The sequence below is a fragment of the Oreochromis niloticus genome, linkage group LG22 (genome assembly GCF_001858045.2).
Source record: "Oreochromis niloticus isolate F11D_XX linkage group LG22, O_niloticus_UMD_NMBU, whole genome shotgun sequence".
Classification (NCBI taxonomy): domain Eukaryota; kingdom Metazoa; phylum Chordata; class Actinopteri; order Cichliformes; family Cichlidae; genus Oreochromis; species Oreochromis niloticus.
Window position 1 is genome coordinate 6,808,057 of NC_031985.2, and position 69,037 is coordinate 6,877,093.

General features: G+C 38.3%; 7 protein-coding genes across 11 annotated transcripts; 2 read left to right on the forward strand and 5 right to left on the reverse strand.

Annotated features, from left to right (window-relative positions):
* Positions 1 to 269: 269 nt before the first annotated feature.
* slc39a7 (solute carrier family 39 member 7) lies at positions 270 to 8,830 on the reverse strand. Of its 2 annotated transcripts, XM_025902343.1 has the most exons (9): positions 8,676 to 8,830; positions 6,483 to 6,805; positions 6,239 to 6,446; positions 5,193 to 5,361; positions 4,494 to 4,574; positions 4,224 to 4,358; positions 3,896 to 4,009; positions 2,941 to 3,137; positions 270 to 1,439 (listed from the first exon to the last, which is right to left on the reverse strand). In XM_025902343.1, exons 2-9 carry the CDS (start codon positions 6,794 to 6,796, stop codon positions 1,185 to 1,187), a joined length of 1,473 nt encoding a protein of 490 aa, XP_025758128.1. In that variant the 5' UTR covers positions 6,797 to 6,805; positions 8,676 to 8,830; the 3' UTR covers positions 270 to 1,184. The 2 variants fall into 2 exon arrangements, with proteins under 2 accessions (XP_025758128.1, XP_013131542.2); XM_013276088.3 differs by having other exon boundaries at positions 6,239 to 6,805.
* Positions 8,831 to 9,670: 840 nt separating this feature from the next.
* Positions 9,671 to 14,020, forward strand: LOC102076776 (major histocompatibility complex class I-related gene protein). Of its 2 annotated transcripts, none has more exons than XM_005457584.4 (7): positions 9,671 to 9,850; positions 10,554 to 10,820; positions 11,268 to 11,546; positions 11,717 to 12,019; positions 12,650 to 12,754; positions 12,930 to 12,947; positions 13,056 to 14,020. In XM_005457584.4, exons 1-7 carry the CDS (start codon positions 9,802 to 9,804, stop codon positions 13,067 to 13,069), a joined length of 1,035 nt encoding a protein of 344 aa, XP_005457641.1. In that variant the 5' UTR covers positions 9,671 to 9,801; the 3' UTR covers positions 13,070 to 14,020. The 2 variants fall into 2 exon arrangements, with proteins under 2 accessions (XP_005457641.1, XP_005457642.1); XM_005457585.4 differs by having other exon boundaries at positions 13,059 to 14,020.
* Positions 14,021 to 14,183: 163 nt separating this feature from the next.
* Positions 14,184 to 21,726, forward strand: LOC100690589 (major histocompatibility complex class I-related gene protein). Of its 2 annotated transcripts, XR_003216091.1 has the most exons (7): positions 14,184 to 14,351; positions 17,520 to 17,786; positions 18,312 to 18,590; positions 18,739 to 19,041; positions 19,563 to 19,667; positions 19,783 to 19,872; positions 21,278 to 21,726. XR_003216091.1 is itself a non-coding variant. In XM_013276070.3 (6 exons), exons 1-6 carry the CDS (start codon positions 14,306 to 14,308, stop codon positions 19,818 to 19,820), a joined length of 1,038 nt encoding a protein of 345 aa, XP_013131524.3. In that variant the 5' UTR covers positions 14,184 to 14,305; the 3' UTR covers positions 19,821 to 19,947. The 2 variants fall into 2 exon arrangements, 1 of the variants encoding a protein (XP_013131524.3); XM_013276070.3 differs by lacking the exon at positions 21,278 to 21,726 and having other exon boundaries at positions 19,783 to 19,947.
* A 1,995-nt stretch (positions 21,727 to 23,721) lies between these two features.
* Positions 23,722 to 32,279, reverse strand: LOC100690863 (major histocompatibility complex class I-related gene protein). 2 transcript variants are annotated; one of them, XM_025902416.1, is made up of 7 exons: positions 32,076 to 32,279; positions 30,681 to 30,950; positions 30,046 to 30,324; positions 27,078 to 27,407; positions 24,602 to 24,706; positions 24,441 to 24,464; positions 23,722 to 24,332 (listed from the first exon to the last, which is right to left on the reverse strand). In XM_025902416.1, the coding sequence occupies exons 1-7, from the start codon at positions 32,131 to 32,133 to the stop codon at positions 24,286 to 24,288; spliced, it is 1,113 nt and encodes a 370-aa protein (XP_025758201.1). In that variant the 5' UTR covers positions 32,134 to 32,279; the 3' UTR covers positions 23,722 to 24,285. The 2 variants fall into 2 exon arrangements, with proteins under 2 accessions (XP_025758201.1, XP_019206285.1); XM_019350740.2 differs by having other exon boundaries at positions 24,441 to 24,507.
* Positions 32,280 to 36,502: 4,223 nt separating this feature from the next.
* On the reverse strand, positions 36,503 to 40,714 carry LOC102080144 (fMet-Leu-Phe receptor-like). Its single transcript, XM_005457605.3, has 3 exons — positions 40,628 to 40,714; positions 38,538 to 38,724; positions 36,503 to 37,782 (listed from the first exon to the last, which is right to left on the reverse strand). The coding sequence occupies exons 2-3, from the start codon at positions 38,715 to 38,717 to the stop codon at positions 36,970 to 36,972; spliced, it is 993 nt and encodes a 330-aa protein (XP_005457662.1). The 5' UTR covers positions 38,718 to 38,724; positions 40,628 to 40,714; the 3' UTR covers positions 36,503 to 36,969.
* A 2,517-nt stretch (positions 40,715 to 43,231) lies between these two features.
* LOC102080229 (major histocompatibility complex class I-related gene protein) lies at positions 43,232 to 54,111 on the reverse strand. The gene is made up of 6 exons (XM_019350737.2): positions 53,694 to 54,111; positions 51,482 to 51,751; positions 50,262 to 50,540; positions 45,053 to 45,382; positions 44,322 to 44,429; positions 43,232 to 44,166 (listed from the first exon to the last, which is right to left on the reverse strand). The coding sequence occupies exons 1-6, from the start codon at positions 53,737 to 53,739 to the stop codon at positions 44,084 to 44,086; spliced, it is 1,116 nt and encodes a 371-aa protein (XP_019206282.1). The 5' UTR covers positions 53,740 to 54,111; the 3' UTR covers positions 43,232 to 44,083.
* Positions 54,112 to 54,770: 659 nt separating this feature from the next.
* LOC100691127 (major histocompatibility complex class I-related gene protein) lies at positions 54,771 to 60,259 on the reverse strand. Its single transcript, XM_003452737.5, has 7 exons — positions 60,106 to 60,259; positions 59,521 to 59,790; positions 58,771 to 59,049; positions 57,569 to 57,889; positions 57,091 to 57,186; positions 56,538 to 56,555; positions 54,771 to 56,432 (listed from the first exon to the last, which is right to left on the reverse strand). Exons 1-7 carry the CDS (start codon positions 60,149 to 60,151, stop codon positions 56,380 to 56,382), a joined length of 1,083 nt encoding a protein of 360 aa, XP_003452785.2. The 5' UTR covers positions 60,152 to 60,259; the 3' UTR covers positions 54,771 to 56,379.
* Between the last annotated feature and the right edge of the window lie 8,778 nt (positions 60,260 to 69,037).

Genomic DNA, 69,037 nt, shown 5'->3' on the forward strand with positions numbered 1-69,037 from the left:
CGAGTCTAGCAAATGTCCTTTAAGGTGCTTTTAACATGATTTGAGGACGTCAGATCTCTCAAACACAACAAATGCAAAAAAAAAAAAAAAAGAGATGCAAAGATGCAAACACAACAAAAGAGATACATCTCTTACTCCCTCTAGTGGTCTTTTCTGAAAATAGTCACAAAAACATTTCTGTGCTCGGCATCACTTCTAACAACTTAAAAACCATTTCATTATAATCTTGTTATGGTCAATTATAGAATATACAGAAAAATCATCAACACTTTGAAAATAATTACCCTTTATTGAGGATTTCAGAACAGCTCAAAGTGTTTTATTCATTCTTTGTCATCAGCTGGAAAAAAATAGTTTGGTTAGGAATGTTAAAACTGCTTCTACTTTAATAAACAACCAGGTGAGAGTTTAATCATTTCAGAGTAATTATGTTGCCATTTGTAGCACATGCGTAAAAGCCACATTTACTTTTATTGTGTGGAATGTAAAAATATTGAGATTTGGTACATTCAAACTAAACACACATTAATCAAGTAGAACAGAGCACTGAGTCACTTCAGTGAGAGCAACACCAGCACTTTCTCCACTCATTCACTCACCAAACCCTAAAATGAACAGAAGATCTGTTACATCTTAAACTGATATGGATTCAGATGGAAAATGTTTCTGACTTAGAGGGAAGTTACTTGTCAGCTCAGCATGTAGTTAGATGGCGGCCGGATGGTCGATGTAGTGAAGATGGTAAGTTGATACTGAGCCAGTGTACAAACAGAGTCCACATCCACATCCTTCCCTTTCTCAAAAATCTTTCCACTCATGTTATTTCTTCCAGCTGTCAGTTTCTTTAGTGGAGCAGTGTTAACACTCCAGAAGTTAGCACTACTCCTCTCAAAAATCACAAAGTATTAACAGAAATCAGGGATGTGCGCATGAACTGTTAAGAAAAACAGACACTAGACAACAAAAACATCATCCGTTTTTCCACTTTCCATCAAGTTTGTGCCAAAATACAACTCGATTTAAAAAACAAAAAACAACAACAAAGAAACAAACAAGGAAACACACCTTTGACAAAAATAATCCACGATCTCTACGTGAAAAGGCTTTTTAAACCGTTTGACCTCTTCTCTCTCTCTGTCTCTCCATCCCCTGCGCTGTAAGAAGTCTGTGTGCTCTGCAGCGCCTCACTCGTACTCCGCGATCAGCACCATCATGCCGACTCCGAACAGCAGGGCCAGAATTTCCAGTAGAGACTGGCCGAAACTGGAGCGGCCCGCCAGCAGCTCTGGGAGCACCGTCACTGTGGCGATGTAAACGAATCCGCCAGCCGTGAAGGGCAGGATCCAGGCGGTGGCAGCGGCACCCACGCCTTCAGCCAACAGTGAGCAAGCCGTCCCAGCCAGAGCTCCCAGAGCGGTCAGCAGCTGTAGACACATGGCCTGCAGGCAAAGAGGGAGAAGATAACGTTTCATGAATTTTCTACAGTTCATATATATATATATATATATATATATATATATATAGATATATATATGTATATTTTAAAATCTTTTAAAGAGAACCAGAATAGAGAACCAAAGCAGCTTCCCTGTACAGATCAGCAAAGAACAGTGAACCTCAGCCCCAAAGCAGCATCACACAGTCAGGGTGAAAACCCCCCCAAAACAATACACTGTCAATTAATTCTACTGTTTTATATTTTCAGGCATACCATGTCATTATCTAAACTAAGTACTTCATTTAATCAAGTGCACTTGACTGGCTGCTCCTGGTTGCTGCTTACTGTCTTAATTGAGAGGAAGCAGTAAGGTTGTACTTACACACTGCTTCTGCAGTTTGGCCTTTTTTTTTTCCCCATTCGACACGGTGTAATGTGTCCTGTGTGTGTGTACTTCATCTAAGGTTTATATTGCTCATTTTAAGACCTGATGAGGACCAATTATTTTTATTATGCCCTCATATGTGAAACCTACAATTTAAAGAAGGTGTACTTTGTTGTTACCAGGACTGTAGATCAGCTGATTACACAGTTACATAGTCTGCTCACTAAACTTTATTATCTTGAGGTAGGTTATTTTTCTCAGTTGCACCCACACAACATTTTAGGATTCCCCACCTGTAAAATCACCACCTAATCCTGTATTTATCATAAATAATGTGTATTCTATAGTTCAGGAACCTTTTGTAGTCTTTTAGACTTTGTGTGAAATAAAAATTTCACACAAAAATATTTGTTTGACTTGTTTACTACTTTTTGTCCTTGTCTGTACTCTAATTTTAGTAACTGTACAGTACTCTGCTTTGGTAACTATAGTCCATGATGTAAAAATTGTGTGTGTTTCTGTTCCGTGTCTTGTTCTGTTTGTGTATGTGGTTTTTTTTGCTGCTGATACAACCAAATTGACCCTTGTGTGACAATGAAAGGATTATTCTATTCTCTCCATTTGCAGCACCACTATGCAGTTTTACAGTTTCACTCAATTAAAAGCACGCTGAGAACTGTACACAGAAATCCAAGGACTTTTGAGCCTCTATGACAAAATTCAAGAGTTTCATGGTTCAAAAGCAGTTGCCAGCCAGACCACAGCAGGTTTTCCACTGTGTTTTATGGGGAAGGAGGAGCAGTGGCTTTACATATTTTAATGACTGTGGATGCTGTTTGGGTCGTCATTTAGAGACTAAACTGACCACGAGACAAGATGTGTCAGTATGTGGGTGGATAACCATTTCCTGATGGACATGCTTTACAGTGTTGATTAGAAAACTCCGCCTGCATGTAGCCAGGCTGTCTTTGTTTGAATAGTTCTTATTAATTCCTCCTTGTATGTAGTTGTTGTTTTCTGCTTGTTTATACTTTGTTAAGTATACTGACGAGTGTGTGTACACTGTGTCAACAACTTTGGGACTCCTTTTTGCAGCTTTTTCATATTTGGTGTTTACCTTCCTCTTGGTGCAGCCAGACTGGACGAGGATGGCAAAGTCTCCGATCTCATGCGGGACCTCATGAAGCAGGATGGTGATGGTGGTGACGGTGCCCACAGCTGGACCAACCAAGAATGAAGCTCCAATTGCCAAACCATCAGTGAAATTATGTGTGAAGTCAGCTGCCAGGTTTAGGTAACCAGACACCTTGATATCTGCATTATTGGAAGGAACAGTAAAGACCCGAAGAATATGTAAAGTGTTTAGTGGCTCATGAAGTGAGGCAAACAATGAGTTTTTTATGTTTCAAGATTCCCACAAAAAAACAAAAATAAGAACAACCCAAGAAAAATGTGAACATTCTTTCCTCTGACACGCACATTAAAAACTTGATTCCAAACAGATTTTGAAAGACCAAGAAAACATGTTTGCAGCTTGGTGCTGTTTTCTGTTACACAAAGCTGATCTCTGAAGCTAAGCAGGGTCAGGCCTGGTTAGTACTTGAATGGGAGACTGCCTGATACCAGTCTGTTCACCATCTCACATGTGAACATGTTCTGTTTTATCCTCAACTGTGCATGTTTGCAGATTCCAGACAATTAAGAATCCAACCTCCGTGCCACGTTAATTCTATCCCAGTTCCATCTAAAGTGGGAATTTGGAAAGTCAGAGTTCGCCAAAGGTGATTTTCCCCCTTAAAAAGTCCGCGCAGCCATACCACAAACCAACTTTACAATCCAAGATGGCAGCAATGTGAATAAACAGTAGAAAATGTCATTTTTACTACCACTATTGTGTAGTTATGACTCATAAAAATAAGCCACACACAGGCTGACACACACAGTGACCAGGCTCTATCAGTGAATGTCCTGCACTGGCATTTTTAAGAAGCTCAAAGAAGTGTTTGTGTGCAGGTTCAAATTCTGTTTGAAATCAGTTGCTTCAGCACAGTAACTACACTTCAGTGCTTCACCTGTACTCTTTTTCTCCTCTTTCTTTGATGGTTTCTGATCTTTGCCTTCTTTCTTCTCCTTCTTCTTCTTTTCTTTTTCCTCCTCTCCATCACTGTCCTTCTCTTTGGCAGCAACTGAAAAAGCCACACAGAACAAAGTTCAAAACGCTTACAGAGAATAAAGCTGGAAAATCTAGTGAACATGCAGTTTTACAAAAAACTTCTGAACTGAAAACAGCAACAAAATAACATTTACTTTATGCACAAATCTGGTTTTGTACACGACTGATCTTCTTTCAGGGCAATTTAAAAGAATTTGAGATCAAAAGAAGAGTTTCCTCCAGCGTACCGTGAGAGTGTCCATGGGAGTGTCCGTGGCCATGTCCTCCCTTCAGCAGACGCACAAATTTTTCCACCACTAGGAAAGCAATGATCCCACCGAGAACCCAAAGACCCACAGACATCATATGACCGTGGGCGGCTCCTATACAGGTAGGGAATAGGGAGCAGTGCTTCATGAGCTCTGCTTGGCTTTAGAAACTCTGTTGTTTTTTTTTTAAATCACCCGCAAATAACCACACAACCAACATTAAAAAAAGGAAATCCCATTAATGCATACCGTGAGAGTGGCCATGGTCATGTGACTCTTCAGTTGCATGTGAGTGTCCATGATCCCCATCTCCGTGATGTGAGTGGGGCTCTGTGCAAAACAAAAATGACATGAGGAGACGTCAGAAACACAAGCTGAGGATCGTGCTACTCTGTTTTTCTCTCTCAGCTGTTTAACAAATCTAAAAGTTAAAACCAACAGAGACACCGAGCTGCTTATTTTACCATCACAGGCAATTTTGGGTTTGACAAGAGTGCCAAAGCTGTAAAGGCACCAGTATACCCTCCGCATGGGTCGTGTTGTGCGCCGCCGCAACATCATCACGCAGTCACTTCTATTCTCCTGAACGACAGGTGTCGCCACTTGGACAATACCACCACATAAGTGCTGATATAGGAAGAGAAGAAGTCAAAACCAGACGCAAAGACTTTGCCCAACTACAACCTTACTTTTTTCCACAAAGTCTCATATTTTTAAACTGTTGCAACATCTCTCATTGTATATATGTGTTTACTTCTTCAGTGCCCAATGTGCAAAATTACTGGACTAAATATCACTGGAATCAATTAAAAACTATTTTCTCTGTCATGAGGTATTTGTGAATAATGTGAGCATATCTGAAACACTTTATAAATACTTGGAACCTTCACTTTCATCAACTTACTGTAAAAAACAGAAAAAGGAAATGAGAATGGAACTCGTACTCACCCAGAGCATGTGGTATGAGGTGGAGGAAGGCGTCACCCAGCAATCCACCAGACGCGAAGCTCAGCAGCACTTTGAGCAGATTCTGGTGCTGGTCGCTGTTGGACTGAACTGGGATCAGAAACAGGATGAGGAAGGGAGCTGCACTGATCAGCAGGGTGGCTCCGACAGCCTGCAGACAAAGACGGAGGAGGGAGTTTAAATTTCATATGTTTTGTATTCATGTGAAAAAAAACTTAAACTGCTTGAGCCTCATACTGCGTATCTACGTACTAGCTTTGTGATAGTAGCATAAAAATGTATAACAAAGGTTAGCATGTTGTTTTGAAGAGCTTTGATGTCGTGCTGGGAGCGGTTTGATTTTTATTATCACATTCTTGTCTGTTCATGCAACACATCTGAAGTAATGCCAATAAAGTGTAGAGCGCTCTGACAGACCTGCCTGCAGTCTAGCAACAGCTGCAAAATTGTGTATAAAATGGCAAACGTTTTTCTTTACAAGCATCAAGTAGATAATTAGAGAAAATAATTAATGACATATTTTGTTTGATTTGTAAACATATTGTGATGACTGAATTTGAAGTGCAGTAAAAAGAGATATTTCTCCTTTACAGACAAAATGTAATCTGATTAAGTACATGTGATTACTGGCGATGATAAATGGTCAAATGAACATTTGTTAATTTATTTAAATAATCTGTGTATTTTCATATTGTTTTTGACCAGTTTTCCAGGCTGTTTTTTTTTTTTTACTGAAAAACTGCACTTAACAAAAGTACTTATAAGAGTATAATAATATAATTTTTCTTAGGCTGTGGCTATGACCCATTTATTGTTATTATTCACAAAAATTTTAAATCTGACAATTGAAAGAAGTGGTTTACTGGAGGCTTATGAGACAGACGTTTTTTGTCTTGATGCTTTATAGTTTTTCTGAGACATGAACATTGCATCAATGTCTCTAACAATCAGCAAGAAAAAAAAGTTTATGCACAATGATTAATTTGTCTTCAAACCCAATTTCTGAACCTAAACAAGCAGTCACTCACCTGTGTCCACAGCTCCACCGTGTTCCTCTTCTCGCGCCCCGCCTCCCTCTTCGTCCTCTCCCCTCCGTGTGAGTGCCCGTGTCCACCTCCCTCCTTATGTACTCGAACAACATTCTCACGATGAGCATCCTCATGTCCGTGATCGTGAGAGTGGCCGTGTCCGTGATCGTGTCCGTGATCATGAGAGTGGCCGTGTCCGTGATCGTGTACGTGATCATGAGAGTGGCCGTGGCCGTGATCGTGTCCGTGATCATGAGAGTGGCCGTGGCCGTGATCGTGTCCGTGATCGTGTCCGTGATCGTGACCGTGATCGTGATGCTCCTCTTCCTGCAGGTTGGCTTCAGCGCTCCACTTGCTTGCTCCGTGGAACATCTTCACCTGAGAGCCATGGGAGTGCCCGTGATGATCATCCTCTCCGTGGGAGTGGCCGTGGTGGCCGTGGGAGTGGGTGTGTCCATGGTCACCATGGGAATGGCTGTGAGCAGTGGCTAAATGAGATGCTAACAATAGTACTGCAGATGCTGCCAATGTCAGTGCCAGCAGACGTACACAGCCCATATTAAAACCCTGGGATGTAGAGAAAAGAGAAGAAGACATCTAATAAATAAAAACCCAGCAGCATGAAAACTGAAGCCAAAGTGAGAGTGAAGAAACAGACTCTCAGTTTAAACTGTCCAACCAAATGATATTAAGAACATTTTTAAAGGTTTGATGCAAAATTAACTATAAAATTCCCCTCTGTGGATAGTTTCCACATCATTAATAATCTGTTTGTAACACTGCAGTTTTATTTTCTTCAGGCTTAAGATTAAGGCTGCTGATAGACAGGGAAATGCAGCTGATCAGTGTCGGGTGGACCACACTTTGAGTCACTGAACTGCACCTCATGACTCTGTTTGTGTTGTTAGTGCCTTATTGAACATTTGTCAATGACATTGTAATACTTTACTTGTCTCATCTATATTAAGCAGTTTAAAAATGCAGCTTGGTAACCAAGCTAGTATCAAATGATAACTACCACTCTCTGGTCCAAATATGGTAACTTCCAGCTCCAAAGCACTAACATGGCAGAAGTCAAATACAGAACACTGAAACGTTAACAAGAAGAATCCAAGACCAATGGGTGATGCAATAATGGCTATGTTCATCATTTATATACAGTTTATGGCTCTAACTCAGAGGGCATGTTTACACGAAGGAATCTTTGGTACTCAACAGGACAGTTATAATAGTTGTGGGCTGCATAGAGCCGATGTTTGCATGTTTGGTTATGTTGTAGGTTATAGCATAGGGTTCAGAAGGGTTTGTGGTTATGACGTAGATTTCCTGTTGAAGTACAAATCCCCAGTCACGCATGTATACGACATTAGATTCTGTCTTAGTTATCCTCTTTGTTCTGTGCTGGACATAATGCTGCAACTCATGACCTTCATCTATCTCTGTCTGCACTTGCAGCTCAGCCAGCACAGTCCTCCACGTTGTCTTTATTTAACCAGTAAACATCTGGCCACATTTTACGATCCCTTTCTGCTCATGGTGGGTTTAAAAATCACAAGTAGAACAGAAAGAGTCAGAATCAATCTTTGGCCCTAACAGGTTGTGTGATATCCATCTGTATTTATGAGCTATTTCAAGAGGAAATTAGACACTACATATGTACAGAAGGTGCAACAAGTTACTGCAGAAACCAGCACTTTCATTAAATGCAGGATCAGAGCTATTCTCCAAGATCTGAGACGTCAACAAATAAACCTCAATAAGCTTAAACTTCTATTAAAATATGACTACGTATGTCATCCGGTGCGCTTCCGGACGCATTTCCAGTCACATGTGTTTCAGATCCGGACCAAATGAGGCGATTGACCTGTTAACTGACCAAGATAACAGCGAGTTATCCTAATTCATCAGGAGTTTGCATGAAGCTATTATAACTGTCCACTGCTGTGACTGCAGACCTAAGCCCTTCAAATCGAAAAAAAAAAAAAAAAAAAAAACCCACGTTGTAACTTCTGTTTTTTGTGCTTTTAGCTGGTTTGCTTTGATATAATACTGTAATAGATCGCTGCATGTGTATGTATGGGCAGCAGCATCTGCTGATGTGTGCCTGCAGCCGTATCACTTTAGCTGTGACGATACAATGAAGTGAAGGTAACCTGACTTTGATTGAGCTAGCTTTGTCTTCTCTTGTGATTGTTTATTTGCTCACTGTTTGGTGGGTGAAAGTGGATAATCCCTGTGGAGAGCATCAACTTTAATCTCAAAGTAAACAGCAAAAGCCGCTCAAAGAGGACCACTGACCGCAGGTTTCAATTAGCTGTTAGGAAAGTCTGCTAGCTAGCTAGCTAGCTAGTAACTAACTTGCTAGCATGTTGCTGCAGCAGAAGCAACATGTCTGAATGCAACTTGATAACAGAAAAAATAAAGATTAAAATCTTACCAGATAGTGTCAGATATCAGTGAGTGTCTGCCACTTGATAACCGTCTATCCTGCGCTCAGAACTACCAATCTTTCTGCCTACGTTGATGCTGCTGATGGCTGAGAATAAGACGTGGCGTTTACTCAACTAAACTAACCGAAATCTCGCGGGATCACGTTCCATTCAAAGTCTACCTCCTCCTGTTGTGGTGCTCTTGAGACAATTTTTTACTCACTACTTAGATTAAATTACATGTTTATTTATTATAAAGCATTATAGTCACATGTTAAAACTTTTAACTGAAAATAAAAAAAGAATATCATTTCTTCTGATTTAAAGGAGATAACCAAATTATCGCGAGATATGTGATACCGACAGCCAGATCCCGGAGCTAGGGAGGATATAAACATCCTGCCTCGAATAACTGACGGTTTTGTTTATTTATGTAAAGGAAGGAATCACACTTTTTCATGATAGAGAGAGAGTCTATCATGACATAACAAAACAGCAACAATAACAACAACAACAACAACAACAATAATAATATAATAATAATAATAATAATACAGATTCTACACATTTATGTTTTATGAATTTTCAGATAACTTTTATTTAAAAGAGGAACAATATCACAAAAATAACGTTAATATTTATGAAAAAAGCACATATTGTTGAAGTAGACGTTGCTTTGAATCCAGTGATAATAATCGTTCGATGAAGCAGTCATTACTGCAATATACATCACAATATGTTTTTTTTTTTAAATAATTGATACATTAAAAATACATTTTTTAAAAATCCAGATTTTTAACTATGAGGACAATGGTTTTGTCTTCTAGGTCCTAAAAGTTACTTACACTAAGACACATTTCTGACATATGACCTTTTAACATGTTTTTGAAACAAAAGGCAAATGTGGTTTGCTCAGTCCTTAACAAAAAAAAAGTAGCTTATTTTGCAGTGCTTCACTTTCGCACTCAGCACTATAGGTTATGACAGGTCATATAGCCGGCCGGTCTGTTGTGCCAGCACCTAAATGTGACGTTATTGGTCAGAGACGCTTTCACACCCCCAGCTTCTCTGTTCACATTTCTTATCAGCTGTCTATTTTAGCTATATAGGACCCATCTTATTCATACAAACAGGATGAATAGCCTGTGTCTTTTTCTCCTCTCCTGTCACGTTTCATCTGCAGGTAAAATGATTCCTTCTTATTCCTGTAAAGCACGTCTGTAGCAGCCGTTACTGTCCTTTCTTCCTGTATAACGGAACTCTGATGCTGCGCTTTTAGTTTTACTTTCGTCTTTAATTTTATGATCCCCTAAATTACCATTTTTTTACATGTAGGAGGAAGTTAAGAATAGCTCATAAATGCATTCCTGAAACATCTCCTCCTAATTCAGTTCATTTTATTGATGTTTAATCCGCAGTTTTATATCACGAGGAAGAACTGCTGACATTGGCAACCCGTTGAGATAGTCACACGCAGTTCCCATTAACGTAACTAAATTAGTTTTATATCAGCAACAAATAGTACCACTACTCCTTCTGCTGCATCGGCTGCTGCTAATACTGCTATTGAGTTTAAATGAGACTATTAACAAGCACAACATCATTTATTTGTTATTATATCATATTTAAACACTGGGGGGCAGTGTAGCCTACAAAGCGACAAACTGCTATTTTAACCTGAATCAGCCAGTCCTATAAAAACAGTCCTCATTTGAACTGTTGCTTTCTGTGACAGATTTGACTTTGGTTTGATTAAATTAGCTTAAAATTTATGAGAATGACACTTTTTCAAAGAACAATAACTACTGAATTATTAGTAAAATGTCATTATAAATAAAACCACTGTTCTATTGGTGCTCTAATCGCTGACATGTTTTCCTCAACAGTGAAACACTCCCTGAAATATTTCATCACTGCTTCCTCTGGGATCTCAGACTTCCCAGAATTTGTTGGTGCGGCTGTAGTTGATGGGGTTTTAGTGGGCTACTGTGACAGCAGCATCAGGAGAGCTGAACCCAAACTGGAATGGATGAAGGAGTTAATAAAAAAAGATCCTCAGCATTTGGAGTGGTACACGCAGAAGTGCTCTGGGAATCAGCAGGTCTTCAGAGCCAATATTAATAGTCTGAAGAAGCGCTTAAACCAAACTGGAGGTACAGTAATATCACCCTTTACCTTAAATGTTGCTCTTTTCATTCACACACACAGTGAGAGTTACATCCTTCCATCATACTTTATTTCATTTTATTTGGGGGTTTTCATTTACACACCTAAAATAATCAGTCTACCACATAAGTAAAATTACAAGTAAGATATTGACTCTGTTCTAGTGACCATAATAAATTATTGGCCTAGTTTAACTTGTTGTGTTAGAGGGATAGCAAGAAAAATCCCTGCCATATACAAGGTCACTGTCACTATGTACATCAACAGTAGCTGAAGTAAATGGTTACTTCCAAGGACAAGAATAATAAAGAGGAGGATTTCTTTGTGTTGTTTTTATGGTAAATATTGAAAACTTGCAGCAGGATTTACCTTTCTGATCATCTTTAACCATCCACAACTTTACTGGCTCTGCATTCTCTCTCTCTCTCTGTCAGGTGTTCACATTTTTCAGAGGATGAATGGCTGTGAATGGGACGATGAGACTGATACAATCACAGGTTTTAATCAGTATGGTTATGATGGGGAAGACTTCATAGCATTGGACCTGCAGACACTAACATGGATTGCTCCTAAACCACAGGCTGTCGTCACAAAACTGCAGTGGGATACTGAAAAACCCCGATTAGAACACAACAAGAACTACTACATCAACAGGTGCCCCGACTGGCTGAAGAAGTATGTGAAATATGGGAGGAGCTTTCTGCAGAGAACAGGTAGAATTACATATGCTATTATATATGGTTGCAAAAGCTTCCCTTTCTCTTTCTATTCCAGATTATCATTTCAAGGAAAATGAACCAGTGCATAGACAAACATTTCATCCATGATTATCAGCTGTCCCAGATAAAGCCTCTCTCCCTATTTTGTTTTTATCTTTTCCCAGTTCTTCCCTCAGTTTCTCTCCTGCAGAGGACTCCCTCCTCTCTAGTCAGCTGCCATGCTACAGGTTTCTACCCAGAGAGAGCCATGATGTTCTGGAGGAGAGACGAAGAGGAAATTCATGAGGGTGTGGAGCATGGAGAGATCCTCCCCAACCATGACGGGAGCTTCCAGATGAGTGTTGAGTTGAATGTTTCATCAATCAAGCCAGACGACTGGAGGAGGTACGACTGTGTGTTTCAGCTCTCTGACGTTAAGGAAGACATCATCACCAAACTGGACAAAACAGCGATCCGGACAAACTGGGGTGAGACAGGCTCAGGAATGAAGTTCTGTATCTCAAAGTTTACAACACCATCATATTTAAAAAAACTTTGAAACAAATAAATGTCTGCATGAAATTCTTGAGTCAACAGAAATTCATTTGTGATGTCATTTTAACTATATGTAATTAAAAAATATTTTGCACAGTGTCAGAGGAAACAATGGAGACATTAATTAAGAGTAAAGGACCTCTGATCTGCTAAAGTTTCTCAAATGTGCCAAATCCGATCATAGAACCGATATAAAAAACACCAAATATTGTACAACCTCATCCTATAACCATGTATAGAATAATGGTGCTAACATTTACACTAAGGAGAAGTTTGATAACAAAAAAGCCAAAAATGCATAATTAAATTAGGCTGAAGCAGTATTTACAGTTTTTGCTTTTACATTGCAAACCATCCTAAACACAAACACTATTTTTCTTCTTTATGATCCAAACAAACTGAGATCTGGCTACTACAGATTTCATGAACCACACCGTTGAAGAAGAAAATGAGAAAATGTTTCTCTTAACCACATACAATGTTCAGAAGTGATGCATTAACACTGGAAACAGCAGCTTGGTTTGGCAGCAGAGTGAATGATCCAACATTTTGGACCTTTTCAGTTTCTCCCTCAGTGTTTCCTGTTGGTCCTGTTGTTGGAGGTGTTGGAGGAGTTTTACTCCTCCTGGCAGTCTTTGGTTTCTTCATCTGGAGAAGAAACAGTAATGGTGAGATTACAGCAGATTTTACTCCAATAATGAATTTCGAATTTATGCACGTTGTAGTTATATGTACTTACATGATAGTTTTGGTGATATTTTTAGTGAGTTATTTGATAATTTGGCTTTGCTAAACTCTGTCATGTTAATCATTTTGTTTTTCATTATTCTGCCTGTATTTCAGAGTTCCAGCTGGCAAACAGTGAGTAATATTAATAAAATGCAGCAACTTGTTTTTACTTTGTTAGTAACTGATACTCTGTTTACTGTAACAGGAGACATTTCATTTTCTGTTTTCTGTTTGTCTTAGCAGGGGAGCAGTGACGGTGAGAAGAAGCTAAGCGATCACTGAGTTTCATCACGTTTTCCCAGAAAGAGAAATATTTTCATTTGGAGAGTGCTGATGACCCACCAGCATGCTGATGATATTTAATTCTAACAGCTCCAGCATCAGCAGATTGGACAGCTTTCATTAGCTGAACATACATAGAAAGATGCAGCTTTCAGGTTTGAAGAACAGTGCAAAGTGGGAGACTTATCTGACTGTATGGAGGACAGCCAAACAGCTGCTTTACATTTTGATCTTAGTAAACAGTTTCCTGATGAGTTTATAATCTCAGTCACTACTTTCAAGTCTTACAACATGATGCTTGTTCAGAAACTAGGGTATGCTTTAGGACTAAATTGTGTAGTTGGCATGAAGTCCCTCATTTCTCTGTCCATTCCTCAATCAGCAATGGCCAAAATGCTCCGTTTGAGGCTGCAAGGATGTGACTTCACTAACATCTGGGTGATGATATTGATAATGATATTTTTAAAAAAAAATTATTTAATAAGCGTATTAAGTGTGTGAGAAGAGTTAAAATCCATTTTTGTTTTCTGTGTTTTTTGGTACATGTTCAGATTTTTTACTAGGTCTGTTTCCTTCTAACCAGCTATTTATTCAATATGATGTAAACATATACGGTACTGTGCCCTGCACAGAGAGTTGCACATGATTGTTTAAATATTTCTGAACCTTTAGATAAGAGCGTAATTATTATACACAGAGATAACATGAACAACAAAATAAAAGAAGCAGACTTTTATCCTTTGCTCTGTTGCTGACTGTGTTTGTCTCTGTTCTAAACCTCTGTTGTGTGAGTTTAGACTCATTTGAAAACAAGAAACATCAATTCTGAAAATAAGTTCTGTCTAAATTGCGAGTAATGAAAGACATTAAATACAAAAATCGAGTAATAAAAAAAAATTAAATTATCTGGATGCATAAACATCTGATTAAACCTTCATAATTGCCATACACCGTGTATCAGAAAGTATATATGCTCTACAATGCTGATAGCTGACACTGTTTTGACTGAATAGTCTTTTGTTTCACTAGTTTGTGATTAGATGCTTCTATTTGGATGCGTGGGAACTTTGGTTGTGATAGTTGATTTAGTTGCTTCCTCATGAGGACAGTGAGACTTCAGTCTGACACGCCCACACTCCACAGGTTGAGGACGAAGCTTGTTTCAAATCTGCTGACAAAGGTTTGAGCTCCAGGATTTCCAGAACAAAATGAAGTTGCTTGCACTGCTCCTCTTCTGTAACACTGCGTCTTCAGGCAAGATCACATCCTAACTCTTACTGTTACTTTCTGCAGTAATTGTTGGAAGGGTTGTTTGATTTGATTACATTGTCTGTTTTTGGTTACTATCCTGTGTAGTAACAGGTGACAGTTTTACTTTCACTTTTAAAGCGAGCATTTAAAACTTACTTTGCTTTAAAAATGTTGTGTTTGTCTTAGAGGTAAATCAAAGCAGGAAAGTCAGTGCACTATGATATACTTGTTTCAGCTGAAAAGCCTAAAGAAGGCTAAGGAAAGGGTAAGACCGTTAATAAGCCTTTGAATTTAACAGTAGAGGTATTTTAAGACTTTTTCAGAATTGTTTTCTTTCTCTTAAGAGGAGACAGCATGCTGTCAGGAAATTTCACATTTTACATGAAATCCTTTTTAAATTAAATAAAAAAAATCTTTCTCCCCCTTTTTTTAGCCTGTCTTGTGTGCTGCTTTTGCAGAATTATGATCTGAATGCACTGTTGTGCCAAATATAGCTCTATAGACTTCTCTTGTTTGTGTGTGTTTATTTGTTTATTTATTTCTATTATTATTTATTTATTTGTTATTATTTTTTATTTATATCTAATATCTATTATTTTCAATGTCTGTGAAGGTTCTCAGTCATCCAGGTCATCGTAGTCAAAGGAGTTTGCAAAGAAAAGCGTCTGGACTTCTTTAAGTTGCTTGAAGACGTTTCACCTCTCATCCGAGAAGCTTCTTCAGTTCTAAGGTCAAATGGCCGAGAGTCCCAGATTTAAACCCAGTGGGAGTATCCCCCCAAAGAGGGACAAAGGACCCCCTGGTGATCATTTAATCACATGAGCCAAGGTGTGAAAGCGGGTGTGGGACCTAATCAGCCAGGGTTTCGGGTGAGCTCATTGTGAAACCTGGCCCCACCTTGTCATGTGAATTCCTGAGGTCAGATGGCCCAGGATGTGAGTGGGCTTTAAGGCATCTGGGGAGGGAACTCAAAACTGGATTACAGATGGCAGACAGTTGGTGTCGTAAACCACCGCCTCTGTTCAAAGATGGTCGCTCACAGTGGACATAGATGGCTTCTTTCACTCCTCTTTCAAACCATCTGTCCTCTCTGTCCAATATGTGAACATTGGCATCCTCGAAAGAGTGACCTTTATCCTTAAGATGCAGATGGACTGCTGAGTCTTGTCCTGTGGAGGTGGCTCTTCTATGTTGTGCCATGCGCTTGTGAAGTGGCTGTTTGGTCTCTCCAATGTAGAGGTCTGGGCATTCCTCACTGCACTGTACAGCATACACCACGTTGTTCAGTCTGTGTTTTGGAGTTTTGTCTTTCGGGTGAACCAGTTTGTGTCTGAGTGTGTTGCTGGGTCTGAAGTACACTGGGATGTCGTGCTTGGAGAAAACTCTCCTTAGTTTCTCTGATACACCGGCTACATAGGGGATGACAATGTTGTTGCATCTGTCTTTCTTATCCTCCCTCGCTGGTGTCTGATCTTCTTTTCTGTGACTCTTTTCTCTTTTCTCTGTCTTTCTGGTTCACCCGAAAGACAAAACTCCAAAACACAGACTGAACAACGTGATGTATGCTGTACAGTGCAGCGAGGAATGCCCGGACCTCTACATTGGAGAGACCAAACAGCCACTTCACAAGCGCATGGCACAACATAGAAGAGCCACCTCCACAGGACAAGACTCAGCAGTCCATCTGCATCTTAAGGACAAAGGTCACTCTTTCGAGGATGCCAATGTTCACATTTTGGACAGAGAGGACAGATGGTTTGAAAGAGGAGTGAAAGAGGCCATCTATGTCCACTGTGAGCGACCATCTTTGAACAGAGGCGGTGGTTTACGACACCAACTGTCTGCCATCTATAATCCAGTTTTGAGTTCCCTCCCCAGACGCCTTAACGCCCACTCACATCCTGGGCCATCTGACCTCAGGAAATCACATGACAAGGTGGGGCCAGGTTTCACAATGAGCTCACCCGAAACCCTGGCTGATTAGGTCCCACACCCGCTTTCACACCTTGGCTCATGTGATTAAATGATCACCAGGGGGTCCTTTGTCCCTCTTTGGGGGGATACTCCCACTGGGTTTAAATCCAGGACTCTCGGCCATTTGACCTTAGAACTGAAGAAGCTTCTCGGATGAGAGGTGAAACGTCTTCAAGCAACTTAAAGAAGTTCAGACGCTTTTCTTTGCAAACTCCTTTGACTATTATTTTCAATGTACACGTGATATATGGCAATGACAGAGCTGAAATTTGAAATTAATATAATAAATAAAACACAAAATATACAAGATTAACCAAATTACAAGACAAGATTATCAATAAATCAACTGACCAGTTGCTCCTTGTTGTTCCCATGTCGAGACTGAAACACTGGGGAGACCAAGCTTTCACTGTTGTGGCCCCCAAATGATGGAATAAGTTTCCCCTCCATATTAGGCTGGCCCCAACACTTGATATTTTTAAATCACTTTCAAAAACACACCTTGTTCCAAGGCGTTCTAGGAGTAGCACCAAAGTTAGCTTGTAGTCAGTTTTAATCAGTTTTTGGTCACTTTTAATCTTCTTTACTTTGTTAATTTTATTTATTTTATATATTTTATTGTCTATTTATTTTATTCATGTTTGACAAGTTATTTATTCATTTTTAGCTTTTTTCATGTATTTATTTATTTTATTGTTATTTAATTTTCTTTGTGTGTTTAATGTGTGTGTTTTTTTTTAAACTTTTCTCACCGTTTTTTACCGGAAAGTACTTCGGTCAGCCATGTTGTTTTCAAAGTTCTCTATAAATAAAGTTGGATTGGAGTAAATAAGAGGAAGAACTAAAAAGAAATAAAGGGTGAAATGAACACACCGGATGAACAGGTCCTCACTGAGAGAGTAACTGTGTATGAGTACGATGTGCAAATAATGAACAATATTTGCTGTTTCTAAAAACACAGTGTAAGTGGAAAATTGTGTAAATAACAAATACTATTTTCCCATTTATTTGATTCTGTTTGTTAATGTACAGTCTTATTTTACACAAGTTCGAATGAGTGTGTTCTGCTATTACCAAATGAGGATTAACAAAAATATTAGGTTTATAACATGTTCTTTAGTAACCCACTGTGATGAAACAGCTTTAAAAACACTTGTAAAATGTATGTCAAAACCTAAAAACTTTCTCTCCTCACAGTGAAATACTCCCTGAAATATTTCCTCACTGCCACGTCTGGACTCCCAGACTTCCCGGAGTTTGTGGCTTCTGCTTTGGTTAATGGAGTTCAGGTGGGTTACTGTGACAGCAACATCAGGACAGCCGAACCCACACAGGACTGGATGAAAAAACTAGTAAAAGACGACCCTCAGCACCTGGACTGGTATTCTGAGAAGTGTTTCGGAAATCAGCAGGTCTTCAGAGCCAACATTGATAGCTTGAAGCAACGCTTAAACCAGACTAGAGGTAAAAAAAAAAAAAAAAAAGTTAAATATATACATTCTATCTGAACGTCCATTGCTGAGGTGTTTTGTCACTTTGGTGTAGTACAATGTAGCAGTCAGTGTAACCACATGAGAACACATCAATTTAAAGCATTTTTTAAGAAAAATAAAATAAATCACAGGAAATATCTGACCTTTTTTTTGTTATGTTTTGTTTATCTCAAATCTGTCCAAGTCCAAATAACAAAACATCTTTTTTGTTTAGATCTTTGTGGAGATGTTCTGGTAGTTTTATGAAATTATTTACTGCTGTGTGGATTTACATTATGCTAAAATCTCCATCTAGGTGTCTGTGACAACCTCACAGTGTCCCATGTAGTCTATGACTGCTCAGCATTTTCTTTATTGTTCTCCTGCCCCATATATGTCTATTGTAATCATTATATTAGTTAAAAACTAATTTAATCCACCTCTGATAATCAACTTATTATACTTGGCTGTGCTTCAATCTCTCTGTTGCTGCACTCACTTGCTCTCGGGCTCCCAGGTCCTTACATCTTACAGAGGATGAATGGCTGTGAATGGGACGATGAGACTGAAGAAATCAAAGGTTTTAATCAGTACGGTTACAATGGTGAGGACTTCATAGCACTGGACCTGCAAACACTAACATGGATCGCTCCCAAACCACAGGCTGTCATTACAAAACTGAAATGGGATGCTGAAAAAGCTCGATTAGAGCACAACAAGAACTACTACATCAACAGGTGCCCCGACTGGCTGAAGAAGTATGTGAAATATGGGAGGAGCTTTCTGCAGAGATCGGGTAGGATTATATTTCTTAGTCTGTGCAGACATATGTTATGTACCCATTGTATCTCTAATCCACAATAACATTCCAGTGAAAATGAAAAAATGAACCCATAACATCTGTTCAAAACATCTGTCTCAGTTAAGACTCATTTGCTTTACAGTTCTTCCCTCAGTTTCTCTCCTCCAGAGGAGTCCTTCATCTGTAGTCAGCTGCCACGCTACAGGTTTCTATCCTCACAGAGCCAAAATGTTGTGGAGGAAAGATGAAGAGGAGTTTCATGATGGTGTGGACAAAGGACAGATCCTCCCCAACCATGACGGGAGCTTCCAGACGAGTGTTCAGCTGAATGTTTCATCAATCAAGCCAGAGGACTGGAGGAGGTACGACTGTGTGTTTCAGCTCGCCGGTGCAGAGACAGACATCATCACCAAACTGGACAAAAAAGTGATCCACACCAACAGTGGTAAGACAGGCTCAGAAGTCATGTTATTGCTGTTAAAATACTGTAGCTATGGTGTCTTTTTCTTCTTTATATGTCACGTAGCCGGATATGTTTGTTTTATTCTGCAAACCTGCCAGAGTAGTTTTGCATGATTCATAGTTCAAGACAACTCCTATTTAATTTATGCATCTTACAAATACTGAAGGATTATCAAAGATGAAATTTACAACAATAAAATGATGTTTGGGTTAGGCTTTAGGGACAATGAGGAACAGGAGTGTGAAGCTGTGTGGCTATTTACATAGCCTGATTTTTTTTTCTTTTACCCCCTGAGCTGTCCAAGTAAATTTTTAGACTCATTCTTTCCTGGATTCACATTACACCATCTCATTTGCAACCTGTGAATAACAAACCAATCAACTAACAGAAGAAAAAAAAGATTGACAGTATTTTATCCAATAAGAACTCTCAGAACTGAAGCATTGAGATTGGAAGCTCCTTTGTTAATTGTGTGAATGAAGCCACATTGTGGATCTTTTCAGTTTCTCTGTCAGAGTTTCCTGTGGGTCCTGTTGTTGGAGCTGCTGTTGGAGTTTTACTCCTCCTGGCAGTCTTTGGATTCTTTATCTGGAAAAGAAACAGTCATGGTGAGATACAGCTGATTTTTCCACTTAACTTCATAATTGTATGTACTTGTATAACATGATAGTCCTAGAAAATATTTTTATTTTCATTATTCTGAATATTTCATCTATATTTCAGAGTTCCAGCTTGCTGACAGTGAGGAAACAACAAATTGATCTTGTTTTTTCATTTTGGGAAACCACACAGTGACGACATTTATCTCAACAGGTGAACAGTGACGGGCTCAGTTTAGAACAGCAATGCATCCATGAAATGCTTCAACAAAATAATAGAGACTTTGTGTGTGTGTGTGTGTGTGTGTGTGTGTGTGTGTGTGTATCTGTCTATCTATCTGTATATATATATATATATATACATATATATATACACACACACACACATATATATATGTGTGTGTGTATGTGTGTTTACATTTGTGTTGTAATGATGCACTAAGCTTGAATAGATCCTCTAAGTTATCTACAGGTCTTTATGAAGCATTGGTATTGCTGTGCAGTCCATATCCTTGCATGTATTTGTACCTTCTGTTGTAATGCATATGTTTCTCTTGTTTGTATATATTTCTCCTGTATGTTATTTTGTAAGACAGGAGATTAAAGACCGTATTGTGAGAAACTTTAAGCTAAATGTAACCATAAACATACAGTGATATGTTAACTAAGCACTGAATAAACTGAAATTTTGAACTTAAGAAGAGGTTCGTATGGAAAGGTGACAATCAAGATGCCATTTTTTAAGAAATGGAAAGTAGGACAAAAAGCTGAAGTACAACAAATTATTATTATTTTTATTTTTTTTACATTTTTTTCTTTTATATTTTTATTTTAGGTGCTCTTGTTTGTTTTCTTGTAGTTTTTTTAACTGTTTCGATTTTATTTAGAGTGGTTCAATGGTATTTTATGTTTTAGTGTTGTGAAAACTTTTTGTTAAGGTTTTACTTGCGCTTCCCTTCATCTCCTTGTCTTACATCCATCTTGTGCTTATATGCTTTTTGTCCTTGTTACAGTGTGGTTGTTATTTATTTCCTGTCACACTTTGTTAGTCATGTACAGCTCAGTGCTTTTTTCCCCCTCGTGCTGTTCATGGAGTTTCTGTTGTTCTTTTTATTTTTATATTTCTTTCATTTTTATATTTCTTGTCAGAGCTACAATAAATCTTATCACTTTGTTTAAGCAGTCTGTCTACACCATCTGGGTCATCTTCCTCACTCACAGTACTCTGCAAATGTGACACCTGTTACTTACTCAAGTGTAAGTAAAATGAAAGTAGAAATTTAGTCCATACAAAGAGCCCAGTTAAATGTATTCTGAATAACTAATTTAACTACAGTTAAATTTTAAGGTCAAGGGGGAAAAAGTCTAAAGATGCATAGTTATTTGTTGATCTTCTTTCTCTTTAGGATCACTACAGCAGATCATCTGTTTCCATCTCACCTTATCGCTAGCGTCCTCTAACGTTACATTAAGCTTCTTTCACTTTACTACATCCACGAACCTTCTCTCTGGTCTTCCTTTTTTCGTCCTACATATGCAACATCCTTATTCCTATATATCCACCATATATCCATTCAAAACTATCTCATCCCCGCCTCTCTAACTTTGCCTCCAAACAGCACAACCTGATCTCCAGAGACAGAAGGCAAACTTACAGGGCAGCTTTATTACTGCAACACACAGGAAAACAAAGAATACAATCACAAGCTAAGCTGAACTGAACTGGAGCCAGGAATACAAATACTAAACTAGACGAAGGAAAAACACGACACAAGAGAGAAGATGAGAGTTGAGAGACGGCATAATAACAGGATGCAGTGACAATGTACGCTCACAGGATAATGAGAGGAGAGGCAAGAGGTGGGACACATGACTGGAAACTACTGATGAGAATGGGAAAATAAACAATGCATGTCACAGTAAGCCCCAGTTAGCACAATAAAACAAGAGGACACAACTGAATGTAGGAAACAAGAGTTAACTTAACAGGGAAGAACAGGAATACTAGACAGAGGAGCATGGGAAGACAAAGGACCAATGCAGGTGAGACTGGGGCTCCAAGGAACACAAAGAGAACAAATCCAGGATGATGAGATGAAGAGTTTTAAATATGAAAACACAGAGGACAAAAAATAAAAAAGAAAGAAAGAAAGACAATCTTCCCCTTTCTGAATGACCAAAGGTATTCAGATAATCAGTCCAAAACCCAAATCTTTGTAAAATGTCTGACAGACTAAATCTGATAAGACCCTCAGAACAATTAGGTGTGCAGTCTTTATACCAAACAAAACCTTTATAACTGCAACACCCACAGCAGAGAAGCAGAGTGACGGTGTCAAAAACACTGCTTTGATCTACCACAAAAGATAAAACACGGATTTGCTTCTGTCGTTTTATATCCATTCTTAGAAAAAAGCTATTAACCAGTTCATACATTTATAAATATACATGATTGAGGGTAAAAAAAAATGTACCCATTAAAGTAAAATGAAGTAAAAACTGTGCTCAAGATCAGATCAAACTGCTGTTAAAGCTAAAACATTGATCCTGTTTTCTTACATGGAAATAAAAAATGATATAAATCAATTTATCATCTATTTATCTTTTAAACTTTCAGACCAAGAAAACTATATCAATATCCTGTCGTCTGTCCAAAGTTTCAGTCCTCTGAAAGACTGAAATATCATTTTAACAGCTTAATAAAAATATTAATAAAGAATGAAGTATAATCATAGTTCCCTCAGTGTGACTGTTCACTGCATGAGGACCTGCTGAGAGTTGTGTTTTTTCTGGGTCTTGGGTAAACAAACAAATGTGCTTCAGTGATGTACAGATCTAAACCCTGAACTCTTTTTTTAAATGAATATTAATTAAATTATTACAGACGAGAAAGACACGACTGGGGGATAGGAAAGGGAGAAAGAAAGAAAGAGAGGGAGGGAAAGAAAAACAGAGGGAAAGAGAGACAGTGAGAGAGGAAAAAGAAAAAGAAAACAACCGAAAATAGAGCAACATAATACACACAATATTGTTGCAATAAGCTAAATAAATGTAAGTAACAGTAAATACTTAAATATTGAATATTATTGTGCAGCACGCAGGACAGACAGTGCACAATGTGCTTTGAGAAAGCGGCAAAGAAAGGCATAGTTTTTGTCTATGAGCTCCTGTGTGCACACCTGTGTGGATCAGCGCACTTGTATTCAAAAGGTTTCCCCATGTAACGGTCTGCTAGAGGGTGTGGGGAGCCACAGCTCCGTCCCCCAGGGCATGAAGCAGGCATGGAGGAGATTCAGGCCCCAGACATCCAGGGGCCCCCACAGCGTGAGTGCCCAAGGAGGACCACTGTGCCACCCTCCTGGAAAGAACTGAGGAGAGCCCCAGACGTGGGGTCACAAAGCAGCCACGGAGCAGAGGCCAGAGGGGGCTGCAGCGACGTGCCCGTGGGCTCTGCTGGCAGCCCTGAACTCTTTCCGTACATTTAACTTTCAGCTCTATCAAACGAAGGCAACAAGTTCTTTCATTTATTTTTTTATTCAATGTATAATTTATGTAATAATTATTAATCATGTTATTTATTAATATTTCTTCCCAGCCAACTGGATTATAATTTTTGTCTTTGAAAAGTTATTGGCATATTGAGTAACTGATATTCTAATATTGTGTGACCTTGTACATATAGTATTTTGTTTTCTATTAACTGATTTTATTTTTCACTTTTCTTCCTAAATATTACCCCAGTATGCACATTAGGGACCAACAGAATGGATGACACATTGCAGTCTCCATAATTTACAGATGTTGTTGCCGCTTCTTGAGAAGTTTGAGAAAATAAATCATCTATAATTGTAAGAATGGCACACTCTTCCCTCTGTTGGACTTTACTTATTTCGATGTTATTTTGACATCAATAATTATAACATGCAAGATAGATCCTGTTTATGTAGCTGAGAAAATCAATTCCAAAAAATCTAAATAAAATATGAGATTCTTTGTTTCTTTTTTTCTCATGAAACACAAACAAACATTCAAACAAACAAAATGTCCTTAAAGTTAAACAGACTGAAGCTTAAATGGATAACTTTAATATGACAAAACATATTTAATAACAAAACTTAAATCAAATATAATAATAACAGTGGGCAATATATGAAACTACACACAAAAATCTCTTTTTGTGGATTTTTTTCAATGACTGCACTCAAACACAAAGAGCAGCTTTAACAGTTTTAATAAATCAAAATGTTCTGAGAAACATATCACTGATATCACATGACACAGAATCTCACAGTGCATAAACGAGCTCACCTTGCTCTTTAGTGCAATAAGATTTAAAACACAACAATCAATAGAAAACAAAGGTTCTGAAGAAACAGAAATAGAAAGACAGCACCACTCAACACATTTGTTGTCCTTACAAAAGTTTAGAATAGAACAAAACAGTTTTAGCTGTAATGATACAGAGACTCATAGACAAAAATGAAAATGCCTAAATGTATTGTAAACATTTAAACATTCTTTTTTATTATAAAACAATTAAAAACTAAACAAAAAGTCAAGTTCATATAACAAAATAAAAAAAACTTTTATTCTTATTTAACTGGAGAGTGCAGAGTCCTGCGTTTGTCTATTTAACCTGATTCAGTTGAATCTGTTCAGCATTGTTGTCAGGAGCTGTTAAAGCCAAAGAAAAAAATTACTGGTTACACGAATAATGTTTTAAATCCAAACTGTCAGACCAAAGCGGGAAATACAAATAAAAAACAATAAAGTCGTACTTACATGATGTAGATCGCCTCTCTGAAACTTAAAAAAAACAATCCCACTTGAAATGCCTGACGATCCCACTCTTTTACATAAATTCAGGATAACCATGTTTAATATATACAGTAATACAGAAATAATGTAACTGAGCTTCGCACTGTTGCTTCTGAATCTCTCACCTTTCTTCTTTTTGTAAACAGCAAATCCAGCAGCAGCAGCAACGATGATGAGAACAAGAACAACTACTGCAGGAATGATGGGAACTGTCATATCAGAGGGTTTCTCTGCTCATAAAAAACAAATAAAAAAAATCAAATAAACAGGATAAAATGAAAGATGTTAGAATAGAAGTGCATCCACACATCCTGCGGTATTCATTTGGTTAATCTATAATTCACAGGCTCAATTGTTGAAGGGAAGTGAATGAAAACTAATCTCCAGGTGAGACTGAACATTTTTTAATCAGAGCATCAAGTGAGTTAAACTTCTGAGATATTGATGTAAATGGTAAATGGCCTGTATTTGTATAGCGCTTTACTTAGTCCCTAAGGACCCCAAAGCGCTTTACACTACATTCAGTCATCCACCCATTCACCCACACATTCACACACTGGTGATGGCAAGATACATTTTAGCCACAGCTGCCCTGGGGCGCACTGACAGAAGCGAGGCTGCCGGACACTGGCGCCACCGGGCCCTCTGACCCTCTGATGTGGTCATTTAAGTAGCGGAAGCGGGTGTAATTTAGTTTCAGCTGCTTTGATGGTAACGAAATGAACAACAGGTGCCGTAGAGGGGCAAACAGGAGTGTTTCCTCCTTATCCAAGTTTTTGCATTCAGCTAAGGTCAGCCTCACTGCTGGCAGAATGAGGCAACACCTGGATGCTACCAGAGTTAATAGTGTTGTATTTTCTAATTAGTTTCTATTTTTGTTTATTTATTAACTCTGTTCAGTTTCATTAAGTTTGCAGAGTTTTTATTGTTTGAAAATGTGTTTCAGTTTTAGTCTTTTTAATTATTATTGTAAGGAGGGCAGGTCAGAGGCCGAACTTAGGAAAATCAGTAGTAATATTACATAAAAACACAGAACCTTTTGAAAGTTAACTCACAGCTTTTTAAAGTTGCATGCACATCAATGCCCCACACACATAAGCTGGAATAACATTTTTACCAGCCTGCTAGGCAGTTACTCCAGGAGAGCTCTAAAGGGATATAGAAGGTTTGTAAACATGTAAATCCTGATCCATTAATTGAAGTGTTTACTGAACCTTCTGACAGATAAAAAAAAAAAACTAAACAAAACACACCGCATATACATTTGCATGTTTTTGTTTTTGCATCCTTAGCTTTGTACAAAGAGAAGCAGGATGAGCCCTTTCAGAGACCTACAAAATGACCTCCAGCAGGCAGCTGTGGCTCATGTGGTAGAGCAGATCAGCTACTGATGGGAAGGTTGGTGGTTCGATCCTTGGCTTCCCCAGTCTGTATGCCAAATATCCTTGGGCAAGATACTAACCCCAAGTTGCCCTCTGATGCGTTCATCGGTATGTGAATGTAGTTTAGTTTGCACTTGTATTTAGAAGGGAATGTATACAGCTTTTAGTACTCCGGGAGAGTAGAAAAGCGCTATATAAGAATCAGTCCATTTACCATTTCAGTCCACTGGTATGAATGTCTGTGACCAAACATCACAAAGAGACTTCATGGGGACTTCCTAACATCCTCTCATGGGTCCTGTGCTCACTGTGCGGCACTGCAGACCCTGAATGGCATTACCAGAATACCAGAATCAGTAGGTCCACCTTGTGATTTTGACAGATGAGGGCAGGCTGACTCTGAGAAAATGTGACAGACATGAAAGGGTCTGGAGAAGCTGTGGAGAACATTATGCTGTCTGTAATACTGTCCTCGTGGCCAGTTTGTTGGTGGATCTGTGAAGGTCTGGGGAGGCATATCCATGCTGTTTGTCTTCCTGTTTGTCAGACCCTACACTACTGCAGTGAGTCCTGGGTTCCTCCTGATGTTTGACAATGCCTGTAGGATGAAGTAACTAATACAACTGACTGGCTCCATGCTCACCTGGAGCCAGTCAGTTGAGACATTATGTCTCTGAGGCATTATTGTTATCCAGCGTCTCATTAGCAACATGCCCTGTGTTCCAAAGTCGGGGCCATACATTAGGGCCCAGCTCTGAAGTTTGCCAAACTGACTGTCATCATTTTTTTGAGGTTTTTCTGAATTCAGAGTCAGCAATGTTGCATACCTTTGTTGTACCTTTGTTTCTAACACATTACCCAGTCAGTAAAGGTATACCCAAAGTGAATCCATATTTGTGGATTATAGACAATTTTTTTTATTATAGATTATAATAGAAAAATAGACATTTTGGAAAAAAAATAGAAATATAAAAGTTCCAAAATCACTGTCAGTTACATGGTCTAAACAACACATATTGAAAAAGATTTTCTTAAGAAGGTTAAGAGCAGTAATGGATTGCATTTAACCAGTGAAAAAATATTCAAATAACTTTTTTCCTTCTGTGATGACCTCCATTAGTTATTCCCATAGTAAGAGCTATTGTTCAGGACAAAACATTCAAGCATCACATTAGCCAATCCACAATATCAGCATACGAATCAAATGAGCTTCTCTCACCTCTGCCAGTCCCAAATATGTTTTCTCTCCAGTTGGTTCTGATCATTGTTTCATTCAGTTTGGTGACGATGACGTTCTCACCACTCAAGAGCTGAAACACACACTCGTATTTTCTCCAGTCTTCAGGTTTGACTGATGAAACATTCAGATAAACATTAATCTGGAAGGTGCCATCATTGTTTGGGAGGATATCTCCTTTTTCCACACCATCATGAATCTCATCTCCATCTTTTCTCCAGAACATCATGACTCTGTCAGGATGGAAACCTGTAGCGTGGCAGCTGACTGGAGAGGAGGGAGTTTTCTGGAGGAGAGACAATGAGGGAGGAACTGGACAGAGGGATGATGGGAAAGAGAGAGATTGAGAATGGATGAAAGAAGTAAAGTCAGTAAAACAGAGAAGGAAAGGAAACAGGAAAAGAAAATTAAATAGGAACATATTGGGACATATAAGGCGAGCCATTCGAGCCAGTCTCCAGCTTTCTAGCAGCTGCATTATAACATACTTTTAAGCGAAATGTAACCAAACACAGTGATATATGGTCACTGGGTAACACATAAACCTAAATGTTCAACTAAAGAAAGTACTAAATTAAAAAAATAATTAGTTTAATTCATGTAAATCATTTTACTTTCAAACAAAACAATTCATATAAAGTTCTCACAAGCACGTGAAGCTAAAAAAAAGGGTTGGCGAATGAGGAACAACCATTAGAACTGTCAGGAAAACACAGATAAGCTATGGAACCACTCCATGAAAGATGTTATTATATTTTGCAAAATCACCTGTTGACTGTATTTTTTACTAACGTAAAAGTAAAAAGTAATCATTTAAAAAAATGCAAATTAGGTCACAGAAATGGTCTCTGTTTCTTTGGTTTACAAAAAGCAAGGGCAAAGAAGCCTAAAACGCATTTGTTAAAAATTGTTGTTATTATGCAAGTTAAAAAAAAATACTTACAAAATAAATAGAATGCAAAATGAAATAACTATCTATCTGTATATATCCACAGTATTTGTTATAGCTGCAGTTTGTCTATGTGCTGGCATCCTTGTATTCCTTGTTTTCACTTCCTGTTTTATTTTGAAAACTACTGTTCTTGAGGGTTTGTTCATTTCTTTAACTTGTGCCTCTTCGTCTCCTTTGTCCTCCTGCCTGCGAACTAGAAATCAGTCTCAGTACAAGGATGTCTAACTTCAAAGCAGAGAGGAGGGGGGGGGAGAGATGAGACAGGTTTGTCTCTTCCTCTGACAATTGTCACTTTCTTTCAACTTTGATCCTTTTTCATCCTTTTTTGCAGCACCTGTGTGGACTTTCCTAAGTTACTCTGCTTGTTCTTATCAGTTTTCAAAGCTCATGTTTTATTAGTTCACTTCTCTTTGGTGTTTGGGTTTTAGTCCTCTCTGCTTTGAATCTCTGCTCATGCAAATAACCAATTATCTATTATGAATGTAGAAGTGTGTAGAAAAAAGGATAAAGCTGCTATAGCAGCTTCAAGTTCCTGGGAGTCCACATCTCTGAGGATCTCGCCTGGACAACCAACTGCTCCAAGCTGGTCAAGAAGGCTCACCAGCGCCTCTTCTTCTTGAGGACTCTGAGGAAGAACCACCTTTCCTCAGACATCCTGGTGAGCTTCTATCGCTGCACCATCGAGAGCATCCTGACCAACTGTATAACAGTCTGGTACGGGAACTGCTCTGCCTCGGACCGGAAGGCATTGCAGAGGGTTGTGAAAACTGCCCAGCGCATCGCCGGAGCACCACTTCCTGCCATAAAAGACATCTACAGGAAGCGGTGTCTGAAAAGGGCTGGGAAAATCATCAGAGACCCCAGTCACCCATCACATGGACTCTTCACCCTCCTGCCCTCTGGGAGGCGCTACAGGAGCCTCCGGACTAAGACCACCAGGTACCGGAACAGCTTCTTCCCCACAGCTGTCAGACTCCTGAACTCTGCCTCCTGACATCTGACCCACGTTAAACACCCTCACTTATCTTAACTGCACTACTGTATAGCTCTGTGTAAATAATCATTCTGTACATACGATAATTTTTAATCCTACAACTGTTTACAACTTGCATAGTTCCCATTTCTGTATAGCTGTATAACTCAGATTTCTGTAAAGTTATTTCATATTCTGTATAGTTTTTCATATTTATATACCTGTTCATATCCTGTACATAGCTTGTACTCTCTACAGCCTGTACATACCTATAGTTATAGAATATTCACAACATACTTCATACCGTGTACATGATAACATACTATAATAGACCTATTCTGTAATATACTTGCATATCTTTATTATTGCTAATATATATTGTAATATATCTATATCACTAAAGCACTTCTGGATGGATGCAAACTGCATTTCGTTGCCCTGTACCTGTGCAATGACAATAAAGTTGAATTCTATTCTATTCTATTCTATTCTATAGCAGGTGTCCATGGATTTAATGTATAACTATAAAGGTGCATGACATTATATTTTTTAATTTTTGAGCAAAAGGTGAACTTTTCAGCTTTGCACTCAAATTTACACAAATTAAATTGTAAATTTTTGCATTCCTCTGTATTGAAGGCAGCTGGAAACACTGGCTTGCTCATGTTTCTCTTCTTATTCCCAGTGCAGAAGGCGGTCACCTGGACTTGTTTGCTTATTTTTCATTACTTTGCTAGCAGGACTGATTAGGAAATTTAGATTTTTTTTCTGTCATTTATAAATTTTGTTTGAAGATGTTACTGATGAAAATGTTAAACTGCAATTATCAATAAAATGTTGTTGCAGCTTAGCTTTGTGTGATTCCAGCCTTTAGAGTTACCTTCTGAATCAGTAAATAAAAATCAGCTTAAATGTTCTGCTTTAAAAAAAAATAAAATTAAAAAAAAAAAAATAATAATAATAATAATAATATAAAATAAAATAAACAAAGTGATTCTATGGAACTGTGACTTGTGTGATTCTACCTGTCCTGTGCAGGGATCTTTTCCCATTGTCCACATACATCTTCAGCCACTCTGCACAGGTCTGAGTGAGAAAGTCTTCGTTCTCCATTGTTCTGGTCCGATCAGCATCCCATTTCTGTTTGATCATGTCAGCCTCTGGTTTCAGTGCGATCCACGTCAGTGTCTTCAGGTCGAATTCAAGAAAGCCTTCTCCATTATAGCCATACTTCAACACTCCGGTCACACTGTCAGTGTTTTCATCCCATTCACATCCACTTATCCTCTGTATGACGTGGACACCTGAGAGAAAAATAACAGAGATGGCAAAGAACAATGAAGAGTGTAAACTGTGTGCGGTTATTTTTGGAGATTAATGTAATGTTCCTGATTCAGGTTGTGAACATAACTCTGAGTCTGTCATTTTTTTTTTTAATTAATAGGCCTTTTATATTTTTTTAGTGTGACAAACTGATGCAAGCGTCATGTGATAAATATTTCATCACTTGTAAACACATCTGAGTTTTTAAAGCAAAAAACAAACCTAGCTATTTTCCAATGAAAGAAGAATTGGAAAATACACATTTTAAATCACTCAGTTTTGATCAAGTATATGATTTATCAGGATTTGAGGTCAGGTGTAACAGAAAATACTGCACCTCCACTTTGGTTGAAACGCTGCTTCCATCTAAAAATGTGGCCTCTGAAGACATTTGGCTGATCCTCAAAACACTTCTGAGTGTACCACTCCAGCTGCTCAGGATTAGTTTGTAATATTTTCTTTGCCCAGTCAAGTTGTGGTTTTAATGTCTTATTGCTGCTGTCACAATAACCTGTTTGAATGCCATCAACCACCATTACACCAATAAACTCCGGAACATTTGGGACTCCAGAAGATCCACTGATGAAATACTTCAGTGAGTGTTTCACTGCAGAACAAACAGTGTTTATAATATTAGGAAATCAAGCAAATAAAATATATAAAAACATCAGCAATATGATGCATTATGTGTTATGACCCAGTTATAGGCCTTTTCTCATTTACAGCAGTACTGTGTAACTTTTATTTTGATAAAAAAACATGTAGGAACAGGACCAACCGTGCTGATCTGCTTTGCATGTGTCAATAATCAACATCTATCCAAAGCGTGTCAATGAATTAAAAGCTTTGTTGTAAAGCTTCTTTAATAGGCTACTTCTGACATGAAACTTTCAAGAATACATTTTAAATATGTAATTTTAAAAACTGTGTACGCCAAAACGTTTTTAAAGACCCATGGAAAACTAGAACTAAAACTCGGTTCTGCTATTGTGCTAAAAATCGCCTGATCGCCTTCCAAAAACTGATTTCCAATGTTTCAGTGTGTTTTTTAATGTGTAATATCTTTACGTATGTTGGTAAATAGACTTCGGTGAACCGGGTTTACAAAGGGGTTACATATAAAATATATGAAATGACCTGTTTTTCAACTATCTGTATAACTCTGTGTTATTACATTATAACCACCCTGTCCTTTTTGTTCACTTAAAACATGTTTACAGAATTATTGTTATATAACAGCTTACTCTTAAAAAAATAAATTTTTTAATGTCAACGAGATTCTTTTTTTAAGTGGATAAATAAAGGATATATAAAGGTCACTGCCAAAAACTGATTGCGGCTTCTACCTTCTTACAGGACTGGTGTTTGTGCGTCAAGATGACCTGATGTCATTTATGAGGGATACATTTGTTAAAATGTGTTTCACATATCATAGAGCAACAACTTATTTATGTGAGTTGAGCAATCGGTTTTTGGCAAACACCGGGAATCAGTTTTTGGCAGGCGATCACTTTTTGGCACAACGCCGGGTAAAAACGTCAGGTTTGTCCGAGGGGCGCGTACCCCGCGAGCTCACTAAAGCAGCTCTCTTTTTACCTGGCTAAATCCTCATGGTAACTTGGAGCAGGCTATGGTCAGAGTTTCAGGAGCGCCATGTGTTTACAAAATATGAAGCAAGTTTTAAACTCAAGATCCTCTGCTGGGGAAATACGCGATTTTGTTCGAATCTTACCTGCCAATAAATCACAACATAAGTGAAGCAACAAAAACAACAACAAAAGTATTTCCATCTTTTCTTTATCCTTAATTTTGGAACGACCATTGCTCTTGTTGCAGAAGTATACTTTGGAAATTAGTCCTTATTTAATCTTCCGCATAGTTTATGCAAGCGGCCGATGTCGTTGCCAGCGATTACCTGTACCAGCGTGTACCAAGACCGCCCCCAAAACACGAGTAGGTAGTCTTATTCAGGCGAAGGGAGTGGTAGAAGACGAAGAAGCCGGAAATGCATAACAAGACACAACAGGCTTTTTATGCAACTTACTATACAATTTCTTTATTTCATTTATTCATTGCTACGCTGTATTTTCCTCCTTGTAGTAGTGTTACTGTTCGCTCAGTCTTTTCTGCCCTTTAGTATCTTATTTATTGCTTGATGTATCAGTGGCCAGTTTTTAGTTGATAACTAAAGATTTAGTTTTTAAAAAGTATTCAGGACTCAATCACAGTCGCTGTGAGCATCTTTTTTTTTTTTTTTTTTTTTTTTAAATTAAACTCTCTTGATGACAAGAGCCTTAACGTAGGTGCATATAAACACATTCATGGTACAAAAAATAGAAAATAAATTCTCTCATGAATCTCATTGAGATAAAAAAAAAAAATCCAATTTCCTGGCATCATGGCAACAAAAGTCAAAATACACGTACCACATAAGTATATAACATTTAAAACAAATACAATATCCTGTACAAACATTTGAAAAATATACAATAACAGATCAAATTAAGAGTGACATTAAAAACAATCACAATGAGTAAAAGAGTTATTCTCTCGTTCCTTTAAGACAGACTTAAGCTCCCCCAGAGTAACCAATTCTGATCATTTCAGTTCCTTCCAGAGGTGGGACCAAATCATTCTTTTGCAAGCCTCAAGTAAGTCTCAAGTCTTTATGCTCAAGTCACGAGTCAAGTCTCAAGTAATGTCAGGCAAGTCAGAGTCGAGTCAAGTCACTGGTGTAAAAGTCCAAGTAAAGTCACAAGTATGAAACTTTGAATTTCAAGGCCTTTCGTGTCCTAAAAAAATGAAAAAAAGAATGTTGCAATTATATGCTAAATGTAAATATTAGACCATGTGTTTATCTCAACACATGAGGAAACAAGAGAACTTAGAGAATATACACAAAGTAATTCTACAGCTCAATTAAACTTAACTACAGGAATAATTTTCCTCTAAACTATAAATTCACAGAATAAACATTCAATGAAAAATGCAAAAGTAGAACTACCTGTTCAGACAAAAAGTGCTGAGATGTCCACAGTACAAAACAAAGAAGCATTGCAAAGAACAATTTAGTGCAGTGTGATTAGCATGTCCTCTCTCTCTCACCTAGTCTGTTTGTGCACATATGTTTCTGTCATTGTCTGAGTGACAGAGAAACGATGTGTGTTGTGTTCCCCGAGTTAATGGAACAGAACCCATTTTCTGAAACGGACCCGACAATTCTGAGATAAGCTGCATGTTATTCTCGGATGTGCTTGTAGGACCGGATTTAAAATAGCATGACAAAAATATCATACACATTAAAGCCAAACAGTATCATCAACGTAGCCTGGACAACATTTGCTAATAAGATTAAGTTACACTGTTAGAAAAAGCATCCTGAAAAAACGGTGATATTCCGGCAGCTGGGGCGCCAAAATACGACCGTATAACCACAGAAAAGAACTCCTGCATAAAAATACCGTTATTTCCAGTAATGAAAATACAATTAGTTGCGCTAATTTGACATGGGATCTCGCCTTTTTCAAGTGCCGCTAAACATTAAATTAGGAACATGTTAATGCCATTAAACAATGAAATCATCTATAAATAGGAAAAAAAACATCTTAAAAAAACGGTAATATTCCGGCAGCTGGGGCGCCAAAATACGACCGTAAAATGACAGAAAATAACTGTCCCATAAAAATACGGTCATTTTCAGTAATGAAAATCAAACAATGAAATTACCTATAAAGAAGGTCAAAGAATGCGGCAATATGAATCATAATACGTAAATGTACAGAAATATACAGTTAACAGTTGGTTTAAATAATAATGGATTGCATGCCCTGGGACAGACTGACAGAGGCAAGGCTGCACCATCGGCTCCTTTGGCTATCGCCAGAAGGCAGTAGGTGAAGAGTCTTGATCAAGGACACAACGACCGAGAGTGTCCGAGCCGGGGCTCGAACCGGCAACCTTCTGATCACAAGGCGAACTGCTAACTCTTGAGCCACGACCACCCTATCAAGCAGTGATAATATGTGATGTAACACAAGCTTATAGGGATCATGTTATATGCTTTTCCATAGCATTACATTTGAATTCAACAGTTCAATCTTTCAAGTAACGGACAAATATTTTACAATCTAAATATGCTTATGTACAGAAACATATGTTTAAAAAACAAGTAAATTGTGTTTTACTATATTTACAGTGATGTTATGTTGTTTTACCTTTGACATGTAAGATCACAGTCTACTCATGTAAATTTAATGATATCCTAGAAAGACAGTACAAAACTGTAAAATATACAGTAAGATACTTTGACATTACTATTTTTTGGAACAGTGTACCTAAGTCAGCTATCTCATCGTAGCAAAAGAGAAGCACCACCTACCGTTCTATATTCAACTTAAACTGTCGGACAAAGTTGGAAGTTGTTCCATCTCTGTCTGTGATTCTCTTCTTGCGTGTTTTGCATATTGCATTTGGTTTATTTGTTGACTACTTCATAGTTTATGTACCTGAAAGAAATAACTCCTGGCAGCATTTTTGGCTTAAACGTTTTTGTTTGTTTGTTTGTTTGTTTGTGTGTTTGGGAGATTATGTATTTGAATTTCAGGAGCGGGACCACACCTCCAAACACGCTCCTTCCGGTTGCCATAGGTTCCCCCAGTTCTGCAAGCTGTTCATTCTTGTTTACGTGCCCCACCCTCCCTTCCTCCTTGTTCTCAATTCTTTCACTTCTTCACTTCATGGGGATTTGCCAGGCCCGGGAGCCGTCGCCAGAACCCTTCGAGGCCTTCCCCAAACTGCAGCTCAATTCATGTCCAAGCATTCACCTTTACCCACAAAAACGCTGTCAAACCTAAAATGAGGGCGTGGGCCCAGCTAGTGAATTTTTAATCTGGTTAATTTGATTAGCAGTGCTACATCTCTCTCACACATACATACATATGGAGTGTTGTTTGAATGAACTGAATTAATGGTGCATACTTTTTTGTATAATATGTGTGTTAAATTTTAGATTTGGGGTGAAATATCAAGTCTTTTCAAATAAACCGGTTCAAGTCCAATTCAAGTCCTAAGTCACTGGCATAAAAGTCCAAGTCAAGTCACAAGTCTTGGAACATTTTTTCAAGTCAAGTCTAAAGTCATAAAATTAATGACTCGAGTCTGACTCGAGTCCAAGTTATGTAACTTGAGTCCACACCTTTGGTTCCTTCTGCAGATTATTCCAGGAAGCAGGGGCAGCATATTTAAAAGCCCCTTTCCCCAATTCTGTTCTGATTTTTAGGACAATCAATTGTATGATATTGTGAGAACGAAGGCTGTATTGGTTGTGGTTTTTACACATTTAAACACATAAATAATATGGAACCAGCCCAAGGACAGATTTATAAATAAAGATCAACCAATGGGAGTGCGAATATGCAAAGCAGCAGCATACAAAGAACAATGATGTACACGATTTCCATAGCCAGTATGAAACGTAAAGCACAATGGTACACAGTATCCAACCTCTTTAGGTAGTGGGGCAGGTGCATTCATAAAAAGCAGGTCACAATAATCCAATAAAGGTAAAAAAAAAGTTGCATGGAACAAGTGTTTTCTCACTTGGAGGGAGAAACAGGATTGATTTCTTAAAAAGATAACTTAGTTTTAGTTTTAACTTTGACACAAGCCTTTGAATGTGAGTTTTAAATGACAAATTCTAATCTATAATGATCCCTTATTATATTATATCTTTTATTTTGAAGTGTTCTTTGCTTCAAAACAGTGAATTGAGTGAATTATGGTGTCTTATTCTCACTGGGTCAGAATACGCATCCATTGCTGAAATAGTATTATGTTTACTCGAAAAAAGAAAAACAAACAAAAATATTACACAAAAGTTGTGTTCAGAAAAGCAAGAAGCACGTAGTAGCTCAGTACAAAGTCAGTGCTTTTGTACGGCTTTTACTTCAGGTGCTTTAAGTAAAAGCCGTACAATAATACAGAGAAAACCAACAGTCAGACATCCGCAAGCACTTGGCGACAGAAGAAAAAACTGAAGGAGAACTTGAATTCACTTTACACTTTATAGCAGGAACAGCCATAACAACCAATATGGAAAAAAAAAAAATCTCAGCACAATAATAAACAATAATAATGACAAAAAACAATTTTCAGTGATTGTTTTCAGACATGACCACACAAAGGAGAACGAGATCATTCATTTGGCATTTGATGTGCATTAAAGTGGACATGAAACACAACATAGCCTAATTTACACCACGGAGCCTTCTCCCCCCAAAAATGTCACAAATTTAATACTTTCTGTGAGGCTGTGATTTAAGTTACAGTTTTTAAAGCATGGGCAGTGCCATCTTGTCAGTGAATAGAATATGACATTACTAGGTTGGCTGGTTGCTGCTAGTAGTCCTACATTAGTCCAATAACTCTATGTTGTTGACTGCCCTGTAGACCTCAATCAGGTTGAAATCTGGATTTTGAACACTGTAGTTCGTTTCTGTTTCAGGTATTCTTTTGTAGATTTTTTGTAGTTTTTCTGAACTTCAGGATCATTAGAAGATACTTAAAGTTTAGCCAAATTTTAGACTCTTTCCTACCACTACAAGACTGCTGTGTTTCAACCCAGAGCTTTAATCCAAAGAGCGATCAACGGAGTGAGTCATCTGGCCATCTATGTCATCTGCCAGGCCTCTTTTATAAACTCTTATCAGACTCTGTCTAAATCCCTCACTGACTTTTAGCCCCATGCAGAAGTATAACAGCGGGTTCACACAGCTGTTGAAGCAGGCAACACCCTCTGCTACAGGGTACCAGATTTTCAACAGAGCGCTTTTACTGTCCACCATCTTCACCAGTAAGAGGCAGTGGTAAGGCGCCCAGCACAGGAAGAAGGCAATAACCAAACATGCTAGTATACGCAGAGGGCGGGACTTCCCTGACAGGCGAGTGCGTTGGATTCCCACAGCAGCCAGGATGTAACAGACCAGAATCACTATGAAGGGAAATATGAAGCCGCACAGGAAGTGGATGAAGTAGAGAGCAACTTTGGTGCTGTTGTACCCCTTCTCTTTTGGATGAAGACAGCACGTACTCAGGTTCTTCTTGCCCAGGGAGACTTGGTGATGGATGAAGTAAGGAATGCTGAAGAGCATCGCTGCAATCCAGATACAGACTGCCACCACCCTCGCTGCCCACAGGGTGCGACGACGCTTTGTGAGGACAGGTTGCCAGACACAAAGCACTCGATCCAGACTGATCACAGCCAGCAGGAAGACAGAGCAGAACATGTTGGTGTATTTGAAGAAGGCGTTTAACTTGCAGACGAAGAGGCCGAAAGAAAAGTGCTGAAAGAAGAGCTTCTCAGTAAGAGTGAAAACTCGTGTGAAGCAGAAGATCAGGTCTGCTATCGCCAGATTCACCAGCCACACGTTGGTGACCTTTGGCTGTGGATGAAGAAGAAAATAAAACAAGATGGAAAATTGAAGAAAGGAAAAACAAAAATGAAAGGTAATTTTTACATGAAACAGTAACCAGAATGGGATATTATTAGTCTAGTAAATAGCCATTATGAGTTCCTATATATATAAATGTTACTACTAAGCATTATTTCAGGCTCAGTCATCTTAAACTAGCCCAAACTCATTCTTAATCCTAAATTATGTACAAAAGGCAAATCCAAGTGCCTTTTGTACATAAACTTAAATTGATAAACTTAATCACATCGCCCTTGAAAGCGCCCTTCAACCCAATTTCCCTCGGGATGAAAGTATAATCAAGCAAGCAAGCTATCAAATAGAAACATCATAACAGAAATTAAGTTCAAAATACTCTTCTAATTTATGTGTCACACTTCAGAGTGTGGGGATTTATGTTGGTATTTCACCCTGGAAACAGCTTCCATTACTAACTCTGTTCAGCTGTGTGAAATGAATGAGGTGATAACCACTTCCCAGTAGGTGAAAGAGGTTTATATTTATATGAATTGCTCACTCAACACACACACCATAGCTATGACATCCCACGCATGTGCTGTGAAACCACCTACGTCTCCTACACCAGTAAAGGTCACAGTTTCTTAACCCCAAGTGTATTTACTGTCGTTAAAGTAGAAAATAAATATGACCCCACAGACTTCACTAAACAGATTACTAACAAGCTCAGAAGGTATTTAAAAGGTATTATCCACCAAAGTCTTCACCTTAAATTTGAATCCAGCCACCCAGATGACCACAGAGTTTCCTGTGATGCCGAGCACAGCAGTCAGTGCAAAGAGAATGGTTCTGACATTATCCATGATGGCACTGATGCCCACCATAGTTTCCTGGTCATCTTTAGAAAGCTTGACTGTGTTGGTGGGCAGAGAGTCATTGGGAAACATGGAATGGCTGAGAAAGAGAGAACAGGAAAAAGGGCAACATAGCTAAGAAATGCACTAGGAAGTAAAAACTCAAAGAACCATGCACCTTGTTGTTCCTAGAGTATTTAAAAGTAGAATGGGAGGCAGAGCCTTCAGTTTTCAGGCCCCTCTTCTGTGGAACCAACTTCCAGTTTGGATTCGGGAGACAGACACTATCTCTACTTTCAAGATTAGGCTTAAAACTTTCCTTTTTGCTAAAGCATATAGTTAGGGCTGGACCAGGTGACCCTGAATCCTCCCTTAGTTATGCTGCAATAGACGTAGGCTGCCGGGGATTCCCATGATGCATTGAGTTTTTCCCTTCCAGTCACCTTTCTCACTCACTATGTGCTAATAGACCTCTCTGCATCGAATCATATCTGTTATTAATCTCTGTCTCTCTTCCACAGCATGTCTTTCATCCTGTTTTCCTTCTTTCACCCCAACCGGTCGCAGCAGATGGCCGCCCCTCCCTGAGCCTGGTTCTGCCGGAGGTTTCTTCCTGTTAAAAGGGAGTTTTTCCTTCCCACTGTCGCCAAAGTGCTTGCTCATAGGGGGTCATATGATTGTTGGGTTTTTCTCTGTATTTATTATTGTGCTATCTACTGTACAATATAAAGCGCCTTGAGGCGACTTTTGTTGTGATTTGGCGCTATATAAATAAAATTGAATTGAATTGAATTGAATTCAAACATGACTCTGCAGATTACATTTTTGAACATTTAAAAAAGTATATATGTGGACTTCTGTTGACTTTAATTAAAATAAGTTTAAAATATATTAATATATAAATAAAATTGAGTCCTAAATATTTAAAGTCAACTAAGCTATTCAACAATTTCTATTAAATGTTGAATATCTATCATATCCAAAAAGGGGTTTCAAAGAAAGCTTGTAGAATTTCCCTCTTCACTTTTTTAGCACAAACAGGTACAATTGAAAATGGCCTGTCTATTTCAGAAGCTTTTCATACCTGCAGTAATGCAGTGGGTTTACAACTCTTCATCCGATGCTTTGCATTGCACTTGGTGATATAAAATTTGGATCTAGCAGTTTGACCTTGGAAACACTTTCCACACTATCACAGTAGCAGGCAGAAATTCACCCCTGAGATTGATGCATTCTCTAACAATTGTTTGTAGATGCAGTCTGGAAGCCTTGGTGCTTGATTATATACACTTGTGGCCCTGAATGTCATTGGCACACCTTAATTCAACGATTTAGAAGGTTGAGTGAATACTTTTGCAGTATAGTGTATATAGGATCCTACATATCATCCTACTTTGGACTTCTGACCTCTTCTTTAAGGTTAAATAAAGTCCAACTTTATTAACAATGTTTAAGAATTAAACGTTATATGGGGATTGTAAATATCACATCATAGTTTGCTTTATATATTTTGTCACTTTTGACCTCTGATTTAATTTTACATTTCACATCTGCTTTTCATTCAAGTTAATCCCAAAATGCATCGTTTTTACTGCACTGCAAACTTATTGATGTACATTTAAAAAGAACAAAGAAAACAAAATTAATATATACACAGTACAATACTATTCCCCTCAAAGTAAACACTGCCTGCCTTCCTTTGAGGTTGCTTCAGGAAAGGTATCTGGGTCAAAACTCAAAACATTGGGTAAACTGACCCATGACCATGAAACCTAAATTCTATCGTTAATGATGAAGAGTATACAAAGATAAAAGATCATGACATAAATATATATTAATTTTACATGGATTTATGATTTTGAGCACATTAAACCATCAAACTGTGGTGACCAAAACCTTAACGAAGCGACAGGAAACCGAGTCAAGATGTTAACAAAACGTGATATAAAACAAGGTATGTTCAGGAAAGTGTTATGCCATGAACTGAAAATTATTAGTCTTACCAGTGGAAACAAAAACAGCAGCTATTCAAAGGAAAAGATCCGAGCTGGTGAACACAAAGGCGGTTTCTGCTGTTCAGAGATGTAAAGCTGCAGCAGTCAAAGGAGAAATAAATATGGCACTGCAGGGACTGCACAGTTTTCTGCAACCACACACAGGAAAAGGAAGAAGAGAACCACCACTGTATTGTGGTTCTATGTTCAGCAACTCAAATTAAAGCTTACATTCACATCTGTCCACCAAACATGACTCTGCAGATTACATCTAAGATATATATGGCCTTGTGTTGTTTTTGGTATATATTCGACATTCATTAGAAATTCTTGCTGAATTTAGATAACCAGTTACTCGTTTCCATTATATGGAGGAAAAGGGTTTCAAAGAAAGCTTGTGGAATTTCCCTCTTCTCTTTTTTAACACAGAAAGGTACAACTAAAATGGTCTGTCTATTTCAGAGGTTTGGTTATACTTGCACTAATGCAGTGCAGGTTTGGGGAACTACTCTTTTGTTGCTAAAAATATTGCAGCCAGACACTGGGCCATAAATGAATACACTTTTTGATCAAGCCTTAACCTTTATGAAATGGTAAGGAAACAGAATCAGGAGCATAAAGGAACACGAGTTCTGAACAAACTGTAAGTATTACGTGCAGAATATAGGAGTTTAATCACTTGCTGTGTGTACATGTGTGTGTTATAATACAATATATAAAAGACATTTTATAAATAAATAGTTTGTGGTGTAATTAATGGTTGACCAGCAGCTAAAGAAAGCAAATGACACCACCCATCCATCTTCTTCCACTTATCCAATTCAGAGTTGTGGGAAGCTGCAGCCTGTCCCCACTGCGTTAGGACGAGAGGCAGGGTACACCCTGGACAGGTGGCCAGTGTGTTTCAGGGCGAACGACAATCATTCGCACCAACATTGCTATAGGCAATTTAGAATCACCATAAACTTTGGGAAAAAGGCAGATTATGCAGTCACAGGGATAAGAGTGCTAACCACCACACCGCTGTACTACATCTTAATTATTTGCTGTTTGAAAATTGACAAAAAGCTTAGAAACTCTAATTCTTACAACTTGATCTCTATTGTCAACATACAAAAAGTACTGTTTAACGATTTAATGTATGATAGTATATTAGACCTCTGACCTCTCCTTTAAGGTCAGTAGAATGATTTGAAGGCCAAAGTGATAATGATCCTATATGAAGCTATTTAAAGCTGTTTCTTACTGCCATTGTTGTATTAAACAAATAAGCATATAGGGAAAGATACACTATATCGTTCATCTGCCTTCAAACAAATGACATTTTTTGACCATTTTTCCAGAAGCACATTTGTGAGGTCAGACCAGAAGCCCTGGCTCTCAGTCTGCACTCTAATTTAACCCAAAGGTGCTCTGTTGGGTTGAGAGAGGACTCTGTGCATCTCAGTCAAGTTCTTCCACACCAGACCTTGCTTAGTGCACTGGTGTGCAGTTATGTTGGAACAGGAAAGAGTCATCCCCAAACACTTCCCAGAAGTGGAGTTATTTTTTCTAAGCAATTAATTGATTACGGGGAGAAGAAATTAATTTACTGGTTAAACGCTCACTGACAAGTGCAGTTCATTTCTAGGTTTTCTAGGTTTACAGTGTTTCAGGAGGGTTTGTGGTTACAGTGTTGTGTGTTTAACTTATGTGGTTAGCACATCTCAGATCACTTTCACTTGAATATCTTCTGATCTGCCTGCCCTTCTCTGCCTGTGGGGGCATGTCAGTAATAAATAACAGAATAAAAGAATGTTAACAATTTGGGGCATTTCAGAAAATCTAAATACCTGAAATACAATGAAGTGGAAAGTTAAGAGACACGATCTTATTAAGGTCAGAGTGCTTCTCCGCACACAAACAAACAAAAAAATAAATAAATAAAATCTACAGATGAAGGAGCTTGAATGTGTACACATGCATCAATTCTTCCATTTATCACACCAGGTAAATATTGTGTAATCCACTTATACGCACTGATGTGTGTATGAGCAATGATAATTACAATACTTGAATAATAAAGCATCCTTTAGTAAAACAGCTCCAGCTCAGTTATGTGGTTTCCTGGACACTTATTCTTTTGGGAGACAATTTATGCTATTATTAGAGGGTTCTATGTAAAATAACTATTGACTATCTAAAAGACTGTGCAACTAATTCATCCTCCACAAGTAGGCGCCAAAGCCCTATTTACAATGATATTGCTGAAGCGTTAGCAAGGTGCTGTGCATCATTAAGGAGGAGTCATTACTGAATTAATGATTTTGATACTACTGCTACTATTTATTACAAATGGGCAAACCCAAATGTAGGCTGTGAAAGAAAATAATACCTGATCTCTCGTTATTATTAATTTAAATGAGATCCAACATTTAAATAAATATTGTTTTTTATTATTTTTTATAGATGAGAGAGAGAGAGAGTGAGATAAAGAAAGAGACTGATCTGTGAGCTCGATTGACTCCAGTGATCTCATTAGAAACTGCAGTGACTTTCAAAGAGAAAATGAAACAGGCAGAAAATTTTAGCTCTAACTCTCATCAGTTCTCTATCTTTTCTACTTTCAACAGAAAATGTATTTGCTCTATCATGTGACTTCATCCTCAGCATCCTTACAGATTCCTGAATTATAGGTGACATATTTATTAACAATTCTGATGACAAATACATTTTTCTCTTCTTTTTTTTTATTTTCATAGACACTTCTGGTGTAAATATGTCATAAACAACAGGAGAAAGGCTTGTAGGTCCACATGGCTAAAACTCCAGAGAGAGTCAAAAATCATGCTCATGTCACAACATATGACATTCACTGCAGTAGAAGTTTCACATGGAGTTGAGGAAAGTTTTTTCATCCTCTGAAGCATGATGTGTTTGTTCAAATTTAAAAGTTATTGGTCAATGTGAAACAGACTTATGATAACTTTATAAATGTTAAATTTTGTTCTTTTAGAACTAAAACACATTTAGCCTCTTATTTACTTAAATATTTATTTTTAAATTTATTAAAAATAACACCTAAAACCTGTTTGACAGTGTGTAGAACCAATCGGTTGACTCAAAGCTTAAAGTGAACCACACACATCTATGCACTATGGGTTGATTATGAGCAGATGATTTAATACCAACCCATGTTTCTAGATAATGCAGGATATTGTTAACAGATAGAAGACTTTAAACTTTGTGAAGGCCAAAGACCAGACTATTCATTTTCAATGAAATATTATTATTCATTAAAAAATTAAAGAAAGTAAACAAACTGAAAAGCAACTTGCTTATAAAACTGGCTTTTATAAAAAATATTAATAAAACACATTTTTTTAAAGAAAGTCTAGGACTTGAATATGGTCTGGGGCCTTTCCTGGCATAGTTTGGGCATTTTCAGTGTGAGTTCAGGTATGAGTGGTTGTCTGTCTCTGTGTGTTAGCTCTGTGACAGACTGGTCTGTTCAGTACTTCCTCTTGCAGTATTATGACTCATGGAATAGGCTCCAGCGTCCTGTCCCCCTGAAATGGATAAGCAGAAGAAAATAGATGATGGATGTATGGAAGTATATTACAAGGTAGTGTGTTTCTGAAATAAAAATGATTTCAAAATGCTAGAAGACTTTAGTTTTACAGTCTGTATCAGAGCATCAGCTCAGCTCATCCAAATGGTTTACCTTTCTTCTTTTTGTTAACAACAAATCCAACAGCAGCCACAAGGATGAAAACAACCACTGTAGCAGCTACAATGGCAATGACGGGGATCATCATGTCAGGGAGCGTCTCTACTCAGTAAGAAAAAAATAAATAGATAAATAAAAAGAGTGAGAAAGAATAGTACATCACAATAGTACACAAAAGTACATCCATCCTATAAAAATCATATACACCACATACTTCAATTAAGCAGAACTGCAAGTGCAAATGCTCTAGTTTTCACTCCTAAATACATTTGGTAACATCTCCCCAGTTGTAAGACCGTAAATAACAAGGATTTTATCGATTAGTGACGCTGTTGAATTAAAAAAAAAAAGAAAAGAAATAATCCAATATCACTGTCAGAGTTATACGGTGAAGCCTGAAGTTTAAATTTTTTTTTTTTTTAAGAATATAAACTGCAGTAACAGATCACATACTTGGAGTTAAAGAAATGGATTTTACTATAAATAAGCATTGAATACATTTTTCTTCTCTGTCCATAAATTATTCCCACAGTAGCAGCTATTCTTCCTAAAATCCTACATCGGCTTGTTCTCAAGTTATCGTCCTGGTCACAGAACACTAGACCAGTGCCTTATCCTCTCATGGATATTTAAGGAAACAAAGATGGATAGATGAATGCACTTTCAAACACCACATTAAATCCATAGCATTAACAAACAAAAAGAACTAAATGATTTGCTCACACCTTGATCATTACTGATTTTGTTTTTACCCCTGTTGGTTCTAATCACGGGTTTATCCAGTTTGGTGACAATGATGTCCTCAACATCGGAGAACTGAAACACACAGTCGTATCTTCTCCAGTCTTCAGGTTTGACTGATGAAACATTCAGATCAACACTTATCTGGAAGGTCCCATCATTATTGGGGAGGATCTCTCCAGGATTCACACCTTCATGGATCTCCTTTCCATCTTTCCTCCAGAACAGCAGACCTCTGTTAGGACAGAAACCTGTAGCGTGGCAGCTGACTGGAGAGGAGGACGACTTCTGGAGCAGAGACACTGAGGAAAAAACTAGAAGGAGGGAAGATGGGAAAGAGAGGGATGGAGACAATGGAGGCAGAGGGAAGGGAGAGGTAATGATTAGAAAAGAAATCAGTTGAGGATATAAAGAAGAATAAATTCAATAGGACGAAATGTACAACATACATGTCAGATGAAAACCATCATAGTAGCAGCAGAAAATAAATGTGACTGAATGTCTGTGTGGGTTGTCAGTCTTCCAGGTCATGGTAGTCTATGAAGCTTGGAAAAACAGCAACTGGACTTCAACTTTCTCGAAGATGTCTTACCTCTCATCTGAAAAGCTTCCTTAATCCTAAGACCAAATGATGGAGAATCCCAGGCATTTCAAACACTAGCAGGGCTTGTCCCTTAAGAGCAGGGGTCCCCAATCCCAGTCCACGAGGGCCAGTGTCCCTGCAGGTTTTAGATCTCACCCTGGGTCAACACACCTGAATCTAATGATTAGTTCATTACCAGGCCTCTGGAGAACTTCAAGACATGTTGAGAAGGTAATTTATCCATTTAAATCAGCTGTGATGGATCAAGGACACATCTAAAACCTGCAGGGACAACGGCCCTTGTAGACTGAGATTGGGGACCCCTGCTTAAGAGGGTCATGGACCCACTATTAACCATGGTTAATAGTGGGTCAACTCCCACTAGCGTTTAAATACCTGGGATTCTCCACCATTTGGTTTTAGAGCTAAAGGAGATTCTCGGATGAGAGGTGAAATGTCTTTAACTTAAAGAAGTCCATTCGCTTTTCTTCCCAAGCTCCGAGGACAATTGTGACTGAAACTCAAGCAAAAGTGTGAAAAAGCTATTCAAGCCAAATGACTGTACTCTTTAAGCTAAAAGTAACCCTACAGAAATGTAGATATGGTCACTATTTTTTTCATTTTAAACTAATGAATAATAAATCCCCAAACAATTTGGGAAATGATAAAAGGTATGTTTCCCCTGTGGCTTTACTTCCCATCTTTGTCTCCATGTGTCTGGTTTGTCTGCTCTGAGATTGTCTGTTCCAACCTCTCTGGTTTCTCTTCTGTCCAGTCAGCTGTGTGTGTGCATACAGTTGTAAGTTTGTCTATTTTCCATTCAGGTTGACCTAATAGTGCTCCACATATTCTTTGTGCTTCACTATTCTGGTTGTTCTAATCAGCTTTCATCAAAGTTTACTGCTGTTTATTTTTGGGCTAGTATGCGATCCCCCCAAAGTGAGTTTTTAGTTATACTGGCATGAAATTTGCTTCCTATAATAAACAGTTAACTTTTAATAGTAACTGCATTCAGTGGCATGGTATGGTGAACAATATTTTAAAAAGTAGAGACAAGGTAGTCTGGATCAACACTTAATCTCTGTGGGGGTTTGTTCTGTTTTCCCTGCACCGGAGTGCGAATGTGTCTGCTCTGTGTGCTATGACATAACATGGTAAGTAGGGAGGAGCGGAGCAGCAGGAAAACTCAACATATGGTTACGTGCATGTCATTTTGTACATTATATGCAAAAGAAAAGTTAGCATTTAAGCAATCCACTCAGCCTAGAGCACCAAGCATTTTGACAATGTTGTAGTTCATGTAATTAAACTTATGTGTAAATTCCATAAGGAAGATCTGTAGTTACTCATCTGTCTGCTTCCTGTGTGTTAGTGACTAATCTAAGCTTGAGATCACTTCCACTTTCCCATGCTGTCAAGCCGATTGTGACATCACGGGTCTAGTCCAATCATTTTTCTCCTGGCCTTCTTCAGGCCAATGTGTCTTCACTCTTCATACTTTAAATCTCACTGTGCATCTGTCATTTTCCCATACAGATGGCTTAGTGCAACCCACCTCCTCCCCATCTCCACCTCTCCCTCATCACTCAGGCTCCAATCAAGCCTCTATCTTCATCTCCACCACTAGCATCTAGTGGTTCTGCCATAATCCCCATCACCACTGAGATTCAACTCTGCTGTGATGGGCCATCGGAGTCTAAGGCTACGTTCACACTGCAGGTCTTAATGCTCAATTCCGATTTTTTGATCAAATCCGATTTTTTTGTCTGCTTGTTCACACTACACATAAAATGCGACATCAAACGCGCTCTAGTGTGAACGCTCAAAGCGGCCCGCATGCGCAAAAGAAGATGTCACACACAACTCGCTCTGTTTAGACCCAGAGCAAACAATATTGTTTGACTGATTGCCCTTAATATAAAGACTTCGGACTTTATGTTTCCAGATTTTTGCTTTAAGTTATTTTGTTATTTACATAATAATGTAGATGACCTAATAATGATCGTTTTTGCTGTTTTAGAGGAGCGGTGCTTCAAAGGATAGTTGCAGATTTCTGTCAGAATCTGCAGAAAATACAGTAAAAATAAAATGTTCACATTTCTCCAACGTTGTCTTCCCAACATTTTCACCGGATGGTAGGAAATCGTTCGCGATGTCCTATCGGGCGCTTCTCCGGCGCTGATAATTGGCGTCTGTCTTGTGTCAGTGACGTAAAAGACGGATTTAATGCGACATGACCTGACCGTTCACACAGCAGTCGCTTTCTAAAACATCGGATACGTATCGGATTCAGTACCACATACGAAAGTGACCCAGATCGGATTTGAAAATATCGGATTCGTGCCGTTCACACTGTCATACCAAGATCGGATATGGGTCGCATAGGGGCGAAAAAATCGGATTTGATGCGCTTTCGCCTGCAGTGTGAACGTAGCCTAAAGGTCAAATACCTCAAACTGAATTCTGAATTCAGTTTCAAATTCATGTTCAATTCCTTCTAATGATGTCTGTTTGTGAGTGTACTGGGACCAAAGGCTTCCCTTTCAGCCATCAAAGCTGGGAAGTAAAACCAACTAAGATATCATGGACACACTGACCTTCCTCAGACATCATCAAGAAGAGGGTGGACCTGTCACCATGTTTGAATCCCTGGGGCCTACTTCAAGGCCACTGAAGTAAATCCCAGCAAAATTCCAAGTGCCATAGATAATTAAGGGGAGCTATTTTTAATGAACATGGCTGTTTGTGGCTAATTTTACCTTACTCAGGGTTGCTAGTGAGGTGTGTCATCTAGGGGACAGCAGGACAGACATTCAGATTGAGGTAGTTAGTTGCTGGGCAAATTCCTGCTACCATCAGCTTAAATTAGTTTCTGTTGTGGTAGTTATTGTGTTAATATGTCTGTGGAGGTTCTCAGTCATCCAGGTCATCGTAGTCTAAGGAGCTTGGAAAGAAAAAAAGCATCTAGACTTCTTTAAGTTGCTTGAAGATGTTTCACCTCTCATCCGAGAAGCTTCTTCAGTTCTAGGGTCAAATGGTGGAGACCAGTGCCGTTTCTCAATATGCGTACTTGTGCGTACTTGCATTCTCGTGTACTCGTGATACGTCATCAGTCGGAGACCAAGTACTGTTCCAATTCGAAGTACGCATCAAACCGAGAACGCGAAAAAGTCCCGGATGTGTTCTCGCTCCGACCGTTTTATCGAGCATGCATCGGTGGTGACTTGTGTGGACTTGGTACAGCTAAATATCCCAGAATGCATTTCGTCCGAAACTCAGACAAAGGCCGTTTCTCAATTCTCAAGTACGTGAGTACGTACTCGCGTACTTGAGAATTGAGAAACGGCACACACCTCTACATTGGAGAGACCAAACAGCCACTTCATAAACACATGGCACAACATAGAAGAGCCACCTCTACGGGACAAGACTCGGCAGTCCATCTGCATCTAAAGGACAAAGGTCACTCTTTCGAGGATGCCAATGTTCACATTTTGGACAGAGAGGACAGATGGTTTGAAAGAGGAGTGAAAGAAGCCATTTATGTCCACTGTGAGCGACCATCTTTGAACAGAGGCGATGGTTTACGACACCAACTGTCTGCCATCTATAATCCAGTTTTGAGATCCCTTCCTAGACGCCTTAACGCCCACTCACATCCTGGGCCATCTGACCTCAGGAAATCACATGATAGGGTGGGGCCAGGTTTCACAATGAGCTCACCCAAAACCCTGGCTGATTGTGACCCACACTTGTTTTCACAACTTGGCTCTTGTCATTAGGTAGACGATCAATAGGGGATCAATTGTCCCTCTTGGAGGGACACTCCCACAGGGCTTAAATCTGGGACTCTCCACCATTTGACCCTACGACTGTAGAAGCTCTCGGATGAGAGGTGAAACGTCTTCAACCAACTCAAACTCCAGATGCTTTTTTCTTTCCAAGCTCCTTAGACTATTGTGTTAATAGCCCTAGGATTTTTGAATGGGAGCTGGTCCAGTTTTCTGTAGAGAGATAACTAGGATCTGAAGACACATCACGGTACATTTTAACGTTAGTATGAACAAGCGGTAAAGCTAAACTTGGGAAAATACTTTAAATGACCTTTAAATGGGATAAGCTATAAAGATTATGAAACTGATTTCATTACAATATTTTAGAATGTTACATTATCTACAACTACCCTTGCACACGGTTTTCTTAATAATTGTATAATGTGCCCTTGCATTAGCTACCTGTTTACATTTTTGTATTGTTTTTTTGTAAAAGATCCTCTCTTACTTAAAGACCTCTTCATCTCAATGAGTACTTAATAATTTTTCTGCCAGCACCCTCCCTATTATTTTTTTATTTTTCATTCTTTGTGCCTGAAAATCTTATTGACAGAAATCTTAAACTGAAATGATCAATAACAGATAGTAGCAGACGTGTGTGGATCGAGCCTCTTTCAGAGTTACCTTCTTGATTACAATGATTACAATAAATACAAAATGAGCCAAAATTTTGTGCCATACAACTGCTTTTTTTGGAAGACTATGCAACACAAAATAAACAAAATAAATACTACTACTACTACATCCACGAAACCACATCAGGTGTTGTGACTCTACCTGTTCTCTGCTGGGAGCCTTTTCCATAGGACAAAACCTTCTTTATCCACTTTGGATAAATGTTAGTGAAAAGGTTTTTGTTGACATTTGTTCTAACACTGTCAGCATCCCATTTCTGTTTAGTAATGGCAGCTTCTGGTTTCAGTGCGATCCATGTCAGTGTCTTCAGATCAATCTCAACAAAGTCTTCTCCGTTGTAACTGTACTGCAAAAATCCAGTCTCCTCTCCAGTTTTTTCATCCCATTCACAGCCTTCTCTCATCTGTAAAATGTGAACACCTGAAGAGAGAAACAAAGAAAAAAAACATTCTGCAATATATTATTTTAATATTGCACATTGTAATGAATGCACTGGTGACACTGTTGGGGATTTATTCAAAATTGAAGGCACACTGAACCAGCATGGCCACCACAGCATCCTGCAGCGACATGCCATCTCATCCGGTTTGCGTTTAGTTAGACGATCATATATTTTTCAACAGAACAATGACCCCAAACACACCTCCGGGCTGTGTAAGGGCTATTTGAACAAGGAGAGTGATGGAGTGCTGCATCAAATGGCCTGGCCTCCACGGTCACCTGACCTAAACCCAATCGAGATGGTTTGGGATGAAATGGACCGCAGAGTGAAAGCAAAAGGGCCAACAAGTGCTCAGCATCTCTGGGAACTCCTTCCAGACTGTTGGAAAACTATTTCAGGTGACTACCTCACGAAGCTCATCGACTGAATGCCAGTGTGCAAAGCAGTAATCAAAGCAAAGGGTGGCTATGCTAAACTTGTTTTGAGTTATTTCACGCTTTTTTTCTTTACAACATAATTCCACGTGTTCATTCGTAGTTTTGATGCCTTCTCTGAGAATCTACAATGTAAACAGTCACGAAAATAAAGAAAAACCATTAAATGAGAAGGTGTGTCTAAACGTTTTGAAATATTTTTTCATGCAAGACAAAAACTAAGAACCATATTACAGATGTATTGCTTTACCATCGTTTTAAAAGAGATGCTCACACTAGTAAGGTTTATGATTCCTGATCTCAATTGACAAACAAAAAATTAATATTTTAACTAATATCTTAATTCAACTAATTTCACACCGATTTTTTTTTCCTGGCTTAATTGATTTGGTATATTCCATAACTTAAAATCATCTGAAACTGTGTGACAAGGTGTGTGCGTGTGTGTGTGTGTGTGTGTGTGTTTGTGTGTGTGTGTACTGCACCTTCACTCTGTTGGAACTGCTCCTTCAAACTTGAAATATGATTTCCAAAGGTATTTGGTTGAATCACAAAGCACTGTCGAGTGTACATCTCCAACAGCTCAGTGTCATTTTCTAACATCTCCTTCAACCAGTCCTGTCTTGGTTCCACTCTCTTGGTGATGCTGTCACAGTAACCTATCTGAACGCCATCAAGCATCATAGCACCCATATACTCTGGGATGTTTGGGACTCCAGAAGATGCAGTGATGAGATACTCCAGTGAGTGTTTCACTGTGGAATAAACAATATTTATAGTTTTACATTAAAGAAAATAAAGCCAGAGGTAAAAAAACAACAACAACAAACAAAAAAAAAAAAAACATATATTCATTTAACAAGGCGAATATGTTATGGTACGTGATATACGTGACCTTGGTCACTTTATTACTGATCAAATAAATGATGATAATGACATATACAGACAACGATGTAAGCCAGGGCTGGACTGGGACAAAAAATCGGCCTGGGCATTTTGATTAGAGAACGGCCCACCAGGTATTATAGGAAAAGTCATAAAGTCTTTGAATGAAAGCAAACACTGTTGTGACAGTGATGTACACTGCTTTGCTGGTATATGTATGATTTCTATACATTTTACGTCAGATAAAAACGTTGGTCGTAAGATTCAGATAATTATTTAATAAAAGCGAGACATTTTAAATGAGAATAAGAAAGAAAAGTATTTCTTTGCGCCCCCCTTTCTCTGTTAATGCCCTACCTGGCCCCCGGGCAAAACTTTGCTAGATCCGCCCCTGCACAGTTACCAGCTGTCAGCTACTTAGAAAAGGATCCTGGTGTTATTTGTCTCTCAGAAACAGTTCATAACTTCCCTTCAACTCATTCATGTCACCTAAAAGGTAAACCTGTTTCTACATCACCTGTTCAGCTCTGATGATTCAGTAAGGACATCTCCTGGTTTCATCTTCATCTTTCCCTCTCACCACATATCTAAACCGACATCATGACCAGCAGGTTTTACACCTGTGTCTCCAGCAAACATCAGCTGATACTAGAAATTAATACTAAATAAATTCTAACAACAGCTGATCAAGCTTAAACGTGCTGCTGTTGTTTCGCGCGACATCCGCCGGTTTCCGCTTTCTGGCGCAAAGTGGGCGATAAACAAACAAGAGAGAAAAGCCGATCAGCTGTATAGAAACTCTGTCATGCTAGCTAGCACGCAGTAAGTGTTATTGTAATTGACTGTAAAAAGTCAGCACAACGAAAATAAACTTCACCTAAACTTGGTTTATATCTGACCCAGATAGACTGCAGGTCATAACTTCTTACCTGAAGTTCAGTTCACCTGACACTCAGACAACTGAGTTATTTACACATCGGCCAGCATCTGGATCAATCCACCACCTCTCATTGTTCATGCCGTTACAAAAAAAATAAAATAAAAAAAAATAAAAAAGTCATCGGCCTACCGGGTAAATGCCCGGTATTCCCGATGGCCAGTCCAGCTATGATGTAAACTCTGTGCAGGAAAATACTACTTCACGCAAATTCAGCTTTTGCTCACTTCCACTTAAAGTGGTTTTGTATAAAGAGTATTGCGCATCGCTATATACTGCCCTCTTGCATATACCGATGCAATGAGAATCCTTCGTAGGATACCTAGAGGGGGTGGTGCCAGTCAGATTGTAGCAGTGGGTGTTTGGACTTTTAAAATACTTTTAAGAAATTTACTGTTGACTTTTAGAGAACGACTGAATGGCTCAAGTAGCAGTAAAATTTTAGCACTCACAGATCCGACAGTGAGTGGTTCCCGTTACTCATCCAGTCTGAGGAAGCACTGATTTAAGTGTTTGTGTATTTTATGTATATTATGGTTTTATGTTTTTACAAATATTTTATATATTTTTTATATTAAGGTGTTATATGTTGTGTTTTGTCTTTTTTCTCTTTTTTTAAACTATGGACATAAAGTCTGTCAATAAAGATTGAATTAAATTGAACCATGTTATATACTAAACTCTTTGCTTCCAGCTATGATAATCAAACATAGCTGTAGTTTCCGTTATCACACAATGAGTAATAAAAAACAAATATTCGTTTTGATGCGGTTTTTATCCACAGTTTTCAAATCTAAAGTTTAAAACGAAAGTTAACACCTTGCTCTTGGTCAGACGAGGCAGTTAGAGCTCAAAGATTCAAAAGGATTTCTTACCTGCAGATGATACAGAACAAAATAGAAGCAATAAAAATACAGCCATCTTATTCTCATCCTGTAATCTATCCTGTAATTATTGTTGGAATAATTATGGACGTTGTTTGTTCTCGCTGACCGAACCCATGTATGTGTGAAAGCAGCCTTTTCCTGTTCCTTTCGTTCACAGTAAAAGTCCTAAAGTCCTATCCAGTGTCTGCAGACTCAGTTACTGACATATAAAGAACGTGACTGCTGTAGATACAATTGTTTACAGAAGTGTGACAAGTTTTAATATATATATCATTTTGACGTGGTCCTCCAGTCCTCTTGGCTGACAACCCTTTCTACTGCGGTCAACGGTTCATCACTTTTTGGCACAACACCGGTCTTCCTCCAGCTCCCACATTTCAACACCTTAGCTGATTGCCGCACCTGTAGTTTAATCTGTAATCAGCCGTTTCTTACGCTGGAGGGGGACGTCCTTTCGGATAACTAACAGTTAACTAAGAACTGTTAGGGGAATTGGTGCTCCAGTAATTTAAACGGTTACTTACTTTAACGTAGAAAAATCGCAACCGACAGGCTTCCCCCTTCTGCACAGGATATCTGGATCCTGGTGTGTGTAGCTGTGGGTAAAAGCGAGGCTTCGTGAAGCGAAGTGTTTGTGAAGTAATCATCTTCCCTGTGACACATGCTGCCCAATTTGGTTATCGTCACATCTTGATGATGCAGACAAACTCTGCATAATTCCAAACAAAGCGTATTATGCCATTCTGTTAATAATTGTGATCAACACAAGTTTTGAGAAATACCCTTACGAATAAGGCAATAACTGCATGAAGCACTTGTGATAACTGGCAATGAGTCTTTCACAGCGCTGCTGGGGAATTCTGGTCCACCCATCTTTGCAGAATTGTTGTAAATCGGCAACATTGGAGGGTTTTTAAGCATCCACCTTTTTAAGGTTTTTCAGGTCAGGACTTTGACTAGGCCACTCCAAAGTCTTCATTTTGTTTTTCTTATGCCATATCATAAGCACATGTGATGTGTGAAAAGAAAGAATTGGAAAGAGGAAAAAAAATAACGAGGAAGAAATCATATTGCACTGTTTATTGCATTATCATTCTGTGAAAGACAGCTGAACACACCTGACTTCAAGCTTTAGCTAGCACAGTGTTTGACATTTGATATTCATTTCCTAATAAAATGTAGTAAATAACCTTAAAAAGGTTCTGCTGAAAATTCAAGACATTTCAGAGCCAAGTCCCCAGTTTCAAAATTCTAGAAACGCCCTCCTCGTAAGCCATCTCTGTGGATCGTTTCTCTCTGTTACTGATGATGCTAATAGCAATAGCAATCGATTGCTATTAGCATAATATAACAGTAATATTCTTTATTATGAAATTGATGATCATCAATTTCATAATAAAGAATATTCAGGCAAAGTCAGTAAGACCCTACTGTTTTACAGTATGAACAGTCAATTATGAAACGTATCCTTTCTCTTAATATTTCATTTAAGGGAAATTAAAATGATCAAGTATAATGAATATAAAGTTATTATATTCTAGGAAAACACTAAAAATCTTTCCTATAAAAGGTCAGGTTCCCATAATACAAAACAAACAAGCATATTGATCAGCATCCATACATCAGATGGCATTCCAGCTTCAATAACACTAAAGACATAGAAAATGAGGATGTTTATTTATTTACAAATATAAAGATCATTGTATTAATTTAAAAAAAAAAAAGATTTTTGTGTATTTGTGCCTTATTTACCTTGTTTTAATAAGGTCTCTCAGATTAAGTATAAAATATAAAATATTCAAGGATTCTCTATAACTCCTAATTAACACTTCATAAAATACTTCATAGACAGAAACAGAAAAGAAACACAAAACAGATGAAATATTCTTAAGAAAATTTTCAGAACGTCAGCTAGAACTGAAGAACTGCAGACAGACAGACACCTGCTATGACTGGTGTCACATACAATCATGGCAATATTTTTGCAGTGTCACAGTTACAATGAACAACTGATGAACACACATTTACTTTGATAGCAGAGAAGGTTCCTGTGTCACAGGTAAGAATGTAAAGAAGCAGAGCAGATAGCTTAGTGTTAGTGGATAGTGCTGAAGATCTTCAGGCCTCTGTCTTTGTGAAAATTAGCAAAATATTTTTAGCATTTATAAGATCAATTATTGAGCTGAACCACACTCCCCTAATCACCTAGAGATCATAAAAACTCCAGTTTAGAAATTATTTAGTAATTCCTGAGTAAGAGCAGACTGAGGTTTCTCTTTTTCAGAAAAAACTGAATGACATGTGACCAAAAAAACAATCTTGATTCTGTTCATCTGGATGTAGCGTTCTCAGTGGGAGAAATGTTTCATCACTCATCAAAGCGACTTCTTCGGTCTCAGCTGACTGCAGGTTTCCCCAGCCTTATAAACAGTACATTTGCACAATTACTGAAACTGGCCCACTGATGAACAATGGGCTGGGAAGTCAGGCTCTTGATCATAATTATGCAAATAGTCATGATTGATGAAACGTTTCTCCCACTGAAAACGCTACGTCCAGATGATTTCCTTTCCTGGATGATTGAGCATGCATCAAGACACAACAATCTTCTTTGCTCTTCACTTGGTTAACTGGATGTGTGTAGACTTATGTACTTATGTAACACTGTGCTTGTTTATGTGGTGACTTCATTCTTTCCCTCAGAGAGTTCACAGATGTTGACAGCAGCTGTAAGGTACAAAACGCACTGTTAGTCCTGGACTAACTTTTTTATACAATATGCATAAAAACTTAAATGTACAGATCTGAGTAAAAAAAAGAATTTTTACTTACAAGGTGTAAAGTGTTTTTCTGAAGTAAAAAGGAAACAAAACAATTTCAAAATCCCAGATGAGTTCAGTTTCAGTCTGTATTAGAGGATCAGGTGGGGTATAGTATAAAGTTCAACACAGCCAGGCTTTATTTGGATTAACTGGCTTGAAAAAAAAGACACTCTCTGCTCAGCTGGGCTTTCTGTTTCAACAACATTTATACATTTTCATCATCACTAACAAAATAGATGTTAATTTCACTGATAATAAAATACACAGTTTATGCAGCTGTAACATTTAAGTTTGAATTATTTAGTGATGGTAGTAAGTTATGGGTTGCACATGTAAAACACATACTGCAAATAGATCTAATTAAACTGTGGCACCTCCAGCTGATTTTAAATCAAACTCTGATCATAACCTGTTCCTGATCAGTAATGTGTTCAGCATAACTGACTGCGGTGATTTTGAAAGGTAAAAAGAGAACCACTTCATGACAGAAAACTGACTTTAAGCCTGATAGAGTGCACTAAACCACTTTATAAGATACTCCTTGGGTCATTTGAGTCTCTCACCTTTCTTCTTTTTGTAAAAAGCAAATCCAGCGACAGCAACGAGGATGAAAACAAGAAGAACAACAATGACAGTGATGGCCCTGTTGGAGGACTTCTCTGCACAGTAAAAAACAAACAAACAAAATTAGCAGATGAAGAAGGTTATAACATAAATAAATCCATCCAATAGTGTTCATCTGTACTATGTTTTTCAGTAAAGCAAAACAGATGCACTAAAATTATATTACTAACACTTTAACACTTTTATAGGAGCCTCAGCAACATTTCCCAAAATCTAAGGCCAAAAATAGATGACCAAGGGCTTTACTGTATACAAGCACTGAATTTGCTTCTTCTCTGTTAGGATCTCCATTAGTTACTCCCACAGGAAGCTACAATTCTTAGATTCCAAACAAAAACAATAGCAAACTTTCAGACATCATGTTACAGACAATCCACAGAAGGGGCAAACCAAATGAGTCAAACAAGCTTTTCTCACCTTTTGTCATTTTTTCCTTCCAGTTTGTTCGGATCAATGTTTTATTGAGTTTTGTGACAATGATCTTCTCCACATCAGAGAACTGAAACACACAATCAAATCTGCTGCACTCTTCAGGTGTGAATGATGAAACATTCAGATTAACACTCATCTGGAAGGTCCCATCATCGTTGGGGAGGATATCTCCTATCTCTACACCTTCATGAACCTTCTCTCCATCTTTCCTCCAGAACATCACGGCTCTGTCGGGGTAGAAACCCGTAGCGTGGCAGCTGACTGGAGAGGAGGGAGTCTTCTGGAGGAGAGACACTGAAGGAGGAACTGGAAAGAGGGAAGGTGGGAAAGAAGAGAGAGTGAGAATGGATGGAAAATAAAATGATGATAAACTAAAAACAGGTAAGGAAAGAAGACGGGAACAAACAAGAGGGGAAATTCAATAAAGAGAAAAAGAAACATTGACAGTGAAGTAAGTGTCGTCTACATGTTGGATGAAAAACATCGCTTGTGACATAAGATGAACTCAAAGATGTGAAAATTGATCTGTAATTCAGAACAGAGTGAGCCATTCGAGTCAGTCACCAGCTTTATAGCGGCTGCATAAGGCTGTATCATGACATACTGTATACATTTCATGTAAATCCATCCATCAGTTTTAAAACCACCAGAAGGTGGCGCTAAAAGACAGGTTGGAGAATACACTATGGCACTTTCTCCTTCCTCTTTCATTGCCACAGCAGATCATCTGCTTACCCTTATGTCACATCAACCCTCCTTCATTACATCCTGCTCTGTGGGTTTCCTCTTCCCCTCCTGGCTGGCAGCTCCATATTCACAATCCTTCATCCAGTATATCCACTTCCCTCCTCTGCACAGGTCCAAACCATCTCAGCCTCAACAGGTTGTTCTAATCACCTTTCATCAAAGTTCAATTTTTCTTAGTTGATGTCTGCAGTTGGACTCTTTTTCTTCTGAAACCTCTGCTTCTAATCAAAATAACTGATTATCAGTTATGAATAACTAACTGTTTTCAGAGTAGCTCTAACAGAGTTAACTACAAAAAAGGATAAAACCACCCCCAAGGACAGATGTCAGACTTCATGTAGAACTATGAAGAATTTATGGGGTAAATAAAGTATTTCTTGTCTTTGTCTTAAATCACATAACGAAACACTTTTTACAATGAATGCAACAAAAAATGCTACCTGTTCTCTGCAGGGAGCTGTTCCCACAGTCCAAAAATGATTTCAGCCGCTCTGGACAGATGTCAGTGAGGAAGACTTCATTTAGTTTTGTTCTGTTCCTGTCAGCATCCCAGCTCTGTTTGGTAGCCTCAGCCTCTGGTTTCAGTGAAGCCCACGACAGTGTGTTCAGATCCAGTTCTAGAAAGTCTTCTCCATCATAGCCATACTTCAAAAAGCCAGACTTCTCTCCAGTGTTTTCCTCCCATTCACAGCCCGTTCTAGTCTGTAAGATGTGAAAACCTGAAGAGAAAGAGAGAAAGCACAGTTAGCTATGACACATATATGATACATAGGATAAAGGTTAAGAAGAATCAGAATCATCTTTATTTGGCCAAGTTTGCACACACAAACAAGGATTTTCACTTCAGTTCACTTTGCATGCAAGAACTACATAAATAAATAAATAAAATTGCAAATGCATTGTTTTATTATCTCCAAAAGTTGAATCTGTTCATCTGGACGTCCAGATGAACAGATTCAACTTTTGGAGATTTACTTTCCTGGATGATTGAGAATGCATCAAGACATTGTTTTATTATGATTTTAAGGGATGTTCATATTAGTAAAGTCTGATGATTCCTGGGCTCAACTGAGGAGTACAAAAATGTAACTTTAAATCTTTAACAAAAGATTACTAAAAATTTACATCAGTCAGCTTAGCTTATATGATCTGATACGCTGTATTATATATAAAAATAAAAAATACTGCACCTTCACTTTGGTTGAACTGCTGTTTCAAACTAATAATCCGCGCTCTGAAGGCGCTTGGCTGAATGTTAAAGCACTCGTGTTTGTACCACTCCAACAGCTGAGAGTCATTATCAAATACTTTCTTCACCCAGTCCTGTCTTGGTTCCAGTATCTTGTTGCTGCTGTCACAGTAAACTGCCTCAACGCCATCAACCACAGCAACACCCACAAACTGTGTGACATTTGGGGCTCCAGCAGATCCGGTGAAGTAGTTTATCAGCGAGTGTCTCACTGTGAAACAACATTTAGTAAACACAAATAAGATTAGATCAATAAGATACCAAATATTATCTAAAATATTATTCGTTCGTTATAATTTGGTTAACGCTGCAGAAAAGTGAGCAATGACCAAATGTTGCAAAAGGAAAGCATTGCAAACTACGTTTAACTCTTTAAAAAGAGGATTTGGTTTTTGCCATATTTTTATTATTCCTCAAAATGAGTGTTAAAATTTACAACTTTAAAGTAAACTCTCGGCTCTCGGTCAGATTAGAAAGAGCTCAAAGATTCAAGCAGTTTTTTTTTTTTTGTTTGTTTGTTTTTTACCTGGAGATGAAACAGAACAAAAAAGAAGCAGCAAGATTAAAGTCATCCTGTCCTCATCCTGTACGGACTGTTACAATAACTATTTATCTTGTTTACGCTCGCTGTACCGTTACCGGAAACCACTTTCGTTCAGCGCGTTTTCGATAAAGGCGTCTTCCTGTTTCGTTCTTTCATAATAAAAGTCATTGTGTATGTCGCTTGTTTTCTCTCTTTTATCCTGTCCCTGACATAAAGCCTGACTGTTGTGGATAAAAATTTAGAAAGGTGTGGCTAGTATTAAAATAAATTTTAATTTATTTTAATTTTAAGTTTATCTGTTTATAAAACAAAAACAAAACCCACTCAAAATCACTGAAATCAGCACTAAGATGAACACTTTACAACAGTGATATTGATGTGAACATAATGTCGGTTTTCTGTGTGACAACACCTCTTGTTGTTTTACTTCCATTTAAATGAAATTCAACTGATGGTTGGTCAGAGATGTGTCTTCTGTAACAGGGTGCTACTAATGAAAAGTTCCCATTTTTAGGATGGAGACTGGAGTGTTTGCTCACACTACTCAGCTACCTGTGTACATCTATGCCAGGGAACTGGAGAGGAGAGACTGTCCTCTGGGTGAACTTTGGAATGAGGAAGAAAAATACACCTTTTGTCCTAGCTGTGTAACACTAGAACAGCTCTTTGACCTCTCGATGAAATCTAGTGTTTTTGCAGGACTTGCCTAACTACTCTGCGTGTGTTTTGTGGACTTGGAGAAGGCATTTGAATTCATTTCTTTTGGAATTCTGTGGGAGGTGCTCTGGGAGTATAGTGTATCTTGCAGCTTGCTGCGTGCCATTCAGCACATGTGCATCTGCAGTGAGTCGGACATGTTTCCAGTGTCACAGGTTCCTGATTTTTATGGACAGAATTATATGCAGTTCCGTTGGCTTCATCAGGTTGTGGTCAAAGTCAAAGTCAGCTTTATTGTCAAAAACCATATGTAGAGATCACACATAGGAATTAGAAATTGCAATGCTCCTTTGCCCCTCAGTGTACACTAAAGATTTTAAAGATAAAAAGATAAAAATAAAACAAAAGTCTTATATACAACACAGTACAATCCCAAATAAATAACAGCGTCCAACAAAATCTGAGTGCTGGCCAGAGTTCGTGTGCAAGCTGGGTGTCAGAGTCAGTGAAAGGGTGACGGTGGAGTATCACAGTTTTGTATGTTTGGGGGGTGGGGTGAATGAGGGGTTCAGAAGGAAGCGGTGAATGCAGGTGTGGAGTTTGTGAGAGTCGAGAGGGACCGAGCAGGGATAGAGTTCAGCATCCTGACAGCCTGATGGACAAAGGTGTCTCTCAGTCTGCTGGTTCTAGTCCGGAGGCTCTAGGGTCTCCTCCCCCATGGCAGCAAACTGAAAAAGCTGCTGGACAGATGAGTGGAGTAATTTCCCGTTAGAATAACCTTTGACCACACATGTATTATTGTAGGGTCTTTACCTTACAATATAAAGTCACTTGAGGCGACTGTTGTTTTGATTTGGTGTTGTATAAATAAATTGAAAATTGAATTTGCCGTCTTATTTATATTCAAAGTGCAGTTCTTCTACCTCCATTTGAAGAGCAGAAACCAGACTGTCCTAACACAGGAATAAATAAGACTCAGCTCTGACAATGCAGATTTGGCTGCTGACACAAAACACTCAAAATCTAATTTGACTTGATTAAGAAAACAAATATATGTTGTACGTCACCTAACCCCACATCTCTGCCCTGGTCTGCAGATTGCACAGACTATGTGGTGTGTTAGTGGAGAACCCAAAGCAGACGTAGACTGGATTAAACTGAGTGTGAGCTGTTTAGTTGTCTATTGGTACGTCATCCACAAAGGCAAAAACATAAAGCCCAAAAGGAAACTGAAAACAACAACTATTGAAACGGGGAAGAAAGGACTATATATACCAGGGGTCTCCAACTCCAGGCTTCGAGAGCCGGTGTCCTGCAGGTTTTAGATGTGTCCTTGATCCAACACAGCTGACTCAAATGGCTAAATTACCTCCTCAACATGTCTTCAGGCATCAAGATATTAAAAACTGCGTTATACTTTTTTATTATTACTATGCCGCAGAGTTTAAAGCTCACTCTTGTTCCCTACTTTTCCACTTAAGGAAATGCAGAAAGGAAATAATTGAAACATGGAAACACACTAAAAAAAAAAAAAAAAAAAAGCTGAGACCAATCCCTTATTAACGTGGGCTTTCCTTACTTCATCCTCCATGATGTGAAACCCAAGCTGATAGGCTGCTATCATAGCCTTTTTTCTTTCCAATAACTTTCAAACATCAGAAGTGGGTACAATGGGCCTATAGTTACCCAGCTTGTTGGGATCTTTTCCTGGCGTTGTGACGTCAAAATCCATCCACCTTTTTTGTTTTTAACTATCAGAGATCAGAAAACTTATCTAAGACCTCTTCATTTATATCTTCTATCATAATAAAGCATATTCAGTCTTTAGTCCTTTAACTTTTTCTTCTTTTAGCTAAAGCCCTCTTTATTTCTTCAGTAGTAACAGGAGCATCTTTCATCACTACTTTCTCCTCACAGCCTGCTTTTGTTTTGTTTTCGCTGCCTCCCTTCCCTTCATCAGTTAAACTATTGGAACAATCCACAGCAGCAAAAGAATGTCGTTCTCTCCTTACGCCACATCCTCCCCACTACTGAAAACAGGATCCATTCAACACGTACCAGACTTCCTCCTTCCCTTTCCTGTACTTTTAGAAATGGAGCTTTCTGTTGACATGCTGAATTATTTTCCTGTTAAACGTTTCTGTGACAATAATGTCGCTAAAATCAAAGTTATTTAGCATTTTCTTATTAATCTTTCCCCAGTCTGGTTTATCAAAAATTAACTTTCCTGCTGAACCTCTCAGGCTTGAGAGGTTATGTTCTTGTATATTGTGTAATCATCACTGACTGTTGTCCTTTTCTATGAACATACCAGTCACACAGAGGTGCCAGGAAGCTGCACACAAACATAAGATCTGATGTGGATTATTTGCTGGTATTTATATCTGTTAATCAGTTACATTTATCTTGTATTCCTGCCATAATTAATAAAAACACGGTGACTCCCATCCATTAACTCTTCCAACACCTGGGCTTTGAATTCGCTTTTGCATTTCCCCTTAATGTGCTTTGTGCACTGAAGTCTCCACACCACAGAGAGCTCCTTTTGTTTACACCTATTTCCTCAAGCCAATTGGGCTCTAGTTTTCTGCATGTATTAAGACTTTTTCCTGCACATACTTTCACAACTACTAACTCCAGTTGTGATCCAGGGCCTATTACCCTAAAACGGACCCCCCTTTAAAAAAGCTGACACAACCTTCCTTGTCCTGCCTCATACTGACTGCCTCATACCCATTTTATTGAAAAGGTTTAAACCGTGACTCTTGGATTCAAAATGAGAAACATGGCTTCCATGAATCCTGTTTTCTCATTCTGACTGTAAATGAACTCCCTTTAAATCTGGACCATTGACAATCAAGCTTATAGCAATCTACTGAAATTTGACAATATTGTTATTAGTATCACTCACTCTTTGTCTTTCAGCAACTTTGCTGAAATAGTGCATAAATAGTGCAAGTAAAGTAAATCAGGCAATGACACAAAGTTATGGAACAGAATGCTCCCTGAGTTTATAGGAATGAGATCACTTTCACTTTGATTTTATCTTTTGTCCATTTATATAACAGACAGATCTTTTCCTTTAAGATCAAAGACTTGTGTGAGAGGAGTAACAGGAAAATAACATCACCATTTTAACACACTGATTATGACTTGTACACACCAACAGTAACTGGCAGTGGATAGAGTCACAAAGACCTGGAGCAAGGAGGACGATGGGGGAGTTTTCCCTCTTTTCATAACATGGGCATTGTTTATATAGTAAATATTTAAGGTTTGCAGCAGGATTTACCTGTTTTTTGTTTATCCATCTACAACTGTGCTGGTTCTGCAAATTTTGTGTATCTTTCTCAGGTATCTAACAGCTGTGAATGGGACAATGAGTGTGGAGAAACTTAAGGTTTCCCAGAACAAATGAAAAATAATCCCAATAAATCAAAACATAAAAAACTAAATAGATGGAAAAAATAGAGCTTTGTGAAACACTAATGATGAAATCAGCCGGGTCTGGATCAGCAAGGCTTTGTGTTTTATTAACAGAAAGATCCTCTGTGTGTCCTCATTAGGATAGGGATCTGTGCTGGTGTGCAAGACTGTAGCCTGTAGGTTTTTATTGTTAAATGGTTTTTATGCATTTGAGTAATGACCCAAATTACATTAGTGCAACAAAACATGCTTATTCGTAATAGAAATCCATTTATTAATACATTTATTTTAAGTTCAGTTAAAGAGTTATTTTTTTGGAGTGTTCAACAAAGTCTAGAGTCTGGTTAACATAAAATGTTAATGGATTTATAGTAACTTGCACTCCATCCATCCTCTTATCTTTACCAGGGTTGCAGGCTGGGTCTATCACAGAGAGACAACCATTTGCCCTCACGTTCACAGATATTTTAGAAACACCAATTAACCTAACCCTAATTACTGCATGACTTTAACTGTGGCAGGAAACCAGAGTACCCAGAGAGAACCCACTGCAAACTTGGCCAGATTGCAGATTTGAACCCAAGACCTTCTTGCTGTGAGGCAGCAGTGCTAACCACTGTGCCACCAAGCTGTCAATCTAGTCTTCAAAAAAACATGGAAACTATGATTACAAGGCTTTATATAGAATTTTAAAAACCACAGTAAATAGCTGAGGCATATACGTAGTGTGTGTGTATGGTTGTCTGTCTCTTCTAACCCCAGTGATTTTCCTGTGGTTTGAACTCTTGTGTGATCTTGTGAATTTTGTGAATCCAGGCAACTAACCACTCTTACTAGATTGTATCATGTCATCTCAACAAGAATAAATTAAGTTGCTGAATTTCATGCAGATCCTGATTTAATTACATTCACCACAGAAACATGAAATTATTTTGTTCACATTACAAGTTTGAATTTTGTAAATTTAACAACCACCCAATTTCATTTTTTTGAGTGCAGTTTATAAAATAAAATTGTTTTCTGTAAACTCTTAGAAAAACTTTGATTGCTGCCATGCAACATGAATTATTGTTATTTATTTTGAAATTATGGACCAAATCAAGTGTTAAGTGTTAAATATTTTACATATTTTTTACAAATTCATTAATAGGCTACTTCTTTCCAAAATATGTGAGTGGCGTTGAGTAAAGTGTGATGTTATTCTAACTTATTTGCCACTGACATGTCACAGATTTTGCATAAAAATACATTTATCTCTTTGCTTTAAATTATTGTCAAATTTTCAGCAGTTTTCAAGCATTTTTCTCTTTTTTTTTGCGATTTTGACACAATGTGACATCTGACTCCACAGTGACACCTGCTGGCCACTGTTTTCACTGTCACATCTTGATGATATTCTATGAAACGATGGAAACATCACTGGCTGTATCCCAATTCAGGGTCTGCAGCCTTAAAGGCCGCATTTTAAGGCCGATTGCGTCACAGCGACGCGTCGAAGGCTGTCCCAATTCAAAGGCTGCTCGAAATGCGGCCCTCAAATGCGTCCTTCATTTCCCTGAAATTTAAGGATGTGGCGGTGTAGACTTCATGGCCCAACATATCCCAGACTTCATAGCGCGGCGGTGGTGTGGATAATTTTGCCGAAAAAAATCGGCGGAAGCGGGGCGGCCGAAGAGTAAATTTTCAAAAGTAAGTACTGGATATTATGTCACGTAACATTACTGTTGGCCACATGTCGGGAAAGTTATGTGCCATTAGCGATGTTTGTACTAACTTGGTTTTAAAGCCTTTACTTCAAAATATACGCCCTTCAATAGTCGACCTTAATCTTACAGAGAATGTGATGATTTTATGGATAATTAAAGTCAGTCATATATCCACAAACACAACAAGCTGAAAGTCAGTGAATGCTGCTCGGTTTGCAGTCCTGAATATGACGGCACAAGCAGGATTCACTGCACTGTTAATGTTAGCTATGTTATATTGCTGCCTCTGTTCGGTGGTGTCGAGCCAAACGGACTTTAACGTGTGTTTGAACGAGCTGACGGTTCACTCGTTAAGCTGAAAGAAAGATGCTTTAATCACAGGAGTCACACATGTGTCCACTGGACCATCTGGGAACTCTTCTTGTTTAGCACTCGTAATAACACAAACACTAAATCCTCCTTCTCTTGTGCTGTTTTGTAGCAGTGTATACACCTGAGACTCTCACCTGTCTGTCTGTCCTGCACTCTCTCTCTGTTTCTTTCTCTCTGATTGTGGAATAAAAGTATGAACATGTATTTATAAGTTACACTTGTGTTTGAGTCCTGCAGCTTATCACACATTTGATTTCCATGTGTGACAACTGCAAGTGTCCAGAGTGAGGACAGACTGAGGGACCCACTGCTGCACATCATCTGTGAGGCTTTGCACCCCTGATGATCCACCAGGACAAACTCAGCAGTGTGTGAGGAAGAGGAGGAGGAAGAGCCAGCAGCAGCTGACAGATGGAGAGAATAGACAGACTGTTCCCTGTTTGTGAAGGACTGCTAGAAAAGTTTAGAATAACTAATTGTCTGTCCTGAATCAGTCTTATTAGGTAATGTTCAAATAATTATATCATCCCAGTGTTTTCAGTGTGGGAGAAAGTACTCAGGGCCTTCAAGTTACACACTATGAAAGGCAGCAACAAGTTTAATATTCAGAAACCTAAAGTATGTATCAGCAGCAGAATGGAGCTAAAAATAAATGTTTGTTTCAGTTCTATGAAGCTTTGAGTATTTTGGATTAGTAGTACTGCTGTGTTTGTTGCATCATATTGCTGTAATTGTTTATATGCTTTATATATTCTGAGGTAAGTTGATCTATAGTGTTACATCATATTCTATAAGGATGTTATGTGTTTGTATAGTTTCTGCCCTGTTTGACCCATTTAGCAGAAGTCAGCCTGTTTAAGGCTCTGATATCTATTCTGTATGACTTAAAGCAGTTATGACATGGTCTGATTTTCTCACCCAATAAAGGAATATTTAATATATCAGTCTACTCTTCATTCTATCAGAAACAGTTTTCACAGCTCGTACATTTTCTTTTTACACATATATGCAAGCATTGAGCCAAATTTAGTAATACCAGCATATTAAACAAACAACATTTGTCTCTTATATATAATACATCTATATATACACTGTCAGAGATACTTGTCTTTGAGTGAAGATTTAAGGTGATAAGACATAAATAACGGCAACTTGAATCTGTACTGAGGCTCAGTATTTGACACAGAGTTCATGTTCACTGCTGTAATAACTAATAATGATTAATATAATAACTATAATATTGGCCATATTATATTTACATTACCAAAGTGAGATGACTTTAGTCTCATGAACAACATTAGCTAATTGTAATTTACTAGCTAATCTTGAAATGACTGTTCAGTACAGAAATGAAGCCCAACAACAATCATGTTTTACAGTCCTGTGGTCTCAGCCTCAGATACTTATCAAATCACACAAAGCTCATGTAGAAACAAATGAACAAAATATGTTCTTCATTTCTGTCAAACAAAGCTGTATGAAACGTTTCCAGCTGTTAGTATCATGGTTGCTAGTAGTGATGGGTCCAGCAACACTGACGCACCGGCGCATGTATCAAGCTCACAGAGTGAAGCCTGTATCGGTGCGTGCGTCGCTTTAAGAAAAAGTCACGTGATCGATACAGCTGCTGTATCGCTCATTGCCAACGCGCCAAACTGTGTTTAAAAGGTACCGCATCCGAATCTGCCAAGGGAATGAGTCGCCACCAAAAAAAACACAAAATTACTCTCGCAAAGATTAAAAAAAAAAAAAATACACATCTCTCCATAACAAAATGGAGCCCGAAAGAAAAAGAAATGTTTCTGCTGTGTGGGATCATTTTGATCTTTTAACTGCAAATAGTTTGTCTGTCGTTGTTTCAGTGTAATCTATCAGAATAGGAAAAACAGCAATGTGACTTGCAGTGTAAATTATTTATTTCATTTTATGCAGGTTAAATGTCGCATCTGTTCTGCAGAGCTTTATTACACAAACAAAAGCACCTCCTCAGTGTTCAGGCATTACAGAGCCAAACATGAAAATGAGGAGACAAACACACTGAGAATGAACACAGGTAGGCCTATATTGACACTGAACAGCTTTATCATCATTTTTTTTTTATTAATATGTGTTTTATTATTTTGAAATCAAGCATCTAGGAAGATTGTTCTGGACCAGGCAGTCCTGAATTTTATTATAGAGGACTGCCAACCCCTTAGTATTGTGGAGAGTGTTGGAGAGAAACATTCCAAGATCAGAGGATCCTTTAACGTCCTGGGGGAATAGGAAGACATCTTATCTGAACCTTTTCCACCTGGCTTTACAGTTTGTGTACCCCAGCTTCATCTGTGCCTGTGAGTTTTCCAAAGCTGGGGAAATGGTGTCAAAAAAAAAAAAAAAAAAAAAACCCCGCAATAGACTGAATGCAAAAACATTGGATAAACTTATTTTTCTGAATAAAAATTTATAATAAACTCTGAGTCAGTTACACTTAAATGGGTAATATTACATTCACAATACTTTCATTCTAATTTTCACTTAATGTCATTCACAATATATTTTAAAGATGTCTACAATATTTGAAATGTAAAAGATATAAAATGATTCCATGGAAAGTACAATACCTTACAGTGTATACACGTATGACTAGGTCATTGAATCCGTGTCTGTTGCGAGTCTGAAGTAAGTTGCCTGCAATGATATTTAAGGTCCAGCAGGTGTCAGTATGGAGCAAAACAGCAACACTGTGTCGACACAGTATCGATACAGTTTGG

What these genes read in the sequence shown, in the direction of transcription:
- slc39a7 (XM_013276088.3), bottom strand. Translation starts at nt 6,796, where the DNA reads ATGGGCTGTGTACGTCTGCTGGCACTGACATTGGCAGCATCTGCAGTA. An exon ending in CCTCATACCACATGCTCTGG is followed by an intron (nt 4,575 to 5,192) that starts GTGAGTACGAGT and finishes TGTTTTGCACAG; the next exon opens with AGCCCCACTCACATCACGGA. An exon ending in AGAGGAGAAAAAGAGTACAG is followed by an intron (nt 3,138 to 3,895) that starts GTGAAGCACTGA and finishes CCAATAATGCAG; the next exon opens with ATATCAAGGTGTCTGGTTAC.
- LOC102076776 (XM_005457584.4), top strand. Translation starts at nt 9,802, where the DNA reads ATGAATAGCCTGTGTCTTTTTCTCCTCTCCTGTCACGTTTCATCTGCA. An exon ending in GCGCTTAAACCAAACTGGAG is followed by an intron (nt 10,821 to 11,267) that starts GTACAGTAATAT and finishes TCTCTCTGTCAG; the next exon opens with GTGTTCACATTTTTCAGAGG. An exon ending in GAGCTTTCTGCAGAGAACAG is followed by an intron (nt 11,547 to 11,716) that starts GTAGAATTACAT and finishes ATCTTTTCCCAG; the next exon opens with TTCTTCCCTCAGTTTCTCTC.
- LOC100690589 (XM_013276070.3), top strand. Translation starts at nt 14,306, where the DNA reads ATGAAGTTGCTTGCACTGCTCCTCTTCTGTAACACTGCGTCTTCAG. An exon ending in GAGCTTTCTGCAGAGATCGG is followed by an intron (nt 18,591 to 18,738) that starts GTAGGATTATAT and finishes TTTGCTTTACAG; the next exon opens with TTCTTCCCTCAGTTTCTCTC. An exon ending in AGTGATCCACACCAACAGTG is followed by an intron (nt 19,042 to 19,562) that starts GTAAGACAGGCT and finishes GGATCTTTTCAG; the next exon opens with TTTCTCTGTCAGAGTTTCCT.
- LOC100690863 (XM_019350740.2), bottom strand. Translation starts at nt 32,133, where the DNA reads ATGGAAATACTTTTGTTGTTGTTTTTGTTGCTTCACTTATGTTGTGAT. An exon ending in ATGTTGTGATTTATTGGCAG is followed by an intron (nt 30,951 to 32,075) that starts GTAAGATTCGAA and finishes TTTGTTCTGCAG; the next exon opens with TGAAACACTCACTGAAGTAT. An exon ending in AAGATCCCTGCACAGGACAG is followed by an intron (nt 27,408 to 30,045) that starts GTAGAATCACAC and finishes CCCTCTGTCCAG; the next exon opens with TTCCTCCCTCATTGTCTCTC.
- LOC102080144 (XM_005457605.3), bottom strand. Translation starts at nt 38,717, where the DNA reads ATGTTTCCCAATGACTCTCTGCCCACCAACACAGTCAAGCTTTCTAAA. An exon ending in TGGCTGGATTCAAATTTAAG is followed by an intron (nt 37,783 to 38,537) that starts GTGAAGACTTTG and finishes CTTCATCCACAG; the next exon opens with CCAAAGGTCACCAACGTGTG.
- LOC102080229 (XM_019350737.2), bottom strand. Translation starts at nt 53,739, where the DNA reads ATGGCTGTATTTTTATTGCTTCTATTTTGTTCTGTATCATCTGCAG. An exon ending in AGGCTCCCAGCAGAGAACAG is followed by an intron (nt 45,383 to 50,261) that starts GTAGAGTCACAA and finishes CCCTCCTTCTAG; the next exon opens with TTTTTTCCTCAGTGTCTCTG. An exon ending in TGTTAACAAAAAGAAGAAAG is followed by an intron (nt 44,167 to 44,321) that starts GTAAACCATTTG and finishes TATCCATTTCAG; the next exon opens with GGGGACAGGACGCTGGAGCC.
- LOC100691127 (XM_003452737.5), bottom strand. Translation starts at nt 60,151, where the DNA reads ATGACTTTAATCTTGCTGCTTCTTTTTTGTTCTGTTTCATCTCCAG. An exon ending in GCAGTTCAACCAAAGTGAAG is followed by an intron (nt 59,050 to 59,520) that starts GTGCAGTATTTT and finishes CTTTCTCTTCAG; the next exon opens with GTTTTCACATCTTACAGACT. An exon ending in GAAGGAAAAAATGACAAAAG is followed by an intron (nt 57,187 to 57,568) that starts GTGAGAAAAGCT and finishes TTTACTGTGCAG; the next exon opens with AGAAGTCCTCCAACAGGGCC.